General features: G+C 39.9%; 3 protein-coding genes across 7 annotated transcripts; 2 read left to right on the plus strand and 1 right to left on the minus strand.

Moving 5' to 3' along the window:
- The first annotated feature begins 3,870 nt into the window (after positions 1–3,870).
- LOC146557731 (uncharacterized) lies at positions 3,871–10,418 on the plus strand. The gene is made up of 3 exons (XM_085247970.1): positions 3,871–3,994; positions 8,207–8,754; positions 9,681–10,418. Exons 2-3 carry the CDS (start codon positions 8,213–8,215, stop codon positions 9,817–9,819), a joined length of 681 nt encoding a protein of 226 aa, XP_085104096.1. The 5' UTR covers positions 3,871–3,994; positions 8,207–8,212; the 3' UTR covers positions 9,820–10,418.
- Positions 10,419–11,059: 641 nt separating this feature from the next.
- Positions 11,060–25,188, plus strand: chrna2b (cholinergic receptor, nicotinic, alpha 2b (neuronal)). Of its 2 annotated transcripts, none has more exons than XM_085247968.1 (6): positions 11,060–11,772; positions 16,505–16,656; positions 17,862–17,906; positions 18,103–18,212; positions 19,378–20,545; positions 24,298–25,188. In XM_085247968.1, exons 1-6 carry the CDS (start codon positions 11,706–11,708, stop codon positions 24,421–24,423), a joined length of 1,668 nt encoding a protein of 555 aa, XP_085104094.1. In that variant the 5' UTR covers positions 11,060–11,705; the 3' UTR covers positions 24,424–25,188. The 2 variants fall into 2 exon arrangements, with proteins under 2 accessions (XP_085104094.1, XP_085104095.1); XM_085247969.1 differs by having other exon boundaries at positions 19,378–20,405.
- Positions 25,189–26,400: 1,212 nt separating this feature from the next.
- ptk2bb (protein tyrosine kinase 2 beta, b) lies at positions 26,401–52,024 on the minus strand. Of its 4 annotated transcripts, XM_085247967.1 has the most exons (31): positions 51,888–52,024; positions 44,331–44,566; positions 43,940–44,118; positions 43,737–43,824; positions 43,297–43,376; positions 43,016–43,078; positions 42,348–42,402; positions 42,062–42,202; positions 41,836–41,910; positions 41,649–41,750; positions 40,556–40,673; positions 40,388–40,427; positions 40,262–40,293; positions 40,103–40,144; positions 39,917–40,014; positions 39,716–39,797; positions 39,509–39,609; positions 39,243–39,358; positions 38,248–38,348; positions 37,813–37,902; positions 35,904–36,108; positions 33,542–33,647; positions 33,392–33,451; positions 33,181–33,303; positions 32,888–33,040; positions 32,612–32,647; positions 29,993–30,011; positions 29,834–29,868; positions 29,495–29,629; positions 29,291–29,371; positions 26,401–28,787 (listed from the first exon to the last, which is right to left on the minus strand). In XM_085247967.1, exons 2-31 carry the CDS (start codon positions 44,526–44,528, stop codon positions 28,572–28,574), a joined length of 2,970 nt encoding a protein of 989 aa, XP_085104093.1. In that variant the 5' UTR covers positions 44,529–44,566; positions 51,888–52,024; the 3' UTR covers positions 26,401–28,571. The 4 variants fall into 4 exon arrangements, with proteins under 4 accessions (XP_085104093.1, XP_085104090.1, XP_085104091.1 ...); XM_085247964.1 differs by having other exon boundaries at positions 32,612–33,040; XM_085247965.1 differs by lacking the exon at positions 51,888–52,024 and adding an exon at positions 47,820–47,976 and having other exon boundaries at positions 32,612–33,040.
- Positions 52,025–72,089: the final 20,065 nt, after the last annotated feature.

Below are 72,089 nucleotides of genomic sequence, written 5' to 3' on the forward strand. Positions count from 1 at the left end.
ATATGGTCATGGCTTCAGAAAAAACAGCATCTGAAAAGCACGGTACTGTGTGACACTGCAGATATAATTTAAGCACTGAAAGCCAAATGTTTAATTTCTTCTTTTGCCCAAATGCTGAGTTCCAAGGATCAGCAAACACTAAGGAGGTTAGGGTTATAACTTTGTGCCAAAAACATTGAAATACAAGTTTCTCAATATCAGAACATAATTAAAATAATATATTACAACTTCAAATGAACAACAAGACCTGAAAAATTTCACTGTGTCCCTATTTCTTTTCAAACAAAAATGAAACTGAAATGAAAATGCTTTGTTATAAAACAAAGAAACAAACAATGAAACTCAGGGTGAGTACCAGTGGAGTGGAAAATATTCAGGATGGTTGTGAATCTTCCCATGAATGGACATGCCATGCAAATTCAACCCGAACAAACAAACAAACATGAAAAGATTTGGTTTGCAAAGTTTTGTACGAATGAACCACAAGATTTCTGGAACGTCCTTTGTCTATATGCACAGTCCCATGCTAAACACAGCATATCAGCACAATCACGCCACGTCATATCAACTGTCAAGCACGGAGGTGGAGGGGTCATAATTTGTTTTTGTTTTTTTTGTTTGTTTTTACAGCCACAGGACCTGAGCACCTTGTGCTCACTGAATTCCTCTGTATACAGACAGTGACTCCAAATAGCAGCAAATCTACAACAGGATGGCTGAAAAAGAAAAGAATTATGGTGTGGCAATGGCTCAGTCAAAGTCCACACCTCAAACTGATGCACTGAAATAACCACGAGGTGTTGTAATATACAGAATAAAGTTTGTCATCGTGGCATCAGTGTGCAGTGTGCAACATTGTGTCCTTCCCTCTGTCCAAATCAAATTTACTACAAAACTGAAATAAAATTAAATACGCTGTTAAGAGAGGAAAAAAATACATCCATAAAATACAGTTTAATATCACAGTACTGAAAAAGCACAATTAAATAGCAATATGTGTGTTTTATGTTATTAAAAAGGTCAAACATAATTACGTCCTTTCACCAAAACTGTGTTGAAACTGTGACATGACACAAACCAGAAGTAAATATCTGATTATCTTTGATTAAAAATGTGTTTATCTTTTCCTGGAGGTGAGTTAAAATGTTAAGATCAGGGAGCTGTCAATGTAGTTACATCATGGTTGGAGTTTAGATGTAGATAAAAATCATAGATCTCTTTCTTGCCCTTTTAAATTTTGCCCTTGAGTCAAAAACTGTGCTGCAGTAGTTATCATGAATCACAGAAACCATAACGGATTCGGATTATTTGTTGCCATCAGCGGCTGTCACAGATTTAGTCGTACTTCCAAGATTGATATTTCTGTCAGTGAATCCACCTGCTCTTATTCACTTTTTAATCATTCCAGAAAGATTTTTCTTTTCTTTTTTAAAAATTTGTTGCCTAATCTGCATTTAAGACACAAGAAGTTCAGTAAAGTTAGGGCGAGAGCACATAATCATTGATACCTGGTGTTAAAATGCACTCTGTCAGCATTGCCAGCATCAGCAACCTGACACAAATGGTTTGATCACTAACTGCATCATTTTCAACTTGTGTTACTTTAAGAAGTAAAAATCTTTTATGACTCTTTTTGTGAGAGTGATCAAAAACTATGTCAGTTTTTCAAGCTGTACTGTGCAGCTATGAAACCCCTCAAACAAGGTCCGCAGACAATGGAAAGTTCATCAGCAGCAGGAACACAGGATCAGCAGCCCTGAGGGAGCAAGAGTAAGATGAGCTGACTGAACTAACACCAGCAGTCCAGAAGCTGTTGAAAGGTACGGCGGGGGTGGGGAGGCTGGAGGTTCAGTGTTTTGATGCTTATCCTTTGACACGTGAAAGAAGTCAAGTACTATGACCAGAATCCAACATTGTTCACGTATTTGGCTTCAATATCTGCTGATTGTCCTATTCATTCACTACATAATAGATTCTTTACACTAGTTTTTACCAGATATAAATTCTCTTAAACCACAAAGTGACTAATTAAAAATTTCTGTTTGTGACCTTACTTTAGCAGTTTTCTGTTTTTCACTTTGTTCCAGTTGTTCACTCACTCACTAGATCTGGGCATTAAAAACTACTTGGTTAAGTTTAGGAAAATATGCGTTTGATACATCTACTCACAATATTTACCCTGCAATTTATCCTTAGCCAATGTATTTTATAGCGATCCTTTACAAGCATCCATGAGTGACAAGCCGGGAGTGAGTACCCATTTCATTATTGCGGTAACCTTATAACAAACCCGGGAGACGACGGTAACTTTACAAGAAGTCAGTGACTTTTATTCATGCAACTCTCTGAACCTTCATGCTAATTAGCTGAATGCATCCCCTGGTTTAAATAAGGGAAAGATCACAGTCACACCAAATCTCCTCGGGTGTCTAAAAATGAACGTCCATCTTTGCTCCAGCTCATCTGAAGCCACATTTCAATGTCCAGGGTAAGGATCAATATTGTCTGTGATGTAGCAAGAGCACAAAAAGGGGAAAAAGCTGACTTCCTGAAACATGACTTTATTCAAAATCACCAAACAGGGTCTTGAAAGAGGATGACTGTTTATAATTTTATGACATATCAGATTAACATTTAGTTGATTTAGGTGCTGTGCTGAAATGTGGCAACCCCTTGCAACTCTCTGTTATCACTTTTTTAATCGCATTATAGATAGCTGGACATTTTAGATTGTGTTACAGCTGTTGCAACTGATGTTAAACACTCACAATTAACACTACCGCTCACTTTTAACAACATAAAAACTAAATATGCAAATCCTAATAGACCTGTTTACTGAATACCTTTTCATGAGGTCATAAAAACTGATTTCTTTAGTAACCTGTCACTTTTACCTGTGGTACAAGGAAGTTTTTACATTTAATTTAAATAACAGTGACAATAAAACTACAGTTTTATTCAATTAAAGATTTCATGACCTTTGTTTGGATACATTTAATTTTGCTTCTTCGGGGACAGATCATTCCCATCTAAAACATCCAAACTAGCATGTGCTTCAGTCTTGTAACCACACTGTTCTAATTAAAATAATCATAGACTTTCTTTGAACTAATGGGCTGCATAACCATAAAATATTCATGTCTGTCTGGAATTCATTTGTTTGTCGTTTATAAAGCAGAAAGCTTGCAATATGAGTTAAATATTTGCCTTTTGAATGCATATCTAATGTTTCATTTAACAGCCGGTATATTTCTTTCATGATTAATTAAAATGTTTGGGGGTTTTTTTTGCTCTGTTATTTGATGCTAGGGACTCCTTGGGGCAGAGCTTCTATGCTGAAGATATCATTTTAAAGTAAATGCTATTTATCATATTCTGATTTTAATTGTTTTCCCCTAAAAATACAACAAACTTGTCTCCATGTTTTCAACCCTCCATCTTTCGCTGCTGCTTCTTTGGCATTGTAAGCTACAATAACGTCACAGCAGTGCAAGACCTGACTTTATTACATATTAAAAGTATAGTCCGTACTTTAATAAATAAGAAATGTGCATCTTGCATGGTCATAAAAGACATTCCCCCCACACTGAGGAACCCCTATGCAGAGCCCCCAGATGTGAAATAGATCACACTCCCTTCACTTCCTCTCCTTCTGCCAGCTCCTCTTTCCACTGCAAAGAAAGAAATCATTCAGTTTTGGCCTTTTTTGAAAACATACCCCCCCCAGCCCCCCTACCCCTCTTCCCTTCCCCTACCAACCCCTCCCAACAGCAGGCAGGGGCACACAGACGACCACACTCTCTAGCCAAACCCTAATTGTGTGTGCGTGTGTCTGCATTTTTTCCCCTTGACATGAAGAAGGGGAGCAGAGCAAGTATTTATGCGCTCCACTTGGAAATCGTAGTCCTGGAGCTTTTGAGTTGATTTGCGTAACTGAAAGAGTGGAAGTGGCAGAATCTAGCATTTTTCTATCCGAATAAATTCCCGGACGCAGGTAAGTTTGGTGATTGGATTTATGAAAATCTGAGTTTAGTGTACAGTATTAATGGGAAAGCGCTGCTTTCTCACTGTGTACTCCCCCTGGCAGAAGTAGATAAATTTGAATTCATGGCACTTGTATAAAGTTTTGTGTGAAAGAGCTGCTGTTGGTGTGGACGGCTGCTTTTGAGTTGAACGGAAATTTAAAGAGATGTTTTTTGTTTGTTTTTTTCACTGTCAGGAAAAAAAGCATATGCATATAAAAAGGTCACATCATAGTATTCATATATTGCGTAGTTGTGTGCATGCAAAAATGTCTCCACTTTTTATGACTATACTAACAAAAACGTCTCTAACTTCCAGGCTTTAACACTACAGTCTCTGCTCTGCTACCTCACTGTTACGACTCCTTGTCCCACTAACACTGTAGCAAGTCTGTGTGTTGTGACATTTGTGAAGCCCACCTGTTCAGGCTTTAAGAAGAGGGGCGGGGGGGCAACAAGACTGAATTATAGGGACACCAAAAACACAGGTTTGCTTTAACCCACAGACATGGAAGAGAGCACGGCCACATTTAGAGATTTGATTGGAAATGCATTTCTGCAAGTTACATCATTTTCACTTTGATTCCAGCAATTCAAATTTCAATAATCTGTTTGTCCTTTTTTCCCTGCTATTTCATGTAGATTTGCTACATTTTATTCTATAAAAAGACAATTTAAAGATGCCGACATGCACTTCAGAAAAGAGTGATGACCAGTTGATTATGAGGGTAACTGAAAGGGTTTACTGAATTAAAATCAGTTTTTAAATCAGCAGAACAGCATAACAAAAACTCTGCTTAATGCATAGAACAAACAGCTAAAGTGTCCTAATGCTGGTGTTTGAGCTTATGGCTGCTTTCCCTCTGCAGACAAGCTTCTTCTATTTTAAGCCAAAAGAAAAGTCAGCCTATAAAAACAGAGCCTTCCACTGAAGCCAAAAAAAGGTCACTATGGGCCACGGAGAGTCGAACACAAACCCTGTTTCAAAACCGTAAGACGCCAGCGTGGAAACTGTTCAGACATTTTCCAAAGACAAAGGTAACTGCTGCCGCCACTCTGTGATGTAGACGGGAGCACATGTGCCTCTGGTCAGCGGGGTTTTTAATAGAATGAAATAATGCCTCTAAACGTCATTTCAGCACGTCCGTGACTGCTGCGGCGGGAACTGAACGCAGAGACAATAACATTTTTCAAGATTAATTGCATTTCCATTTGGCTGTATTATGTCATTAGGCTGAAAGTTGTCACTCTTGGCCATAAGGTTTGGATTTATTAACATCCAAACGAGTGCAGTGGAAGTTCACGGTGATAAAAAGTTTTGGATATGCTGCATCTCCACACTTGCAGGGCATTAAATGTCTTTGAACGAGTGCTCTCCGCTTATCACAGGTTTCACATTGAATTCACCCACTAGTTTCTCTGGCTTGTTAATCTAATCTGCTGGAGTGAGTCAGCTTACACAGAAGTTAAACACAAAGTGTAGACTTATGCAGGGCTTTTTCTAATATACAACCAATTAGTTTGAGGACAACATTGGAGGATATCTACATTATCGCACAGCTGTTTGCAAGGACTAAAATAGTCAAAATAATAAACCCCATTTGTACAGCATGAGATTTTTCCTGATCAAAATTCTGTTACAATGCGCTTGTCAGTCAAAAGAAAGCTTTCTCCTTACTCTAACATAATGACGTCAGGCTCTGTGTCTGTGCCTCAAGGTTTCTGTTGGCTACTTGTCTTACAGCAGCCACAGCAAGCAGTGTGTGAGGTCACCATTTAAACTAATCACAAACAGAAGGAGACAACAGTTGGTCGTTTGATGGGCTTTTGCCCTGCAACAGCTCATCTTTTAAAAAAAGAGAGAGAAAAAAAGGAGACAGTGTTTACAGTGTGCAGCTGGCAGGAGTGGACATTTGTAACAGAGTAATAGGTGGAAGTCAAGCAACTCTGATTTCTAGTTCAGCTGTTGGGAGCTAAAATACTTTCAAGGCTGCTGTGAAAGTAAACCAAATGTGCTCTGACAGCAGAAAAAGGTCTGCAATGCCTCAACCTCAGACCAGACTCGGTTTGAAAAAAACAACAACCATATATATATATTTCCAGATGGAGAAGACAGAACCTTAAATGGGACATGATAAAGTGACAATGCAGCTGTTTCACTGAAAACTGCAACACATGGGAAGGAAGAGCTTCTCATGTGTTGAGCTTGGGATAACAAGCCTTTACTCTTGTGTTTACAAGGTGAATAGATGTCATGAAAGATCCCAAGACAACCGCTGGTTACCAGAAACCACACACACCCTGCTGCAAGGGTACTATTGTCAGCTCTTACAACCCTAGCGTGACAAAACTCCATGCTGTGGCTCAACCACAGAATGTAAAGCACGCTCTAGTAAATAACCACAACCCAAGCCACATAAAATGTTCCCCTATTTATACTTTTTTACAGCATTTACAGAACATGGAAAGGGTTTGTTTGGTTTAACCCATCACATTTGAATTGAACATTTTCCCTTTAAAGGCACAGGCAAAGCTGAAACAATCAAAAAACATTTGAGGGACTAAAAGTATTTATTATTTATTTATTCATTACAAAAAAGTACACAAACAACAAAAAAATGTTGTGCAATCTGAGCATTAAAATTAAAAACTTGAACATCTGAGAGGATGCATCTAGTTTCCACCACTGAATTTGACAGACTTTGTCAGACTGAGCGTGACAGAAGGAATCACAACAAATGTCGGCCAATGGACGTACAGTTAAAGGAGCATCCAAAGAAGCAGAGTCTTCCAGATGGAATGATGAGGATGGCTTTCCCATTCTGCGAAAAATCGTGTGGGCAAATAGATGATCAGTATCAGAAATGGTGGGATCATCTACAGCTAATCTCTGTATGTAAGAGACGAGGCTGTAAGCCAATAGCTGGAGACACTGCTGGAGTAGAATCACTGCATGAGCTCGGGAACACTTCCCCAAACCATCGTCATCACTGCATCCACAAGTCAAAACTATGCCATGCAAAGCACACTCATACATGGCCAAGATCCACAAACTCTCTGCTTGTTTAAGGACTGAGGTAACATGAAAAACTGTTCAAACTGTTTTTGGGGTCTGAAAGAAAAATTTTCAATTCTGTTTGGAAATCATCCTCTGGGCTACAGATAAAAGGGATTGTCCAGTTTGATCAGCATCAGTAATCGGGGGACATGAGTGCACATGGCATGACGCAGCAAACATTTAGAACATTTTGAACATTTTGAATAACATTTTGAATAACCACCTGGCTTTTCTTGCTGTTAACTCTTAGTTAGAAAAACAGTTCCAACTTGTTAAACTCGTTATCTGCTGGAGATAATTTTTCAGCATCACCTGGATGTCCTTGTTTGGCCTTCTCGCAAAGGAAGACATCATTTTTTATCGACTAGAACAAAATGAAAGAAAACATTCTCACTTCAGACGAGGGTGAGAACGCAGCGAACCTGAGCTGTTGACCTGTAGCTTAACTGAGTTAGCTGTTAACACGTCAAGTGTAAAACATTGTGGGGCAGAGGCGTTGCATCTGAGACCGCCCAGGCACGTTAAGTTCAACAGCAACAACAAATGAGACCAAATTTACATTTATAAAAAATACTTAGAAGTGCTGATTTATTTATTTCAAAAAAACAAAAAAACAGCCTCCAGTTATACTAGTCCACGTATGTGGCGTGTCTGCCTGTTCACAACGGTTGATTGACCAAATTAGTGCAGTCTTTCACACAATGAAAACATCTGGCACACTGTGAAATTAAAAATTCAACAGAGCAGGCGCAGCACGTTTAAAATGAAGTCTTCAGTTTCCAGATTCCTGCAGAGTGTTGCTTTAAACTCATTTTTGCTTATCGCAGCTGCATATTTAGAAATGTTTCCGCCAAACGTGAGACCATAAAAATATCTTAAATGTAAATAGGATGTAAATAAGCTCAACTTCAGCACTGAATACATGGTGTTTGTGCCATTTATACAAATTACATGCATGCATTGTATGTTATGAATTCTAATTTACAACATGAAGAGTACCCCAGCTTTTTTATTAATTAAGTATGTAAGTGAAGTAAACCAGCCCACTTGCATATTTATCTCACTCAGTTTTATTATCTTCACCAGCTGGCCAAGTTCACAGTCACACACTTCTACCTCTTTTCAGGTTACCATGCGATATTGTTGGACAAACGTCATCTTGGCTTTGGTATCCATGGCAACCCTAGCACTGTGCCAAAGTGGAGATGGGGACTGGGGTTCAGGCTTTGACATCTACTCTGTGATAATGGCCACCAATAACACATTGCAGGCTGTTGGTGATGAGCCTGCGAAGGTCAAAAACAGCCACGACTGGACCACATCGGCAGCATCCTCACCGTCACCTACACCTGTGCTCCACCACGAGCCCCAGCCGGACAGGTGCTCGGTCCACTTCAGCACCAACACTGCTTCAGCTCGAAGGCTGAAGGCCCAGAGAGAGGAGCTGGCCTACCTGCAGGCCATACAGCATGGGAACAAGGCAGTGATGGAAAACTTGGTGCAATTTGTAGGGAATGAGCTGGGAGATCAGCGCTATGAAGATGTGATCAAGGAAAATGTCATTGGCATTCAAGAGGACCAAAAGAGCTGGCACGAGGTGGTAGAAAAAGCAGAAGAGGATCTAAAAAAGCAGCTGGAGGGAGATGTACCGGACTCCTTCTCTGGGATCCACAAGTGAGTGCAGTAAATCAAATGTGTTTGTGCCAAACGTCATAAAGTTAACAGCTGAAATGTAAAGACGACAGTTAAAAAGAAAAAGAAAAAGAACCTGCTGTTTGTTTCTGTTGTTAAGATTAATTAACTGTGGTAGCACATATACTGAAGATATTGTGGGGAAAGACGATGTAAAAAAGAAAAGATGTAGGTTGACTTAAGTCTATCACCAGGCAGTTGCTGGTTATTGAAATGTGAAATTCTGAATATTTTTCCTCTCTTAGATTTATGATTTATGTTAAATGGGCTTTGTTTGAGGTTTGGAATTTTTAATTGATAAATACAAGCGTTGGAAAAATTTGATAACCATTTTTCATCATTTCCATCAATCATAAATTAAAACACTACCCATGTAAACAAAAAGCAAAACTAGATTAAACTACATTAATCATTAATAATAAAATAGTAATTGTTTACCAAACTGAGACTCATTTTAGGTATCTGAAGCTGACGCACTGTGTAAAAAAACTATTTCTAATATAAAAGAGAAACAGAGTAACAGGTGGGTTTTTTTGGAAGTACTTAAACACCCCGCAATTAGAAGAAATACATCTCTGGATAATCAGCAGGTGACACAGGGAAAAATGCACTGAAATGAAAAAGATTGAGGACTAAATACACACAAGGGAACTATGGTAACAAGGCGAAGATGAACTCAATCAGACAATAACAAGGGCAGGAGAAGAACAAAGAACAAAAAGTATCACATAGAGACCCGATGGCATATAAGTGATAGTTTCTTGAGCACATGTGACCCCCCGTTATATTTTCATGCCCTCGCATTTTCTTTTTCTTACCCTCTGCTGTTGTTTCTTCTTGTGTCCGGTGCTTTCTCCTTGTCATCACTCACTCGGCCGGCCACCTGGACTGTTGGTCCTTCGGAGCAGAATCAGAGAGGAGTCCTTGGCCTTTGAAGACATGCTTCGTGCTGCAGCGGACATCGCCAGCAGGCTGGAGAGCTCAGCACAGGCCCTGCACGCTTCATTCACCAAGCAAATGAAAGACATTGTGAAAATCCATCGCTGAGAAAGCATTGAAAAGTGTTTTGAAAAGTGTTCGCGCATCATCCTTGAACTTGTGAATGATGTTTGGCATTCCGTGAGGTCCCAAATTCAAGAAATATACCCTCTCGCCATTTTATAATTGTATTTTTATGTACATGTGCTGAGCAGTTCTGGGATGCAACAGTGTGTTAAGGTTAAACTTCACATCAACTGAAGCAGTCAACGAAGATGGATTGTTGACACCTCCCTTTCACTGAATATCTCCACGACGGATGACATACGATTTTCCATCCACGCATTATTCGTGGAATTTTTGTGAGGTCAAATATGGGAACAGCATGCAGTGCAGCTTTGAGCTAAGCTCCGTGTTTATGGATCAAAATAGATGGGCCTTCGGAGAACAAAACATAATGACTCTGTTACTCTTCTCCAGGGGAAGCTATGGGTTGGCCATCTGGTTCCAGGGTAAGGGTGGAGTCTGGGATATACTTATAATGACTATGTGGTAACAGAGATTTTGTTTCTGCAACAATAAGTGAGGGAGGGGACTGGAACAACTAATAAAGGGTTTGTTTTCTTAAGAGAAATATCCAGGGGGATAAGTTTCTATATAAATATTAAGACAGATCCTATGATTAGAGGGGGGGGGGGGGGGGGGGGGGGGATAAACTGTCTATGCATGATATGTTTGCACAGTTTCCTGGCTTAAGCAACTTATTTAAACAAGGTTTCTCTTTAATCCCGGTAGGACTTCCTGGAGGGGGATGCCTTTTCATTTTTTAAAATAAAATATGTAGCATTATATTATTACGAGTTTAGAAAATAGATTTATGTTCAATCCTATAAACGGCAAAATTTTACATAAATAAAGCACCTTGTTGTTTGATGTTTTTTACACTTACATTTTTTTTTAACAAAAATATTCATTATGGTGTTTTCACAGCTCCTAGTTAGTTTGGGGTACAAACTTCACTCACCCGGTCTGCCCTCTAGCTGTTTTCCAAATATATTGTTGTGCCGTGTTCAGCTTCACGTCACTCGTCACTCATTCTTTGGATCTTTCAAAGAATAATTACTGTATTAAAGTCGAGGCTCATAACTTTTTTAAATGCATTTTTAACTTGGTTTCTTGAATAGCTGGTCAGCATTTAAACACACGGGTTCTGTGTATGTGTGTCTCTTAAACACACACACACACACGGAGAGAGGGAGAGAGAGCGAGTCGCTTTAGGTGCCAAATAAAGAGGCAAATGCTCAGACGTGCCCTGCATCTCCTCCTGTTATTTCGGCAACCTTACATATTACACTTATTACACTGTCCAGCTGCCGGTCATGGAAAACTACTACTTTGAATTTTAAAACAGAACACACTCACAGGATTGGACGCATTGGACGCCAAATTCTTGGCACCCTGCGTAACAGGCGCATTTGTTTGGATTCTCTCTACGCAGAAGAAAATCCGACTACTTTCCGTGAATTGATTTCCTGAAAACAGATTTATAGAGCTACTTTTATGAGCTGGTATGAGCAATTACAGCAAAGCTGGGACACACAGTGTTATAGTGCCGCTCCCTGATTCAGCACCCAGTGATGGATAGCGCTCATTGCGCGGAAACTGATGGCACGGTACTCGCTCTCCTCCGGTCCAAACAGCGCTGACAGTGAGCAGAGACGGAGACTTATCTATGCTGAGATCTAAAGTAAGTCAGTCAGAGCGCTGTCACTGTCATTCCCCGCCTACAGACTTGAAAGCGGTTATCGTGACAGTAGCTGTGATGTGGTCCTGACGTGCTTCTCAGCTGCGAAGATGACAGATGTTGCTCACACTTTTCCACATAGCGTTTCGACAGTGGACGGAAGCTGCTCCGTGCTTTCTTGTGAAGTTTTCTTTGCTGTCAAGAGGACGAAATGGGATCCAACCACCTGTTCTCCGCCGGGACGGCTTTTATTTGGGCGCTACTCTTGAGTCCGGCCGGTAAGTACTTTTACAACTATGTTTTCTAGTGGGCTAATGTTAATGACAGCAATAATAGCAGGTGTGTTTGAACCATGGAGGTTCTGAGAGATGAGCAACTGAGCAAGTGCAAAGAAGTAAGTCACAGACTGGAAAAATATATTCTAACCTTACTGTTCAGTTATGCTCGGCACTTTTCAAAATTAAAGGTGATCGATGGATCCAAACAGGGATAGTATTGATGTCATTGCTAGTATCGGTATTGGATCGATACTAGCGCGATACGTTCGATAGTTTGTTTCCTTCCTTTAAGTTTAGTGTGTAGCCCACTGAATTGTGTTAAATAAATTATTTATCTGTTTTTTATGGAAAATATACCTCAAACATGCATTATAAAAAAGGAGAAAAAAGGCAGTTTATAAATAAATACCTTTCTATGTTAAAAGTATTTGTATCAGTATCTGCAATATTAACCCAGTATTTGCTTGGTATCAGAAATTTGCAGTCTCACACATGACTACTTAAAAGGCTCACGGTCCTATTTTCACATTTAGCTGGATGTCTGTTTCATGCATTGGGAACTACCTCTTCATTTAACACATTCACCTCCAGAGAAGCAGCTATTTAGCTTATGAGAAAATAAGTTGTTGTTAGAAAGATAAATAGAAGAAATGTAAGAGATGAATGAAGGCATTTGCTTCTTTCTGTACAAAAGCAGTACAGCGGACAACATAACAGTGTGAAAAATGAGCCACACAAATTGGTGCAACAACTGATAGTCATGCTGCTACATTTTCAGAGGAAGTTAATCTTGTTTCAAAAAAGCTACAAAGGGACCAGAGAAGGAAACATCTTTAAAGGAAGAAACTGAGAGACGACTGGAGCAGTCGATGCCAGATCGTGCCTCAATTTGTTGCTTTTGTTGTGAAATGATTTAAGCTACAATTTCTTACGGTCTAGTGCATACTTCTGTGGAAACAGGGTTTGATTCATTCAAGATTGACACTGAAGCCCAGTTAGCTACTCTGGAAGTCCAGTTTTGACATGGATGTCAGAATTTGCAATCACAAATTATCAGTTGCAGTCACAACTTATGTGCAGACAAAAAGCATTCCCATACAGAGATCGAGGATAAAATGAGTTCTTGTTGAAAAGGGTTTCAAAGCACCAAATATACTCTGTCTCTGTATGCTTCAGTTATCAAATGTGTAGGTAGACTACATAATCATATGCTTATTGGTATGACATAGATAGATTTCAGCTTTCTGACTTAAACCCTGCAGTTTTTCATACACACACAAAGAAAAGATCTGCAGCATTCTTTTAGTAAAATTTTTACTGTAATTATTTGACAGCCCAATTTCATGAAAAGCACCTCTGGCCAGAGAAGCTGCTGACTCGATGATCCAAACTGGTCAGTGTTTTAAACACCTTGCCAAGTGACTTGGCTAAGGTCCAAATATACTGGGCCCAGTGTGCCGGATGTTGAAGGTGTCGCCTCATTTCAACTCTCCCCTGGCACGAGGTTTGATATGTGGTACCCAAGAGGCTTTTTTCCAGCGCCACATCTGGTCTTTCCCAGATGCACGGACAGATGAATACGCACTGCCCCGACTGTCAAGATAGCAGATAGGAATTCTCTAGTGCCTGCTTGTTTGCCAGATTGAAATTAGTTCATGATAACAAGACATGAGCCCAGGTGTACCTTAGGCAAATTGAAAGTGAATTCACATATTGATTACCACCTCTAATGTATATTTTCTACAAACTACTGCATCAACGAGAAGAAGGACCTTGCCAAATTTTGCATCCTTTGCAGCCTTTTGTTGGTAAAGCCAAACCAAACCAAGCCATTCAGTTAGCACAGGCAATAAATCTCACTGAAGCAGTTTTGCATGCTTTGCTTGGATTAGCTCTGTGCAACATGTAAGTCCATCAAGTGGTCATCGTCTAGTGGCCTGTCCTACAGTTACAGGTTGTAAATACATGGTAATTCTGTCAACAGAGCCACAACTCACCCATAGACAGATAGTGATGTGTCCTTGGCTAAGCAATCATGACTGCTGCCAGATGAAGGTGGTCCAAGGTTTCATTGAAGGTCCCTTGATGGTAGCACACTTGAGTGCACCCTATTATAACCTATGCTAACAAACAGAGCTCCAGAAACATTGGTGTATTAGTGACATGTAGATGTAATCACATCTTAATTGAGTTTTTTATTTTATTTTATTTTGATACAATTAATTTTTTTCTGCTTTGATTAATTGATCAATAAGGCAATATATCAGTAAACAAAAATGCCACATCATTAAATATTTTGACATTATTGAACACACACGCATTTTCTTTGTTACTGAATTCTAAATGAGAACCATACAAAAACCATCTAAAAGTTATAATCTGCCATTCTGTAAAGACTTTATAGTGGGTAGTTTAGCATGAACAAAACAATATATTTTTAAGCCGTTAGTTGGCATTATTGGACCGAATGAGTGCAGCTACATCGCAAACAATAAAGTGACAGTTTAAGAGGTGCATTGTGCCAGTACCTAGGCAGGTAGATGTACAGTAATAGCAAATATAAAACACACTCAATACAAGTTAGATGCAAGATGCATCAGAAAGCCAGTATTATTGACAAATATTAGCTATTTGCAGATTTTGCAGATTTATTAGTATTGACATTTACACAGGCTGATAAGTTTAATTTTAATAAGTAGAGGTGAGAGAAGCAACTTCGAACTATATTGTGAGTGTTGATGTTGAATACTTTGTCCACCAGAGGGCGCTCTACAACTTCCCTGTTAGCAACACGTTTGGCATGCCATAAACACAACAACCAGCTGATCCGAGCGCAGTCACACGAATCGTGAATGACTAAATAAACAACCACACATAATAAATATAAGGGAACTTTAACTGCACGGTGGTGCGGTGGTTAGCAAGGTTGCCTCAAAGCAGAAAGGGTCTGAGTTCAAATCAACCAACTGGCCCTGATTAAAGGGGTTGTGTCTGTGTGGGTTCTCTCCAGTTTTGTCGCACAGTCCAAAGACATGCAATTAGTGTAGATTGATGATTCTAAATTACCCATAGGTGTGAATGTAAGTGAGACTGGTTGTCTGTCTGTCTCTCTGTATTAGCCCTGCATTAGACTGGTGACCTGTCCAGGATGTACCGTGCCTCTCGCACTATGACAGCTGGGATGGGCTCCAGCCACTGCTACCTTTCTAAAATAAAGAAATTTGTGTTTTTCAAAAATAACCAAATATTGGTGTCGATATGAGTCTTAGGCTACGTTCACACTGCAGGCAAAAGCGCATAAAATCCGACTTTTTTGACCCTATGCGACCCATATCCGATCATGGTATGACAGTGTGAACAGCACAAATCCGATATTTTCAAATCCGACCTGGGTCACTTTCGCATGTGGTACTGAATCCGATACATATCTGATGTTTTAGAAAGCGACTGCTGTTTGAATGGTCATGTCGCATTAAATCCGCCTTTTACGTCACTGACACAAGACAGACGCCAATTATCAGCGCCGGAGAAGACAAACGAGAAAGCATGGCGGCCATCGTTAAAGCACGGGCTCTCTTTTTTCTCAGTGTCATTTTTTCTCTAATTAATTTATCAAAATTCTGTTGGTTACGACTGGATTTGATGCCTAATCTATATATATGCCTAATCTCCCAGCATCAGTATGTGAAAAAAAAATTAGACAAATATACCCAACCGTTAGCCTCCACTCCAAATCAGAAGCATCAGTTAATTGTTTCATGCATCAGACGTAACACAGAGTGACAGACAGCTCAACAATAAACACCCTTCACTGGTGAGAAATTAGCTCACCTCCACTTAACAGTAGCGAGTAATGATGTGTGTAATTGACTCTGACTACACTGATGAAGGTGGAAGCAGTAATCCCCAAGGGACGGGATTCCTGTCTATTTCCATGCTTTTCATTCTGCAGAAACAATACGGTGACTCAGTCCCAGCTTGTACACAAATCTGACTAGAGTGCATATTCAGAATCAATTTAATCAAGCCGCCTCTCACTGCGAGGCCTTACATACATAATAATAAGACTTTAGAGATTGTATAGCTGAAATGGTATTACTGTCGAGGGGAGGAGAGACGCTTCCTTTGTCTCCACCTTCTCAGCTTGAGAGATTCTAGCAGGCAGCCCTCAAGGGGAGCCGAGATCAAGAGATCAAAAGATTTGCTAAGATGTGAAAAGTCGATAAGACTTTACAAAGAAAAGTCTTAGATGTTTAGAGTAGGCTTCTGTGATGAAGCACGACATGTTCGCAGTTCTCTCTTGCTCCCAAAAGCAACCCAGATGCCAGCCAGATTTACTAGTATTTGTTAAGTGAAGATTAGGAGAGACACAGATGACAGAACATGGATGTGATCCCAACATATACCATTCAGCTTCCGCTTCTTTCATCCCGTTTCAGTCTTAGAATGCCATACCATTAAATATTCACCAATAATATTAATGCATTAAAAAAGTGCAAATGCATTTAGTGTCAAGATACAGGCGAGGTCTTTATCACATACACCTGTAGTTTTAACAGCCCCATGTTAGCTTATTTAAATGTTAACAAACTCTATGATGCAGATCCAAGAGAGATGAATAAATTTATTAACGAACAAGAGAATAGAAATATTACAAATTCCTAAATTACCCACTTCACTTATTGCATTTGTCTTCTATAAATGGCTAACTACACCAGTAATGTATCCACAGCCCTCTGTGACGAGAAGACCCACTCACATGCTGAAGATGACCTTTTCAAGACCCTGTTCGCTGGGTACAACAAGTGGTCGAGACCTGTGCCAAACATCTCCGACGTCGTCATTGTCAAGTTTGGACTCTCCATAGCCCAGCTTATTGATGTGGTGAGTGTTTGCCTTGCGTTTGCCACAAAGAGCTGGTGATGTGACATATGATGATGATCCAGGGCTCAAGTGCCAGTGTCCTGCAGGTTTTGGATCTCACCCTGATTAAACACATCTGAATCAAATGATTAGTTCATTACCAGGCCTCTGGAGAACTTCAAGACATGTTGAGGAGGTGGCCCTTTAAATCAGCTGTGTTGGATCAAGGACACATCTAAAACCAGCAGGACACCGGCACTCGAGGCCTGGAGTTGCCTACCCCTGCTCTAGTGTCATTCAGAAAAAATAAATGATTGTTCGATTCCATTCCATTCAATTAGATTTATACAGCACCAAATCGCAACAACAGTTGCCTCAAGGCGCTTTATATTGTAAGGTAGACCCTACAATAATACATACAGAGAAAAACCCAACAATCATGTGACCCCTATGAGCAAGCACTTTGGCGACAGTGGGAAGGAAAAACTCCCTTTTAACAGGAAGAAACCTCCAGCAGAACCAGGCTCAGGGAGGGGCGGCCAAAGACATGCTGTGGAAGAGAGAGTTAGAGATTAATAACAAGTATGCAGAGGGGTCTATTAACACAGTGATTGAGAAAGGTGACTGAAGAAGTAACACTCAATGCATCATGGGAATCCCCCAGCAGCCTACGCCTATTGCAGCATAACTAAGGGAGGATTCAGGCTCAACTGATTCAGCCCCAGGAAAAGTTTGATTCAGGAAAGTTTGAAGCCTAATCTTAAAAGTAGAGATAGTGTCTGTCTCTCAAATCCAAACTGGAAGCTGGTTCCACAGAAGAGGGGCCTGAAAACTGAAGGCTCTCCCTCCCATCCTACTTTTAAATACTCAAGGAACAACAACAACAATGTTCAGATGTCTTCATCACCAAAACCCTCATGATCGGTGATGATAGGGTTATGATATTTCTGTGCATTGACTAAATACAGTGATGCCTGTACAGCATATACTCAAACTTTGGTTTCAAGGTCAGTATAGGCCTGTTCATGGGTACACTACATCCCACAGCTATGAAGGAAGCTGTGTATATGATTTCCATAAAGTCATTAAAGTAGCAGAAAGTTATATTTGAGTTTTCCTTTGACAAAACACCAAGAAACACAGACATATTTCTCTGGTCTGAACCCCCGGTTGACAACTTTAACAATATTTCCATCATTCTCGCTCTCTATCTCTCTGTCTTTCAGGATGAAAAGAACCAAATGATGACAACCAACGTGTGGCTTAAACAGGTTAGGAAATCTAGTGTCAGTGTTGATTTATTATTTAGATTTTATTTTATTTTTTTTATATTCAGGAGGGGATATGCTGACATGAAATGTTAGGAATGCAAAAAAGCATTTGCATTGTTGAAGTGAACGACTCATATGATGAATACAAATGGGGCCACGGCCCTCCAGACTGATTCGTGTTGTTTGTGTCTCGCAGGAGTGGAATGACTACAAGCTTCGCTGGAGACCGTCTGACTATGACAACGTGACATCCATAAGAGTGCCGTCAGAGCTCATATGGGTACCAGATATCGTCCTCTATAACAAGTGAGTCTGAGATAAAATGTAATGGTTACTGCATTTCTTTTCTTGATTATCTAATTAACTCTTTATTAAACACTCAGGCCTACAGTAAAGCTCAGTTGTGCAAATGAGCGTATGAGAGTAAAATAACTATAATTGTTCAAGAAACGAATATCTGACATTCAGTTAAACAGCTTTACTCTGATATTTGTTGCATTTTTTTTTTAGCAAACTCACTAAACTCATTAATCTTTTATTCGGATTAATATACTGTCAAACAATTGATTCTGAGTCTATTCAGTTCTGAACTACATAACCAATCACAGTTATTTCTCTCTACCGTACTGAGACGCTGCTGAACACTTCAAGGTTTGCCAAAATGCTTCAGAGGATTGTAATGGCAGATTTAGGGCTGTCTAACAGCTATGCTCTTATTGTAGCATGACAAAGGAGTCCAAACTCACGCCTGTTGCCTTAACAGTATGTGTAAGAAGATGGCACCATCTAGTGGTCTGTGAAAACAATGGTTTGCTCCGCTTTCTCATGTTTCTTCCAGTCCTGATTGGGTGGCTGGTTTTATTTGTACCTTCTGAGATATGTGCGGTATAGTTTACACGCTGATGTAAACACAGCTCTTTATTATCTGTTTCATTTAGCAAAATGAAAAAGATACTCCATTTTAAATTTTGCACGTCTGTTAGTAAAAATTGGTGGAGTGCATTTCGTTTCATCGAACTGAAGGCAGCCTTTACATGTCTATCGCTCCAGTGGGAAACTGATTGCAAAAACCACTTTTGAGAAACCTCTCCCGTCACCTATATTCACCTCCTGGAGATTAAACCGAGCACGCTGATGATAGGTTTCTGCTCCAGCGCGCTCGTGTAATCACAGTCCGTATGTGAAATTAAAAGAGGTGAGACTGATTAAATGATAAGGACGTATGATTACGTCTTCTGCTGAAGCTAGTGTTGCCATTAAAGTGGTGAATGGAGGGGAGATTGCAGACAGTTTTTCACTACATAGTTTCCAAAATGAAAAAAAAAAAAGGAAATAAAATCTCAGGAAAGAAGAAGGGGAATAGAACTGATCACAGTGAAGGTTATGATTTCTTATCTGATGTAGCCTTCACTCTAAGATGAGGTCTTTTGTGTGTTTCCATGACTTATATGACAAACTTCTCCTTCTGCAGTGCTGATGGCGAATTTGCTGTGACCCACATGACAAAAGCTCACCTATTCTACACGGGCAAAATTCGCTGGGTGCCTCCTGCTATTTACAAGAGCTCTTGCAGCATTGATGTCACCTTCTTCCCCTTCGATCAACAAAACTGTAAAATGAAATTTGGCTCCTGGACTTACGACAAAGCCAAAATTGACTTGGAGCAGATTGAAAATACTGTGGATCTCAGCAACTACTGGGAGAGCGGCGAATGGGCCATCATCAATGCCGTGGGAACGTATAATACAAAGAAATATGACTGCTGCCATGAGATTTACCCAGACATCACCTACTTCTTCATCATCCGACGTCTTCCCTTATTTTACACAATCAACCTCATCATCCCCTGTCTGCTTATCTCATGCCTCACGGTTTTGGTTTTCTATCTACCGTCAGACTGCGGTGAGAAGATCACCCTGTGTATCTCCGTGTTGTTATCCCTCACTGTCTTCCTGCTACTCATCACAGAGATCATACCGTCCACATCCCTCGTTATCCCTCTCATCGGCGAGTATCTCCTCTTCACCATGATTTTTGTCACCCTGTCCATCGTTATCACTGTCTTTGTCCTCAACGTCCACCACCGCTCTCCCAGCACTCACAAGATGCCCCACTGGGTTCACTCTGTGTTCCTGGACTTGATTCCACGTTGGTTGTTCATGAGACGGCCCGCACCGGATGGCCGCCGTCGCAGGCTGCTGCTCCTTCAACAGGAAGCGGTGGCAGAGCGGCGCCAGCTCCGAATAGCCGGGTATAAATCGGGCAACTGTATTAGCACCTCAGCTAACTGGTTAAGAGATGGGACCACATTGGAAGACCCCGAGAGAAGCTGTTATGAGGACTTGGAGCTGGGAACACTGACATCCTATTTCTCCTTCCGTCCTCCTTCTCCCAGACCTCCAGGGTCAACTCCTCCACCACAACAAAAAACCCCACAGAACAGCCAGAGCCGACAAGAGGTGGTGGCAGGGGGGAACAGGCACTTAACTGGAACCAGAGGTAATTCCACTCCTCGGCCGGCTAAAGTTGACAATAAAGTGTCACAGTCAGCTTTCCTGCTTTCACCAAGTGTCATGCGTGCATTAGAAGGGGTGCACTACATTGCAGACCACCTGAGGGCTGAGGATGCTGACTTCAGTGTGAGTATCAAGGAAATAATGCATCTAATATAAAAGCAGAATGGCATTTTGGTCATTTGTATTACTGATGGTATTCCAATTTACATTTATCTCAGTTTTGATACAAAATCATACTCTGGGCATGTTGATTAGATAATACCTGTGCAAGGCGCAATCACAATTCCTACTATTCTATATAAATTAAAAATCATACGTGAGTTAAATTTGGCTGCCATACACTTGTTTGAAATGCACCCTGGAAATTTTGTCCTGACCGCCTGCTGTTCAGTGAGTGCTGAATATTGTTCGTGTGTAAAAAATAGGCTCCATCTTGAATTTCATTTTAGGAAAGAGAAAGAAGTTGCATGGAACTGAGTTTAGTAAGCAGGGTGGTTAGTGAGCAGTGTTAGGGCATGGCCTGTCGATGGTACATGCAACAATTCACAATCCTGTGAATGTTGAAAAATGGCAAACCAGGATTTAGAGTGCACCCGTGACCTTATGGACTTTATGGCCATCCTTCAGGATTCTTTCACTGAACAATGCTGCTTAGTTTCCGGGCCATAGCTGGAGACCCAGCTCTTAATATCAGCGATAGTCCTTTGCATGTTTGTTAAATTGGTTTGATACAGATGTTTCCATTTGCTCTGTACAGAAGTTCACTTTTTACATAAATAAATGCATTTATATAAATACGTAACTGTACATAGTTCTATTTCAAACGCAATTTCTTTTAATACTAAGGCCTGCAATACCTTCACAGCCCACAGGGGGACCCATCCTACACTTTTGGAGTCACTGCAGTAGAGCCTGTAGCTGAAGATAAAACTGAATGACTCACAAACAAGCAGCTACTGAAGGTGGCTGCAGTATTTATTTTATTTATTAACCTTTATTTAACCAGGAAGATCCCATTGAGATTAAAAACCTCTCTTTCAAGGGAGACCTGGCCAAGATAGGCAGCAGCAGATGTCTCACAGTTACAGAAATTACTCAAACACAGGCAGCAACAACACACATGCAACAATAAGTGAAAGAATACAAATAAAAGAAAATAAAATTCAATAAAATTCAAATAAAAATAAAAAAGTCAGTTAAAATGACAATCAGTCTAATTGAAACAGTTGCATGTTATGGACTTGGCCTCAAGGATTCGTAGTTTAGATTTAAAAGCACTTAATGAAATGAATTCAGTCATTTTCCATTCCTTCTGCAGTTTGTTCCAAGCCGAGGGTGCTAAATGGACAAAAGCTCTTTTACAAAGTTCAGTTCGGGCAAATGGAACAGAAAGCAACAAGTAGCCATGCGGACGAAGAGAATACCGACCAGCATGTTTCATTAGAAGCAGGGAACATATATAAGAAGGCAGCAACCCAAGTATCGCCTTATATATAAAACTGTATAAATGAGAGTTCCTCCGACTTACCAAAGCAGGCCGTCCTACCTGAGAGTTTAACTCACAGTGGTGAGTCAGAAATTTACGGTTAGTGATGAACCTCAGAGAAGCATGATACACAGAACCAACCATTCGAAGACATTGAGCAGAAGCATTCATATATAGAATATCACCATAATCCAGCACAGGCAAGAATGTTGCAGCAACGAGCCGCTTCTTTGTATTAAAAGAGAAACACAACTTATTTTGAAACTAAAATCTCAGTTTTAACTTCAGGTTTTTCACAAGATTCAGTAGAGGCCTAACAGAGAGTCTCCAGATGAGAATCATCCAAGAATGAAAATAATCTTTATATTTTTAATTATGAGTTTGTCCATTTATTTTTGAGCCACTGCAACTGGGGTACTGTGAATAAAAATGTAGATAATTCCTAAAAGGTTAGGGCAATACTTTTGTAAAACCCCATAAGTTAAAGTGTGCACCTTGATCTCATCTTGATTCTTTGATTTAAAATCCACTGAGATGGTTTGCAAAAGCAAAGCTGCATTTGTGTCGTCCGACCTAACTGTATACTGATACCCAGAACATGTAAAAAAAAAAAAAAAATTCTTAAGCTCTCAGTTTACCATGACACCTGACAATAAGAACCAAAATAAGCAGTATATACTGAAGTTTGATAACTCAGTCTTTTAGTGTCTCAGTCCGTAGTCTCTCAGTAAGACTTTGTCCTGCCAAAACAACTTGAACATCTTCCCTTTGGTTGTTAAAAAATATTATTCAGATTTTTATCAATATTGCGCCTCTTACTGCATTTGAAAAACCAGACAGGAGGGCAGAAAGCCTGCAGAGTATTCATGGACAAAATAGCAAGCATAAGAAATTTAGCATACTCTTTCTTATCCTTCAAACCTATCCCAGCTAGTATAGTGCAAGAGGCGGGGCACACCTTGGATATGTCACCATCTGACACAGGGATAAGATCGCACTTCTGGGCAAATTTGAATAACAGAGTGAACATAATCCCACTTACTGCATATCTTTGGACTGTGGGAGGCAACTGGAGTACCCGGAGAGAACCCACACAAACACAGCAGAGCATGCAAACTCCACACAGAAGGCCCTCAGCCTCAATCAGAATCAGAATACTTTATTGATCCCTAGGGGAAATTATTATTTCAAACTCAGGATCTTCTTGCTGTGAGGCACCATTCTGCCCTAGAAATAAACTGGACTGGGCTAAAAACACCACAGCACTTTACAGGAAGGGCCAGAGTCGTCTCTATTTTTTGAGGCGACTGAGGTCCTTCAACATCTGCCAGAAAATGCTGAGGATTTCCTATGAGTCTGTGGTGGCCAGTGCGATCCTCTATGCTGTTGCATGCTGGGGGAGCAGGCTGAGGGTCGCAGATGCCAACAGACTTAATAAACTGATCCGTAAGGCCAGCAATGTTGTGGGGATGGAGCTGGACTCCCTCAAGGTGGTGTCGGAGAGGCGGATGCTGTCCAAGATAAAGACAATGTTGGATAACACCTCCCACCCACTCCATGACATGTTGGTCAGTCACAGGAGCTCGTTCAGTGAGAGACTGAGATTACCGAAAAGCACCACTGAACGACACAGGAAATCATTCCTGCCTGTGGCCATCTCCCTGTACAACGCATCCACTTAACACACTGTTTGCTGCTACAACTACACATGTTTCTTTTCCAAATATTTATTTATAAGTGACTTATGTATGTATGTATGTATATATATGTATATATTGTACTATTCTTAGTTAGCGTATTGTCTGTCTTGTCTTAATGTTGGTTTAAAATGGAGCACTGTAACAAAAAATAATTTCCCCCAGGGATCAATAAAGTATTCTGATTCTGATTCTGATTCTGAAAAGTAACTTTTAAATTAAAAAAAAATACAACTTTTCTTTTTATTGTCATATATAGGAAGTTACTGAAGAGGTATAAAAACTGGCTTTGGCAGCTGAGTGACTGAAGAGAGCTTTTCTGGAGACAGATATTAAACTTCAAGGGCAGATACATGGAGCAGTAATGCATGGAGCTAAATCCCATTATATGCCTAACATCACACTGAAATTACTGTTGGGAGCAGCTAAGAAAGAACTGTTTAAAAGTTTGATTGGTTACAGACAGGTTGTAGCAAATCACATTGACTGAAGAAAATAGAAGGAACAGGTCAGCAAAAGTGTGCAGAAATGTGCATGAATATATGACATAGCTTGTGTGATGAGTAGTTTTTCTTATGAACCATATTTTTCATAGCAAACAATACCACCCATGATGTGAATTATTATTTAAATTCATGATATTATTTCTGTTCTTGTTCTCCCCACCTTCTCTGTTACTTCTTTCTGCACAGGTGAAAGAAGACTGGAAGTATGTTGCTATGGTGATTGACCGTATCTTCCTGTGGATGTTCATTATTGTCTGCCTGCTTGGGACAATTGGTCTGTTCTTGCCACCGTGGCTAGCCGGCATGATTTAAGGCTTCTGGGAAAGGGTTGAATTAACAGTCACCTCCTCTTGAAAGATACTTTAAAGTGTAGCTGAACTCTTCTTCAAGTCGGGTAATCTGACTCAACTTTGTGTAACTCGGTGCAACCCAGGTGTCCTCAAAAGGCCGTTGTGCTCTTTACACGTCACCAAATATAACTTATGAATAGTGGAGACAACTCTGCTATTTTCAGATTCTTATTCCCAGTTGGATAAAAATCAACTACAATCTACATTTTTAAGGGAAGATCAGACTCAGTAACCTACTGTTAGCTATAAAGTCTTGGCTCAAGTTTCATCTCAGATGCACTTTGTCAGCCTCAGGTTTACTCCTTCAGCATCATCTGTAACATTTCTCAGGTTGTTTTTGACCTGAATGCAAACATTTGCATGTTAACATTCACTAAAGTTAACATGGCTGTTGAAAACTGTGCTAATGTTGGTATTTTAATGTGCAAATGTTAATCACTTTTTAGCATGTTAGCATAACATGCTAGTTAAATATATAGTGCCAACGGCTGTCTTAGTAGGGTGTCACAGTGATCATATTTTTCTTTCCTATAGTTTCAGGGATTGCAGCTTAAAACTCAACAACTTAATAACATTGCATTCACTGATAGCAGGGGGATCAGTGAAAGCTGTTTGTCATCTTACTGTCTTAGCAGAAGTCAAACTCTGAATCAAACTCAGTTTATCATCCCAATGTTAGCTTGTTGTAAAAGGCTCAAGGATGGAGATTAAAACATTAAGAAAACAAGCTTGTTTTAAATTCGTCTTATTTTCATGCTCTTTACTTCATGGTTATCTGTCTGTCTTTTTGTCTGACCATTGATATGTCCAGAAAATGCATCAGCAAACATTAGCAATACAAGAGTGTGGACTGCTAAACCACATGTACAAATTCACCTTCCTGACCTTAACGCCACTGAAGGCTGTCACCTGTAAACTAAGTACTAGAGCCTATTCTACATTTGAGTTGTATTTTAACAATATTTGTCATGAATCTGTTCTCTTTGATTCTAAGCAAAGTTTTCTTTCACCACATATTCTGGATGGTGGTGAATAATCCTTCAAGAAATGGGCATTCAAATGTGATATACTCCTCAGTGCATCCCTAGTCTGATTTTAGCAGGGGTAACTGGACTGGCTGCTCCAAAGGGGATCTTGGACAAATGACTAAATATAATCATTTTCCATTTAATTTGCCACCATTGGTCAGTAGTGATGCTCAAAACTGCTTCATGAAGTTTTGAATTCATTTGCTACTTTTTAAGGTTTCCAGTCATGAACTGAAAAATGAAGAACTTAGTCTGCGTTGCAAGATTTATTATCATCCACTGGAGCCAACAAATGCATGTAAATTTATCACAATCCGTTCAAGGTGCCATGATACTGGTAAACCAGTGAACGTTTAAAAAAATAGGGAGAATTAAATATGTAAACAATGCCATCTGGGTTGCTTTTTATCAGATTAGAAGTTGTTGATGACACTGTTCTCTTTGTGTATGGTGGGATGAACACCCATTATTATAGACTATGTTGGATACACGTTGGGGTGATTTGGTTTAGACAAAAAATGCATCAGCACAGGTTTTTTCCTTCTGGCGATGCTGCAACAATTGTAGTATTTTTGATTGAGCGTACTATACAATAAAAACCCATGAAACAAATTTGAAAATTTGTCTGCACGCAGTTTACTGACCTTTGAAAAAAAAAAACAATTTCTTATACAGTATTTTTTGTATTCTTTTATAAAAGAACTGACTCTGAAACTACACTTAATGATCATCAGTAAAGACTTGAAATATATGTAAATGTTCCTATCTCCTTGTGCTTTAAGATGACCTCATTATGTAGATAATTATACAGTGGTATTTAGAAGTTTACATACAGTCATCATGGGCATGAATTTCAAGGTAATGCTGGCTTCTAATGATTTTTTTTTTTTTAATTGTTCTTCTTCCGGGATGGGTGGGGGGGTTATACAGCATACATCTTTCATGACTTTAAAAAACAAGAATTGGGTGCAGATCTTTGAATTTATTTCATGTTTTCTCTAATCCACAGTCAAAAATATACATACAGGTTTAAATATATATGCACTTCCACTAATAATTGGTGAAATGTCCCTTAGAGAGTTGCACCTCAGACACTTTTGATAGCCATCAACAAGTTTCTGGCGTAATTGTGACTGAATACTTGAACACTCTTCCTTGCAGAACCGACAGAAGCCATTTGAATTGGTTGGTTTCCTTGCATAGACGCGGCTTCTAAGCATAATCCACAAATTTTCAGTTGATGAGGTTGGGGCTTTGGGAAAGCTATTCCAGAAGCTCAGTGTTAGCCTGCATTACCTATTCCACAACCAGTCTTGCTGAAACACTCAACTGTGTCCAAGTTTAACCGTCTAGCGCAGTGGTTCTTAACCTTGTTGGAGGTACCGAACCCCACCAGTTTCATATGCGCATTCACTGAACCCCTCTTTAGTGAAAAATAAAATATGATATTTTTTTTTGAAATTCAAGACATAGATATGTTTTTTACTGGTGCACAAAATGAGCCATGCATGTCACGGCGGAGGCTCTGCCGAACCCCTGAGACTGACTCACCGAACCCCTAGGGTTCAATCGAACCCAGGTTAAGAACCACTGGTCTAGCGGATTAATGAATTTTGAGGTAATCCCCCTTCATTTGGCTATCCATTTTGTGCAACACACCAGTACCACTGGCAACAAAACAGCTACAGAGCATGATACTACCACCACCATGCTTGACAGTTGATGCAGTGTCGTTAGGTTTGAAAAGCCTCACCTTGATGCCTCCAAAAATACCTCTTGCTTTTGTGGCCAAATAGTTTAATCTTTGTCTTGAAATATATCTGTTGATTCTTCTTTGGTTGGCAACCTCAGTCTGTGGCGATGTAAAACTGGACAGTGACGCTTCTCGAATGCTGGTAGGTGCTTTGAACTTTCACCTTTCTGCTTTAATACCTGGCCCTCCTACACTTCATCCCCAGACAGCTATGCGCCTGAGACCCTGTCTACAATTCTGGGTAAAATTCTCTTCGTCTCACTTATAAATGGAAGTTGGTAAGTCCTACTGTCCACTACAAAGGACTGGGAATGAAAGTATGACTCAGATGCATAAATTGTGGTTGATGCAGAGGTCTCAGACTCATGTCCCTAACAGAGGACAACAATGAATTGCTGGGTCTTTGTGAGGATAATACTGTGCTCTTTAGTTCATTGGTTTAGTGTGAGTCATGCCACTTAAATGGCCAACTAACCTTTTAATATGGTCATTTTTATCTCATCCAGCCAAGGCACACATCCACTCCTCCCTCTACAGTTTACTAGAATCACTCATCCTTCTAGAGTATGGCTCAGAATTTGCAGTAATTTGATCACCTAATGACTCTTCAGCCAAACTGTGCTTAAGCTCCACGTCGTGTTTGTCATTTTAAAGGCAGTTTTCAGCGTTCACAAAATTCGCTACTTATCCTACAATCTTGGTTGGATTTAAGTGAAACCAGGTCGATCTGTCGTGGATATGATTTTTGGGAGCTTCCTTCACTGGTCGGTGGATTTTAATTCCCATGACTTTGTGCGATACAGCCAACCAAAGACGACAACAAAACGCCATTGATGCTATATTTACATTTCACTACTGACAAAAGTAAACTGTTCACATGTGTTTTCTTTTTTGCATGAAACATTTCCCATGCAACACATTTTATATTTACAAATACAACTTTCAAAGCAAATATCTGAGTCAACACTTCACCAATCACACACAGGTACAGTTATCATTTAAAATTTAGCATAACTGACATCCTAAACATGATGCAAGGGGACCGCAAAAGGAAAATGACACATTTCTGTATTATTGCATTACCTAAAAATACACATGCATCCATATGTAGCATCACATTTAAACTAAACTCTCATTAACGTGACAGTGGCTATCCAAAGTACCGGTGATGCTGCAGGATTCATTTCACTGATTGATCGATGTGATCCAACTAAAAATGCATGCTTTACAATGCACAAATGTTATTTTTGACTTTCACATATTAAGAAAAAAAAAAGAAGTCCCTATTTAGTTTGATGTGAAACTGAAAAAAAAAAAATCTAATGTCTTTTAGGGGGGAGCCGGCTTTGCTAAATTGGCCCTGACTCTTGCTTGATCCACAGCATCCAACATGTTCTTGCTGTCCATAGCCAGAGTGTGTGCGGCAGCCAGCATCTGTTTCTTACACTCCTCCTTTAGAGAGGTTATGGCATTCTGCTGAGCCAACCGCATTTTGCTGATCAGCTCCCCCATGTCATGGTTCAGCAGCTTCTGGGTGCCTTCGATCTGCGATATTACAGAAGACCAATGGATCAGTCGTTTAGATTGGCGCTTTGATGACTGAGTTTTACGTTTTGCCAGCTCTTCGGCTGAGGAAATCTGGCGTTGCGTCAGTATTTTTGTGATGCAAAAATATGGATTCTGGGTGTCCCCCTCCAAAAATGTAAACTTTAAAGGCAAGTGTATCATATTTGATGAGTTTTTGTGACTTCTACATCAGTGCGATTTTTTTAAAGTAAAAAGTTTCAAGAAATAAACTGAAAAAAATGTTTTGTAGCAAATATTATATAAATCAAAATGCATATATTTAAAATCATATTTAATGTTCTTTGTTATGTCAGGAGGTTCACCGAACACTATTTTTAAAAAGAAAATTGAATTTTCTGGCAATTTTTTCATGGTTCGGGATTTAAAGGGATAGTTGTATAGTTTTTGCTTTGTTTGTGTTTAAAGGGATAAAAATGCACAGAAAGGAAATGAAATAATAAAATAATGCTGTCATACTGTACCTCAGTCCTCACAGACCCGTGTAACGTGGGCAGTATCTCATCCACACTGCTAATTAAATCTCTTAATGCCATCCCAACAGACTGTGGGCAGAAATCAATACAGAAATGACTCAGGAGCTTTGTCTTTGCATTTCAAAATGTGGCATTAAAGCAGCAACAAACTGTAACACTGAAGTGCAAAGCAGTTCATTTGTCTCAGTGTACCTTGATATGGGTAATGCATTGCTCTGGCTGCAGCCCAGCGATGTCATTCTTGAGCTGGACGACTACTTTGACCAAGTCCATTACGCAGTGATATACTTTGTCATCTGTGCGGTCAAGCTCAGCTGTGGGCGCAGGCTGAAAAAGGAGTAAATAGGTTTTAAGAACTGAAATACTAAATAACATCACAAGACACTTACTTAGATAAAACAGTGGCATCGATGCCCGTTCAAAAAAAAGGACAAATTATGAATAATTTTTCATCCAAAAATCAAAGCTATTAAATTAAATGATGTTTTTCTATGGCCTAAAAATAATTTTAAGAAAACTAAATCTGCTTACCTTTGCTGTGAGTCGTGGCGGCTTCTCAGGCACTGCTGTATGGCAGAAAGATGAAAAATATGACAGATGAGGAGAAATAGCAGATCAAATACATAAGGAGCGAAGGAACATCTTTAGATCATTTTAGATGTGAATCTGTGAATTGCTTTGAGTGCTTACCAATCTCGATGTTAGCCGGCTAAAAGAACAAAAGAAGGATCTCATGAGGACGAGATGAGGAATTTTTACAATTCTACACTTTCTAATCAACAGCTCGCATTATGTATTGACAACAACGCACAAAAGTAATCATAATAATTGATGCTGCTGATAGTTATATGAGACCAATCAGCTGGTTAGTTTAAGCAGAGAAAAGCGCTTAAAAACCCAGTATTAGGTTTATGCCCCTGCTGCCCTAAATTAACGGTATTGGTAATTACCAAAATCATTTTTTGTGTTTCTGTATTGATTATTACACCAGTGTGAACAAGGTGTTTAATCAAATTGATATTTTTAATGCTAAAATTAAATGATTCTCGTTATCCATTAATTTTTAAATGTACTGTTTCATAAAAAGCAGGGAGGTGCTCGTTTCTAAAGGGACATTATTATTCTTTGATTAAGATGTCAGTTATTCATGAACAGGAAAATTCATTTTAGTGGTTGAATGTTATGCCTGATTAATTTGACTCCTCAGGGAAGTCCAGTATGCTGCCTCAAACGTGCACATAGAATGTCACTTTCAGCTTTAACAATTTTTTGACAGATTTCTAAAATATTTGCATGTTTTCTTTATGACAGGTCATCTAATTAATTTGTTAAACACTGCACATCATCTAGACTTGATAAATTAGCCTTTTAATACTGTTAAACTTTAAATGCTTAATTAAAGTGACAATACTCTTAAATAACACACTTCCTGTCATAAATGTATATTTCAAATTAAGAAAAAGGGGAAAGGCTTTGCAGGATATATCATGTGGATGCCTCATCAAAGAAAATAACAGTCAAATGACACAAACATACATTATTTTCTAGGGTTATAATAACACTTTATATATAAATATTTTATTAATATTAAATATATAATAATTAAAAATGTAATAACGTATATCATGTGTTTATTTTATGCGGCTCTGGACCTTTATAGTAGTTTTGGTGATACAAATATGTAGTAAAGCTTTAGTTGTAGTATAGTAGTTTAGTACAGTGGCCCTGTGAGGCCAAATGTGTTAGGAGGTGGTGGGTAGGTGTATTGTTGTTGTTTGGGTTTTGTTTTCCTTTTGGTTGTAGGTAGGCGAGGCGGGGCTTGATGGCATTCCAGCACACCTGCGACGCATCGGACGTCATCAGTGAGCGCTTTTAGGGAGCAGAGTCACGGACGTCTGGTGTCGGAGTATTGTCGCTGTCACAAGTGGTAACGAGTCAGCACAGGCTGCATCTGTTGATTTTACGCTGTGGAGCTGTATGTTTTAAAGGATCCATGTTTCGCCTGCTTCTCTTTGTCTTAGCCTGTTCCATCGCCTGCCTGCCTACCTAGGATTTTGTGTTGGCTATTGTGGATCCGCGACGGAGTGCTACGTACCATCAGGCGGCGATCACCGCAGCGGCTGTGGTTTGGGTGGTCAAGTAAGCTCTCCAACTCTCCCCGTCCACTTGTGTTTAACGTTCGGCTATCAACGGTACGCCATAAGCTCTGTTTTGTTCCCTGTTGTCAGGTAGCTCCGGTCCGTCTGCTGCCTACCTGCATACTTCGGCTCCGTCTCATCTCCTCGGTGTTTATCTCCTGGCACATTTTTATCCATCACTGTATATAGCCCCTTCCCTTGTAAATATTCCCCCCACTCGTGTATATAAAGCTTGCATCACAAACTTTTTTGCGTCCGTGTGTGTTTCTGCCACGTAATCCATCTGTGTAATCCAGCATACCTAACAAAATGGACTGCAAAACACCAGCAATAAGAAAAACGCTGCAAAAGCACACAAAACACAACGGAAATAGAAAAAGCAGAAATAGGAAAAAGAAAACAGAAATAGAAAACACGAAAACATAAATAGGCAAAAACTGATTTCCAAACGCACAAGGGAAGGTTTTCTGGGGAGACAATAACCCGACGGACCAGTTGCAGGAACCAAACTATGCTAAGATTTGTGCTGGGAGACTCTTAAAAGAAGTGGAGGATCTATCGCAAAGAAAAGGTGAGCGGTAAGTGTGTTAGCCTAATTATTAGCCTAAAAATCCATACATTAATCATGAGATTAAAACACACTAGCATATTTTGGTTTCTGCAACTGGTCTGTCGGGTTATTGTCTCCCCAGAAAACCTTCCCTTGTGCTTTTGGAAATCTGTTTTTTCGTTTCCGTTTTTCCTATTTCCGTGGGTGTTTTGTGTGGTTTTGCAGCACTTTTCTTATTGCTGGTGTTTTCTTACAGTCCGTTTGGCCTCACAGGGCCACCGTACATCAGACAATGGCATGATAGATAGAAACTTATGCACCTGAAGTCTATTTAATAAAATATCTAATAAAAGATTTAAACTAAGTTGACTAATAGTGGTTTATACTGATCCCTGCAGGAAGTGTGACCTATGACGAAGCTCATTTTTCAGTGATCACAAACAGTCACAACTGGACTGACAACAATGTAAAAAAAAAACCCCAAACATTTACTTTACTTTACATTTAATTTACTTTGTTTGTATTTTAGGTATCTGAAAAAAATTATGTCTCCATTGTAACTAAATTGATTCACTAAACTGCCTGTAATTAAAATTACACTCTGTACAGGAGCACACCTACCTCTGGATTGGCAGTATCTTCTAGTCCCATGGGGTCCTGAAAAGAAACAGGCAGGTTCATTTCATACAACAGAGATATAGACCCTCTCTTTGGAACTGTTATCAAGGGCACATTCAATTTAAGACTAGTGGGGCTTTTTGGATGGACAAGTAGGTTGGTATTATTTAATGGTGCCTCATTCCATGTAGCCTTCACAGCTACACTGCATTCGGACCCAGAGGAGGACAGAGACACAGAGAGGGGATTGACAAAAGTAAAGGATGCTCTGTTCCCCACCAGCAGTCTCTCCTCCTTTTTCAGCCACTTTTTATCCTCCATCATCTGCTCTTTCTGCTTGCGGAGCGTTTCATGTATCTGGTGTTTCTCCCTCTGCCACAGGAGCTGGGCGTCTTCCTCGGTGTTGCGTTCCACTCTGAAAAACTCGTTCTCCTACAAGTACAACGATGGAGAAGTGTAATTACAATGTTACTAAAACAATCACATGAGTATCCTCGTTCGACACAGTATAATACAGTGCTTTAGTAGGTTGTGCAGCTAAACCTTTAAAGGAAGTGCTTAGTGTCTCTTACCCCCATGCTGCGGCGCCGGGGCGACTTGGCAGGTAGTGCGAGAGTGTTGCTGGAGTCGACAGGAGACTGATAGTCACATGGGCTGGCTAGGTCAGGTGAGCTGGCACACAGAGCCTCATTGAGCTGCACAGATACAAACAGACACACACTTATATATGGAAAAAAATTAAAGCTACCTCAAAGGATGTGTCTAGAGGTTGCTTAAAAGTACCTGAATGTGCAGACCAATACTGAGTGTGTTCCCAAACCGGGCTGGTTTCATTCTTGAAGGCTTCAGGAAATGTAAAAGATTATAAAAATGTCATTTGTTACAACCAAATTTTAAGACTGAGCAGTAGGTAAACTTAAAAATAATTTATACCTTAGGCGGGGGGTCAATGTTGAACTTGGACTCGAAAAATTTGGTGGAACGCACTCTGTCTCTCTCTCTCTCCGCTTCCTGCTCCTTCTCCATCTTGTGGACATCACTGTTAAATTTGAGACACATTTTACATCATGCCTTTGTAATGCGTTCACAAAAACTTAACGTGTAGTTTCAGTTAGTCACTAAATAATGTAGCAACTTTATTTGTGTCAAGCCAGCTCTGAAAACCCAGTGAATTATTAGAACTAAGTCCATAATTTGCGAGACAAAGATACATTTTTTGTCATTTTCCTTTTATGCACCACCCCAGTTATTGTTTTACATCAAACCATCAAGTTGGCATTTAAGTCTAGACTTTCAGCTTTTAACTCAAAGAGTTTTACACAGATTTTACATGACCCTTTTGAGAATTACGGCCAATTTCATCCGGTGTCCTCTATTTTCAGAGACTCAAAAATAATCGGACTGTTTTATCTAAGTTAAAGATAATGTTTTTAAGGGCTGTGTAAAAATCCTTTGCAGTCAGTGCCTGAAGTTTAGAACCCATGGACATCAAAAAATGCTATTTAACCTACTTTGAGATGCTATGTATTCACTTTTATCTCCAGTAACTGAAAATATGCTCTTTTGACTGACTTGGCCACAGACAAAATATATCCAATCTTTTTGTTTTGAGAAATACTTGGGTTGTTTTTGTAGTATGCTGTTAAGTCAAATTGTTGAATGTTGTCACTGTGTTTCTTAAATTTGTAAAGTCTTAGTTCAAGCAGTAGGATCAAAGAGATTCCTCTGATCCTGACCACCTCTCCAGCCACTCTGAGGTTTTATTGTAGATACATTCTATCTGGAAGATCTGTTTCTTGTGTTGTAAGCTTCCTGCTTTTATGATCCTTCTGGTGAGCAGGAGGTCACACACACACACACATACACACACACACACACACACACACACACACACACACACACACAGTGCCTTATCTTAGAACCATTGGGGGGTTTTACGGTGGGAGGTGCTTGTGTTGTGTTGTATTGTGTAAACTGTAACTATCATGGGAATAAATAGCTGCGAGGGAAGCTACTCTTTGAAGGACTTGGGCTAGAGATAGGTGAGGAGCATTAAGCTCCATAGCCTGGTTCTGACCAAAGCCTTTCCTCGTTAGCGAGTTAAAGACTGGTTGAAGATGTTCTGTTTTGTCTTGTGTTCTTCATGAGGAATAAGTCTCTAAACTAGTGGGGCCTGTGGAAACACAGACCCAACATATGCTTTCCTAGTTAAATTGACCCTTTTTAATTTTTCATATTTATTTCCTTTCTTATTCATAGCCTTTTCCTTTTTTGTTTTCTTTAGGTCACGAGCAGTTGTCCAAGCATTTCACTACATATCGTACTGTGTATGACTGTGTACGTGACAAATAAATTTGAATTTGAATTTGAATTTGCTTTGGGTCATAATCCATTTGCCTACTGATTAGTTTTGCAGCATTTGGCTGAATCTGAGGTCTGTACACTTCACAGTTCATCCTGCTTCTTCTATCGACAGTCATATCATTAATAAACACTAGTGACTGAGCTCCACTGGCCACCACAGATGCCCATGCCAGAACATTGTCTCCACCATGTTTGACAGCTGTTGTGAGGCTTTGGATTATGATGTGGTTCTAGTCATGGAAACAGATGTGTGTAACCAGTGGTTTGCACCTTGTCTATTTCCACTGAGGTCTACGTCTCTTGACTGGGACAGTGATACACCCACGTCCCTAACAGTGTTCTTGACTTGGTTAGATGATGTAAAGTTGTTTTTTTACCCATGGAAATAATTATGTCTGATTTAAAATCCAACAACTTTGGATTTTAACAGTTTTACTGTTGTTGAAAATTCAGAAGTATGATGGTGTCTTTGTCTAACAGATTATGAACCTAACTACACAGTAAAGGGTTGATGGTTTTCCTTATTTTCCATCACATGTATATAGACAGGATATATTCTCATATTAATCATGATGTCATCATCATGTAATCCCTATGAGCCAATTGCTCAAGATTCAGACTACTACAAACTTGTAGCCAATCAGAAGCCAATGATTGCTTCAGTTAATGGCTAAAGTGATGGGCTACAAGAATATAAAATTAAAAAAAAAAAAAACTTCTCTAGTGGAGTCAAGAATAGAAATATGAAACTAGAAATGAGTAAAATAAACCTTTTTTTTAACATAGCACTATGAGGCCAATATCTGCTTATGCAGATAATCACAAACTTCAACTGAGAAAGATTGGGCCCACTGACCAAGCCTTAATTAAAGGATCTCAATCCATTTGTATTCTTCATAATCACTTCTTTTAATAATGCATAAAGAATTACCTGATCTTCATAACCAACTCAGTGAAACTGGGTCTTTCACTGGGGTCGTAGGACCAGCAGCGGGTCATGAGTGAGTAGAGGGCAGGAGGGCAGTTATCTGGTTTGGGCAGTCTGATGCCTTGCTCCAGCTGGTTGATCACAGCTCTGTTCTCAAGCCAGAAAAACGGCTGCTGTCCACCACTCATTATCTCCCACATACACACAGCTAGAAAACAACACAGAAACAAAAATAAGCTTGGGAATGTTCACCCTCCAGTTCATTATTCATTTTCAGATTGTGTAATAGACTACAAATAGAAAATATCAGGCAATAAGGATGAAATTAAACGCATTGACAATAGCAAACAAAGACAAACAAATGCCACCTGAAGCAGTCATTGTGGTGCTTGGTAATGGAGTTAGTAATAATTATAACTATTCATTATTCATGTTTTTGATTATTTTCATTAATTGCAGTTTTCAAAAAAGTTATTTTTCCACCAGATGAAGCTCAAAAAGCTTTATTTTGCTTTATTTTACAATAAGCCGTGTAAAATAGAATATTTCATTCTTGTACTTAAAAACAATCCATGGCTCTCCGACAGGAAGCAGCTGTTGGGTCAGAATCTACCTAATATAGTGCTATAATAAAGTGATATATAAATAAATTATGGTATGGTAATATATCTCAAGTTTTTAATGCATATCCTATAGCTTTATTTTAGCTATATCAGCCTTCAGTCCACTTTATGTCCACAGTTGTATCAGTCACTGTTGCAAAAAGAAATACATGAACTAAATAAGATGTATTTTGTGAGAAAATATTACAGATCTGGGTCAATAATAGTGTTTAGTTCATGCTTAAAAATTCATAATGGAAATCATAAGTATGGTTGAATTCAGTGCATGAAAACACACAGTGCAGAACAAATTCATTTTACATTGTTGGCCACATACAGCCCAGTTTGATCTTAAGTGGGCCGGATGAGAGAAACTCCCTTTTCTGTCATTGTAAAGATATTTAACTACACATTTAATCTCTAATATATTTAATCATGAAAAAGAAGTGCAATTTCAACAGCACCTATCAGTTTTTAGTCATTATATGGCTGCTTTGGGCTTAAATTGTAAGAGATAAATGTGAAAATTACAGAAAACTGCACAGACTGACCTGGAATTGGAAAACGTAACTTTTTAAAAATCAATTAACAGGATATATCTTTTTTTTTCCGGGGACGAGCTGTAAAAATCATAAATTTTATAGCATATAATGAAAAAGCAGGAACTCTATTACTTATTTGCATTGGTTTAGTGTGAATGGCCATGGTCTTTATCAGTAGGAAGGAAAAGGCTAAAATTTATGCCCTGCTTCACATTTTCCAAAGTCGTCCAGTGGGCCAGATTGGAGTCTTTGTCAGGCTTATTCAGGGTCACAAGGCCTGGGCCTTGTGTTTGTTTATGTTTTAGAAAAACTGATTTACCTTAGGGGAGGATATCAAATAGTCAGGCATCATAAAGGTAATTCCTCACTCTCTTAGGCCTCAAAGGTCAGAGGATGCCAGTGTTTCAGTACTTTTGTAAAAGCACTAGGAGTAAATACACATGAAAGGCTGTTAGGTTGGGATATTGAGCCTTCTGAGGCTTAAAATTCCCCCATGTAAACCATCAGTGTTTGAGCTAAAAAAGCAAAACAAAGAAAGGAAGAATAACAGTCCACTGTTATGTGTGTTTGTGTGCACGTTATCTGTAATGTAGAGCCATATCATCTTAAATAATCCCTGCCTCGTCATAAAACTGTGTAGCCCTTGTTTCGGTTGATTATTAACCAGTAACCTGACCTTTTTCTATGTGTGAGTGTTTCTTAGTCTCTTGTGCACCAAACCCTCAAAATGTCACCGTGCTGTTGAAGGTAAATGCGTAACAAGCTCACCAAACATCCACACATCACTAGCTGAGGTAAAACGCCTGAAATTAATGGATTCTGGGGCCATCCACTTGATTGGTAATCGGGTCACAGATGCTGCAAAGAAATTAGCACACTGCATTATAGTCAAGATAGTCAAAGCCATGTTTTTTAAAGATTTTTCCAAATAAGTTGATTAATTTGTGTATTTGTTTTAAATATTCTTTTATTTTTCTATTGACAAGGAGACATAACAGACTGTGGTTTAACTGTGTAGATCCTTTAATCTAAAATTGTGGTCAAAATTATTACGTACATGACTTAAAACAATAATGTGAACAAGATCAAAATGTAGGAAAAACATAACAGAAGCGTTTACAGTTAAAGTATTTTATAAATCTAGCTGATATTTTATGTTTATTGCATGAAACATTTGTGTTAGTTCATGAGTGTCTCTTTTACCTTTGTAGTATTCTTCATCCTCTATGTACCTCGATAGACCAAAGTCTCCAAGCTTCACACAGTCCGGACTGGCGACTAATATATTCCGAACTGCTATGTCTCTGTGAGCGGACAGGATTGGAGGAAAGGTTGATATTTATGTTGGTACAGGTGGATAATGTAGGCAAGATTCAGGGGAAATGTAAATAATGCATGTTAAAACCTGAAATTGTGCACTTAAACAGTCTGCAGACACAACTCAATGGAACATGGTGTTCTGCTGTTTCAGTACAACTTTCCTCATTTCAATGTTTTAAGATTAAATAAAAAGTTTTTCCAAAATGTGACGACTTCATCACTCAGTCACACTAGAGTTAAAATACGACGGTAGGCTCCTCTCCTTGCAACTAGGAAAAAAGGCTGCATTCAATTTTTTAGCTGGTGGACCGATTGCAAATAGTTGCAGACCAACTGTGTTGCCTGCGTGGCACCCACTTTCAATCAAAAGGCGACTGAGTAGGATGCCTTGAGGGAGAAAACCCAACAATACAAATCCAACTCTTTGAATCAACTTGAGATATTATGTCCGCTTTGTTTGCCATGAATTAACAAAGAAGCATGCCTCACCTGGCCATCAAACTGCTTGTCACTACTTGAACTTCTGGAAATGGAGGACTATGTGTAAAAATGGCTGTAATTCTTAAGCTGAAAGTGTGGATTACATTTTAGAAGCAGACCCTCGAGTAGACCCAGAAGCCACAGGAGGGATTATATATCTCGACTGTCGAGAGTCGAGATATATAATCCCTCCTGGACTGGAAACTCCTCGGGATTCCCCAGGAGGAACTGGAAAGTGATGCTGGGGACAAGGATATCTGAAATACCCGCCTAAGCTGGTGCTACTTTTATGTCAGACCATGATCATTTATGCTCAAAGGAGGCAGAGCTTATAACACTGTAACCTTTCTGTTGAATAAAAGCATTCATTTTTTAATTAAGAAGAGAAAAAAATGTACCTGTGTACCATGTTAACCCCTCCGAGGTAGACGAGAGCTTTGCAGATCTGCAGGCTGAACAGCACTAAGGTTGTATTTGTCAGCTTTTCTTTGTTTTGAACCAGGTAGTGTCCCAGCTGCAAGAAAGTCAATAATGCGTTTAATCAGTCAGGAATTCACATGTGCGACATCTGCTGTGGCATCCAGAAGCTACACTAGTTTAAAAAGAAAAAAGAACATATATTAAATGCATATTTTCTATAACCAATCAGGAAATGAGGACTAACCTCCCCATACTGATAAAGCTCCATGACAATCCACACGGGATTCTCCTCTATGATTCCAATCAGTCTGACGATGTGGGGATGGTCGAGGTTCTTCATGATTACTGACAAACACAAACATCACAACTTATCAGGACAACTCTGTCAGTTACTGCTGGCACAGTTGTGGTGAACGTAGCAGCTGTTTTAGAAATCTTTTTCTCTGCGTACCTGCTTCACTCATGAATTTTTCCATCACGTCAGGTGAACAGTCTTTGCAGGTTTTCACTGCCACATTAACTCTTTCACCATTCTGTCCAATTAAACACATGTTACTGCACATTCACTTTGCGTGCTGCCATTTATTTCTAATGCAATCATGTATTTTATAGATGCTCTGTAACACACCGCGCTTAAACCCTTTAAACTTACAGCTTTTTTGTATACTCCGTCGTAGACTTCCCCAAAAAAACCCTCGCCGAGGATTCGGCCGAGAACAATGTCATTTCGGTCAATGCCGTATTTCACAACTGCAGAGCAACAGTAACAGTGAACATTAAAAAGTGAGTTTTCACAGGTATGATCCTGTAACAGAATTGAATATAGACTTTTCCGAACCTGATTTTGGCCTTTCATCAATCTCACAGTAGATATCTGAACCTAAAAATGCAAAAGATCTCATTTTTATTGTCTTCATAATAACGTCACTATTAAAAGGAATTTGGTTTTTAACTATTAAAAAGTGTACAGCATAGGTTGTTAAAATTCTGAGCTCACCCATACTGTGTCTGAGCGAGCTCGTCTCTCTGCTGCTCCAAGGAAAAGACAAAATGGGGGAAAGCCAAAGTCAGAAATGTTCAAATTAGAGCACTGACTGCATAAGTCAGTAAAACAGCCACTTACCCAGTAGGAATTTCAGGTAGGGAGGTTCTTGCATTGGCATCTAGGATAGGAAGTAGTAATGAAAATCCAGATTGACTTTTAAGAATATATTTCAAACAGCTTTTAAGACAATGGTCAATCTTTAAAAACAATATGTTGCCCTTTATTTAATAGATAAATCTTACACACCTCTATTTGGTCGGTGGATAACACTTTCATCTGTGTTGTTTTCCAAGCGGCAGTACCCGTCAATAAGATCAATCATGTTCTCAGCCGTAGCGACCGTGGCCACATTGATGGTCAGACGCTATCAATGAGGACACAATGGCATGTCACAAAAATACATAGACTGAATGGCCAGTTTAGAAAATACCAATAACTCATCAGCCAACCAACATGGCTGTTGGTGCTCAGCGTGCTGGTCTGAGTATTTTACACACTGAACTTTACAGAGAGTGGTCCAAACAGAGAAAATATCCAATGAGCAGCAGTTCTCTGGACGAAAATGCCTGGTTGACGCTAGAAGTCAGAAGGAAATCACCAGAGTTCGAGTTGATAGAACGGCACAAGTAGGTGTTGAATGCACAAGACATCGAACCTTAAAGCAGATGGGCTACAACAGCAGGAGACCACACTATGTGCTGAGGCTACAATTCACACAAGCTCACCAAAACTGGACAACATAAGATAGGAAAAAATACTTGTTTAATGAATCTTTAATGTTGCTGCAACATTTGCTTAGTGGGGGTCAGAATTCGGTCTAAAACACATAAAAGCATAAATGTATCCTGCCTTGTTCATGCTGCTGGTGATGCTGTAATTGTGTGGGGGAAACTTTTCTTGGTACATGTTGATCTAGCACCAGCTGAACATAGTTTCAACACCCAACACATTTGCTAACCATGCCCATGCCTTTCTGACCACAGTGTACCCATCTTCTGATGAAACACAACATGTCACAAAGCTCACTGCTTTCTTAAACATAGCAATGAGTTCACTGTACTAAATGGCCTCAGATCTTAATCCACTAGAGCAGTGAAATGCGAGATTCACATCATGAATGTGCACCCGACAAATCTGCATTAACTTTGTGATGTTAATATGGATCAAAATCTCTGAGCAATGTTTCCAGCACCTTCCCAAATCTGTGCCACAAAGACTCGAGGGAGTGCTGAAGAGAAAAGACAGTCCAATCAAATACCAACGAGGTGTACCTAACAAAGGAAGCTATTGAGTGACATTCCCTAATATTTCAAACTATAGGGAGGAATATTACACTTACTTGCTTCGCGCCCTCTATGTCAAGATTTAGGAGAGCCTTGCCATCGTTCTGCGATATGCATTGTACTTTCTTAATTTGTTTGAAGTCAGCTAAAAACACAGCCTGCCACACAAAAGGAATGAATGCAATGATTAAATTATGAAGTTAAACCTGTGTGCAAGATTAACAAAATCTTAATCACGCTTACAGCTGAATCCTTCTGTGTGCGTTGGCGAATTCCTCTCCCACCGACGACCAGCTCCACAGACAGACTCCAGCCTTGCTATTCACAAATAAAAACATTTGAAACATTAATACCTCAAACAGTAAATCTACAGATCTTGGAGTTCTGGACAAGCTTAACGAGGTCTATTTTGTTATTTATGAATAAGACATGATTCATTGCTCCAGATGAACATCATGTTCCTGCTCACCACGAGTTCACAAGGGAAGGCCTCTTCATCATAGCTGACGAAATCTTTAAGCGTCTCAAAAAACTTGATCATGCAGTCATCCTCCTTGAGTGTTGCAAATTGCTGAAATGTTTGCTGAATCATCTTCCGCAGGGGCCTAGGCTGGATCACAGCCACAGAGATTTGAAAATGGTAAAACTTGCACTTTTGCACAATAGTGACTCAATATTAATTTGCAAAGGAAGTCTCATAAATTGTGGGTGCCTGTTTAGGTAGGACACACTAAGTCACGTTTAGAGAAATTTACCTTCATGCTGTTAATCAGTTGCTGTGGAAAGAAAAGGTCCAGGCCAACTTCTTTTCTAAATTGGTAAAACAAACAAAAAACCTTAGAAGAATATTCAGAATTAAAAACATACTCTAGAGCTTGAAAGGCAATCTATTGCTGATGTTAGCTGTTTGTCAAACTGTTGGTACTGGCATTTATAATGGCCAATAAATATAAATAAAAATTTCGGTTAAAGCTTTTTGGTAAGGAACAATAAATAGCTACACATATTTAGGGTGTCTCAAAGAAATAAATAAATGTAATATATAATAATGTATCGGCTTTTTAAATCATCATCATGTCATTTAAATTTTATATTGAGCTTGCATCAACCGGTATGCAGCCTGTTTGAATTGGTCCTGATTTTCCTTCATGCTGTGACGTTTTTTCTTTGTCTTTTGCTTAGTATTACATAATTTCCCTAGGGATTAATGAGGTATTCTGATTCTGATTTAATATTTAAAAAATGGTCTTTTAGTTTAATTCAAGGCATTTTTAATCATGTTTTGAAGCTGAGGGTTCACAACCCATGAAGTGTCACTTTTAGGGTAACGTAATTAAACAACACCAGTTAAACTGGATTTAAAAGCCCTTAATGTAATATTAGAGCGATAACTCTTTGTAGTGTACAGAAAGTAAAAACTTACTCTAGCAGCTCAAAGTTAGATTTCTTTTCAAGACCTTTTGCATTCATGTCTTTGTAGAACCGCCTGTGAAAACAGAGTGAGAATAAAGATACAAAATGATTAATAAAAATAGCAGTTTAAGTATTCTATAGCTTTTGATCATTCTATTAAATACAAAGCACAGCAACACGGGTTAAGTTATGAAAGAGCCTGCAAGAGGGAGACAATTGGAAAGTGTACAGTAAATACACCCAGTTCAGTCACCTCACACTCACAGCGAGGTAAGGAATGCAGTGACTCACCTGATCTCCAAACAACCAAGCTGCAATGCCATCCCGTCACTGACTTTACTGGCATGATACTGCATGTAATCACTACGCACCTATAATAACATGTCAAAAATTTGAGTTTTATGCGAATACCAACAATAAAATTCTAAATAGAACTTCAAACAAAGTCAGTCAGGACTCTTTAAATCAAAAGAAAACCATTTCCACCTAGAGTGATTTTTACTTGACTTTGCAGCACCAACCCAATCTGTCATCAATGACAACAGGCTTCTTTAGTAGAGTTAGGTTGCAAAGCGACTTGCAAAGGCAGCAGCAAATTTGGCTAGGCTTAAGCAACTAAAGTAACACACTCTACACGAGATTTGCTAAAATGATGCACAGGATATCAGTTAAACAACAACAAGTACAATAGAGGCAGGAAGCTTTTATGACAGGATAACAAATACAGTTACCTGTTGGTAAAAATACACAAAGGTCGATCTGTCATCTTTGAATTTTTCCACAAAATTCACAGGAATGTATCTGATACGAAGGTCATATCTGTGCTCGAAAGGAAAATATAGATATCAGCTTACAAATAAAACTCAATACAATAAAGCTTACAAAAAGTACATATGTTAATTACAAGATTAATATCCTAATAGTCCATCAGTACCTCCACTCGGCTTCCAGATGATTGCTCTCATAGCGCTTCTCCACCTCTCCGACAGTCAGGTCTGGATGGAGCCAGTGAAGTTCTTCTGACTTCAGGTGCTTTAGCATGAGGCCATAGCATCCTGCGTGTTGAACGTTTGGCCCTAAACGCCCGCTGACCAGAATTGAACGAATGATAGCCTGAAGGAGAAAAAAAGAAGTTTAAAAAATACTTTTTGAAAAGATTTTTGGTCATCCTTCAATTTATTGAAATTTCTGGTTTAAACTCGTTTAAATATGTAATAGCGATAAAATTATAACATTAAGTGGCGGAAACACGATTTGGCACTTCCCTTTTCGTCTTTTTTGACAATGAAATTCTCTTCCCCATATTTTCTGGGCTACATTCTCACCCTAATTTGCCAGGAGTTGTCACATTTCACCAGCTTGAAATTCTTGCCCAGGTTGTTGTTGGTGCTGAAGCACACTTTAAGGATTTTGACAGGTCCACCATCCCCAGAGAATTGTTCTTCAGGGCCAGCCTCTGTTTCATTTTGTCGTGGACTGGGCACCTTCCAGGACAGGGTGTCACCGGACATCACCTCATACATTGTCAAAGCTGGGTTGGCATCATCACATCAAAATCATCCTTTAAACAGAGAAAAGAAAAACGATACTTTATATGCATGGTGCTTTTTTATTTTAGATGGGACATCTGGGTAAACAAAAGGTTTAACTGGAAGAACTGAGTGATAATAATTTCTTCAAAAGAAAAGGACACACTGTTCTGTGAGTTGCTTCATTATACTACTACAGTCGTGCGATGCTTCACTTTGAAGCTGTGATCTTTTGCCATGTGGCTGCTATGATTCATATCATTTTTTCTGAGATATCCAGATTACATTCTTTCTCAACCAGATTTCAAGTGAGGACCTGCAAGGTTTTGGAGTAAAACTAATCGCTGCTCTCAAACCGTTTTGCCATTCACAAACATGCAACAAAAATGTACAATGAAATATTGAATTCTTTGCATTTTCATCTCCATAATATTTTGCTACTAAACGCTGTTTCTCTATTAACAGCATTCCTTTTGCCACCTGTTAACTACCAGTTCATCCAAGTGACTGGATTTCTTCGACTTTGTGGAGACATTTGACCTTTCATCCAAGAGGCTGCCTCAGTTCAATTCAATTGAATTCAATTCAATTCCATTTATACAGCACCAAATCACAACAACAGTCGCCTCAATGCGCTTTATATTCTAAAGTAGACACATACAGAGAAAAATCCAACAATCATATGACCCCCTATGAGCAAGCACTTTGGCGACAGTGGGAAGGAAAAACTCCCTTTTAACAGGAAGAAACCTCCAGAAGAACCAGGCTCAGGGAGGAGTGGCCATCTGGCGCGACCGGTTGGGGTGAGAGAAGGAAGACAGGATAAAAGACATGCTGCGGAAGTTCTAAAACCAAAATAGTGGAGAGTCCCTTAAGAGGACATTTTTAGAAGTATAAAGTTAGTTAGCAGTATAAACTCAACCACCTACAACATTTCCAAGCTCCTTGCCAACATCCTAGCTCCCCTTGTGGGGAACACACCACAACCCACCATGAACGACCATGACTGAAAAGAGGAGGTTGCTTACGACACCTCTCAGCCACCTACAATGCAGTTTTAAAATGACTTCCCAGAAGCTTAAAACCCCAACTCACATCTTGTGTCAGGTGACCTCAATAGGTCGCGTGATAGAGTAAGGCGAGGTCTCAGAGCGATTTCATGTGAAACCTCTGGTGGTAATAACCCACATGTTTTTTCATACATTGCCTCATGTGATGACGCACATGATTCATAGTGGGTCAACAACCCTCTTATGGAGCTTGGACCCTCTTAAGGGTTTAAATACCTGGAGCTCCTGACCATTTGGTTTCAGAGCTGAATGAGCCGTCTTTTGGATAAGAGTTCAAAGAGTATATCAAAGTAAGACAGGTGAAACACTGTCACGAAAGTTAGAGGTCCAGTTGCTTTCTTTCCAAGGTCCTTAGGCTAACCATGACCTGGATCACTGAGAACCTACACAGAAAATCTGTCAGGCAAAAGAATAACATAATTCATGTTGCTTTGTTCAAACATACATTTTTAATCTCGTGTTTATGGTCATTATAAACTTTGTAGTTAAACTTTCTATTAATTTGGTGTTAAATGCCATTTGCGGTCCAACTGCAGAGACTACTAGCTCACCGGGGGAATGTAGCAATGTTTTTAACACAACTGTTGGTATGAATACCAAGGTTATGCATAAGCTTGGTATGCATACATTGGTATACTCTTTAGACAAAAAAATAATATATGTAGCTGCTGTGTGATGCTATTCTGTCAACATGGACCAAAATCTCTGAAGAACATTTCCAGAATTTTGCTGAATCTATACCATGAAGAATTAAGGCAATTCTGAAGGCAAAAGGAGGTCTGACATAGTACTTCAGTAATGGAGCGACTGTTGAGTCGTTTTTAAGTATAAGAAACTGGCTTCTTTGAGTTTTATTAAAGGATAACTTAGTCATTTGAAATTCTAGGAATTCTGTTTCTTCTCATTTATGTCCAGTATGCTATAGCTAGCAGGCAGTTAGCTTACCTTTAGAGCTATATATTGGCCTGTCACAAAACTATCAGTTTTGCCGTATAAGTTGTCTTTTGATTTCAGATGTAAAAACCTTTTACATCACAAATACTTGTAGTAATTTGGAAATATTGCAGTTGTCTGACACAGCAGGCCAGACTCTATAATGTGCATTTTCTGCAGCACATTTAGCATAGCACACATCTCAGCTGAATAGATGGTGGCACAGACTCAAAGGTGTCAGATTCAGACCCAAAAACCCAGCACCAGTGATGCTCTGTTTGGTACAATGACTCAAAATCTGCCTACCACCAAAACTGATAAGATATGCTAACTGCCTCCTGGTTCAGCATTACGTTGAGCATGCAGACCTGTCATTCTAAATCCAAAATACTAAAAATCAATAAAGACCCCTCCTTCATAATAATTGTTAATGTTTTATATATGTTTGTTTAAATCTAGTAAGGGCTTTAAGTCTCATACTATGATTTGCTCACGAGATTGGCATAGACTATATACATAACATTTAACTAAATCTTAATTCATTTTTTAGTGTTTTTTTCTTAAACCAATTTTAATGGTTTTGAAGCCACTGCAGCTTTTTTCAGCTGTCACATGACTAACACACCAAGACAGACAACCAGTCATGCTCATATTCCCCCCTAATCTAGGATCGCCAATTGACCTAACAAGCATTTTGGGACTGGAAGAAATCCACAGTGTACCTTGAGAGAGCAAGAGGAACAGGTAAACTGCACACAGAAAAGTACCAGCCGGTCGGCGGATTCAAATCTGAGACCTTCTTGGTGTGAGGCATCAGTCCTAAACACTGCACCGCTGTGCTGTCCTGAATTAAAATTATGGTTTGTTAAAACCACATGCGATGATAAAAAAAAAAAAAAATCCTTTCTTTTTCATGTAGGAATATTTATCTATCCTCCAAGAGCAGATAGGAATATTTTTAAATGCATTCGAGCAACAGGAGATTCTGCACTGACCATTTGGTGATCTGAGATTTTAACAGTTCTTATGGCTGTGATAAAATAACAGCTATAAAAACACTTTTGGAATTAGACGATAATTTGCTCACTGTTCTGAAAAGCAAGGGTGCTGTACACCCTGTGACCAAACAGGTTACGTGACACAGATAAAGGCAGGAATTACCGTGTGAACAAAAACTAAATAAATAAATGCACAGAAGCTCTTACCGTCTTATTCTGCCTGACCAATCAGAAACTGAAGGCTCAGCAAACAGAGCAAAAGAAACTAGCTGCAACATGCGTACCTCACAATACTGTCGATCGGAAAAGTGTCTTCTGTCTGTCATGAGGTGTTTCCGTACAAATGAAACTCCACGCTGTTAGTCCGTGAGGGAGCCGAGCAGCGTTAATTCTTTCAGGGCTTTCTGCTGCTTTTCGACTGTGTTTGTTAGCCTGAGGCCATGAATTCCCCAGCAGGGCTGAGTGGGTGTGTTTGTGTGTAAGAGTGTATGTGTGTGTGTGCGTGTGTATGTGTAGAAAAGAAAAAGAGAAGAGGAGTGTGAAGCAAAGGCAGCATGTTACACCATCACCTGGGTGTGGGCAGCCTGAAAGAGGGGTTCCAGGAGACAGAGTGAAGTTTAAAATTACTTCCAAGAAAAAGCATCCATGGACTGAACATGTGGATTCCACTGATTGCTGTCAGTAAACCTAAACCTTACATACTGCTACAAATGGCCAAACACCATTGCAAAATCCTTTGTGACAAAATATTTGCATAAGGCTTATTACACAGTATACCATGAAGGGTTTGACGTCATAGGGTCAACAACAACCACAACAACAGCAACAACAAGACAGAAAAAAAAATCATCGAAACAAGACCACTGGTTGTCGTAAGGTCTTAAACACGCTGTTGGGCAAGCGTGTGAGACTAGATTTAGTTTTTAACACTTCAACACACAAATCAGGAACAACGAGGCACAGACATGGACAGGTCCCTGTTTAAACTGGGCTTCTTACCAAGTATAAAGACTGGCTTTAAAAGCCAAGCAAACTATTTCTGGAAAGAGGCGAGCGTTAACAAAAACCTTTTGTTTGTTGGCGGTGAGTCACAATTAATAAAAAGAAACAAAAACCTGACAACACACAAATATAGTCAACTGAGCACTTGTGTCACTCAGATAGACCAATTTATCGCTTTTTAATGATTTCAGTTCCTCTTACGTAACTGCAGATTACTTCCTTCTGACTTTCAGACTGATGGTAAAAAAACTATGCTTTTTTTAGGTTTTTGAATTATTGTGATGAAAGTAATGAAGAAAACAAGTCTCAATTCAATCATTAACAAAAATAATTTCCCACAAAATGGCAGGTTAGATTTGTTGCCTTTCTTTGCTCATTTTACAATCAGATAGATTAGATTAATATATCAATGATGAATTAATACATTTAGAAATAACGTTCAGATACCTCAAAGTAAGGTCCTGTGTTTTAATGGCAGTGAGCTCTCTTGATTATAGGAAAAGAGCCATCCAATTCTAGAGAAGGACAGTAATGTCAGGCAGAATGAGCTCTCAAAAAAAGTCAACACACACACACACAAACACACACTTTTTAAAAATCCCCAAGTAAAATCACAAAATCACAGACAACCATGAAGTCTTTTCTTCTGATTGTCTGTAAAAACACTGTTTTTTTTTAGTTTTTTGGTTCATAAGTGAACAAAAGTGACACTTGCCAGGCACACGCGTTGTTGCCACTCACACACTGTCATGCTGGCACTTGAGTTGTTATGGTAACGACTGTTCTCTCCAGGGAGTTTTTTTTTTTTTTAACACAAACTGAGAGCGAGCTGGAGTGAACTAACTCTTTCAACACTCATCCACAACAGAGGCCTCAGCGGGACAATAAGTGGAAATATTCATTACCGCAGACAATTATCTAGAGGAGTTACTGCTGTATGTCTCCGCTATTATTCTGCTGGGATCTAATGAAAACAGCATCAACTGAGGAGGGCGTATGGACGCTGATAAATGAGAAGGAAATTCCACAAGAAAATGAGTGGCAAGGCAGAAACTTTAAACAAGGCTGCACTTAGAGGACAGGGGAGGGTGTACAGAAACGCTAAACTGATTCTGCAATGCAGTAGGTCTCAGAGAAATAATGGCCACCAACACGCAGCTGGGGAATGTCTAACACACTGTAAGGTTCTTTTGATTATTTTTTATCCTTTATTTATTATGTGAAAACTTACTTTTTTCCATGACCTGGCTTTTTGCTAAGTTTAAGCTTGCATATAAAACTTTACTCTATTTGGAAAGCTCCCATCAGAGTGAGACCAGTTACACTTAAGCTGCAACTCCAAGTTCATTAATCAGTTAGTTGCTTGAAATAAAAACAGTCTCTCTTCATTGTTTTAAGGATTAAACATCTTTGTTCAAGCTTGTGAAGTGATCTGTTTTATATAATTGTGAAAAAAATAATGGTAGGTTTTTAGTCCTTAATTAATTGTTCATTAGTAAGTATTATATCAGTAGTTGCTGTTCGGTTCAGTGTTATTTGTTTTGCACCAATCACAGGGACAGTTAACTCAAGGCACGTTATACTGCAAAGTAAAGACCCTGAAAAAAACAGGGGGGGGGAAAACAGCAATCAAAAAAGCCTGTCTGGGCGAGCAGTTAGTGACAGTGGGGAGGAAAAACTCCCTTTTAACAGGAAGAACCGTTCAGCAGAACCAGGCTCAGGAAGCAGCACCCAGATACCAATCCTCATATGAAATATTTGATGCTTTTATTTCACGATCTTGAGTTTAGTCACTGCCTTTCTTGAACAAAGTTCAAGTTTTCAAGAGTATAATTTGCAGTAATTTAAAGTTTGTTCACTACATTCAATCTCTCCTTTTAGCTGTAAACTTTCCTATTCAGCATCCATCTAAATGACTCCTGCATTAAAGCAAACATGTATTTAAAGATATGACCATATGTTTTAAATTACTGCTGAGAGATGCTTGTCATCTTTTCTTTTAATAAATGAAAAGCATGCTCGGTTGACTGACTTGCCCGTTGCAGAATATCCCATTTCACTGCCTTGAATAACTTGTCGGTTTGCACCTTGTTGCAAACTCTCTATATTTACATTCATGCAGACGCCTCCATGGTAGATACTGACAATGATACACCTATCTCCCTGAGTGTGTTCTTGTCTTCTTTAGATGTTGTGAAGTTGTTTGTCTTAACCATGGAAATAATCCTGTCATCACACACATTAGTCATCTTCTGTGGACTTGCAGGCCTTTTGGTGTTGCTGAGGTGGCCAGTGCATTCATTGTTTTTTAAGAATGTACCAGGCTGTTGATTTGCCCGCTCCTGAAATTTCTGCAACTCTCTGATAGGGTTATTTTGTTTTTCAGTCAAATGACTGAATCCTTCACTTTTACTGACATTTATTTGGGCCTAAGTGAAAAGTTATAAAATAAAAAAAATCTAGTATTGATATTAGTTAGGCTTTCTATTTTGCACGTCCTCTGACAGCCTCTCGGGTTTCTTTCTAAAGCAGCAGCAGCAGCCAGACAGCTGTGTATATGGAAGACACTGTGTTTCCCAAAATCTGTCATGACATGCACACTTGACAGTAACATCCATTCCTTGGACAAGTCTCATCACATGGTGTTTCTGGGAATTGGTATCGGAAAACTCTCACCGGTCATTATGTTACCTATCTTACCTACCTTTTTTACTATGTGTGTGTATATATATTAGAAACAAATCTTACTCTTGATATCTGACAGTAAAAAAAAAAGTTAATTGCTCTCCTGTAGAGATGATAAAACTACAGCAGTTATTGTGTAACCTCTGTTCCTGGTGGAAACACAGCGCAGGCAGGCACTCAGGCAGGCTTACTCGCTAAACACATTTGTGCTGAGGGTCTGCATATTGCAACGTCATGACCCCAGGCACTGGAATGCGGCGGGCTGCCTCCTCACCTGCACAGACATGCTTTGATAATGAACAAAGTTTTCTTTCTATGTGAAAAAACAGCAGCTAGGACTCCACAATCTGCCGTGACACTCAGCTGCTTATCCTGAAAACACACTTGCACAAGCCTCACATTTTTTTCTCTTTCCTATCAGTCAAAGAAAATATTGTAAAACTCACGTTTGTGGATAGTTTAAAGAATGAAAATGAATAAAACAAATTCTGGATTTGCATGCTTGTGAGATCGTATAAATGTTGGTCAATCAGTCTTTTATTAACTTGTACAGTACATTTGGGCCTATGGCAAACACTCGGATTAATCATAATGGTTTGTTCAGCAGTATCTGGAAACCCCTGTGCTCACAGAAACATAAACACGAGTTAATCTTTGAGTCTTACCTGATTCTGATTGAACTTCCCTGAGAATAAAAGCTTTATGGAGAGTACAATTCCTCCCGGAGAGCCCTGGGCACGTCAGTTCGCCTCTCGCACTGTTAGTCGAGCAGAAGGGGCAGGTAGCCACTCCCTCACCTCTGGCGTGCTGATCTAAGGTGAGTCCACTTCCTTATTTCAGGAGTCTTTCATGATCCGGGATAAATAAACACCAACCCCAACAGTTTTGAACTGTTTACGACCCAGGAATGGTTTTTGGAATATAATACAAAAAAGAGAAACCGAGTTCTTTAAAATCAAATCTGCACAAACCCTGTCCTGAAATATTCTTATATTTATTCTCTCCCGTCTAACAAACTTTTTCCTCTACGTTAAGTCACCTTCACTGGTGTTATGTTGTAGCTAAATCCTCTGAACACCAGAGGGCGCTGTACGCTCAAAAATATCGGGCTGACGTTAAGCGCCAACCTGCAACCTCCAACTATTTGTATAAGCAGATATAACTCAAGTCCTGAATGCAGTTGTCTCATGCGACCTTAGATCAGCTATTATTTTTTCCTTATATAGCTCATGTTATAAAAAAGTGGACTCATCTACACTGAACTTTCCTGTTGAGGTTTTAGATTTCGTTGATTATAAGCAGAAGGCCAGTCTTTAGGATAATGCAGGTTTGAAGGATGTTTATCTCCTTTAAACCCTTTATTTAGTTAATGCATACATACAGTCCAAAGCATCACTTTTCTTAGCAGGATAGCGGTGGGTTTGGAGCCTATCCCGGCCCCTATCCAGGGTACACAGGGCTAATTTAGAATCACCATTTAACTAATTTCCTCCCAGTTGGACTGCTGGAGGAAACCAGAGCACGTGCAAGCTCCACATAGAGGTCCCAGCCAACCAGCCGCAATGAGGCAAATGAGCCAACAGTGTTTACCACTTACCTATAATTTTCTTTGGAAAGGTAATTCAATCTAGGGACGGGCGTTATAAGGTTGCTCGATCTATAAATGGTTACATTGTTCCATCCTTGTACAAATTAGTGCAAATACAATTTATATTTAAACAAATATACTCACCGGCCATTTTACTTTTGCACTTGGGTACACTGTGGTCATAAAGGGGTGGACATGGTTGGCAATTATATTCAGGTAGGGTGTGGTTAAATATGCCCCACACTATTACACAAGCAGCACACTGTACCGTAGAAAAAAAGGCAGTTTTTAAATCTGTGCTTTCATCTTTTTTATGCTACTTTCTGACCCTTCTATCTGAGTGTTAACACAGAAATAAAAACTCTTCAGACCAGGCAATGTTTTTCCGTCTTTGTCCAGATATGATGTAGCCTCAGTTTGCTGTTCTTAGCTGACAGGAGTCCCACCTGATGTGATCTTTTGCTGCTGTAGCGTATCTCCTTCAAAGTTCAATGCTTTGTGTGTCTTCTGCATGGCTTGGCTAGTGATCACACCATTGTTGTAGCTAAAGGCAATTGCACTAAACTTCTGTAGAAGCAGTCTGGCCATTCTCCTCTGGCCTTTTGACATCAGCAAGGCATTTTCTCTCAGGGAACTTCCTCTCACTGGATATTTTCCCTTGTTCAGACCATCCTCTGTAAACTCTAGAGATGGTTGTGTGGAAAATCCCAGCAGATCAGCAGTTTCTGAAATACTCAGACCAGCCCACCTGGCACCAACAACCACTCCACCTTCAAAATCACTTAAATCTCCTTTCTTCCTCATTGTGATGCTCCATTTGAACTTCAGCAAGTTGCCTCAATCGTTTCTACATGCCTAAATACATTGATTTGCTTTAAATATAATTGGCTGAGTGGATATTTGAGTTAATGAACAGTTGATCAGTTATGTCTAATGAAATGGCCAGTTAACTTAGATACATGAGTGATGTGTTTTTGAAAGTAACTTCCTGCTTGTTGACACTGCATAAAAAATATGTACGCATACATGTCATACATATATAATGAAGGTTAACTTCCTATTCAGTTGTCATTACAGTATAACAAAATACAGCTTTTTAATACATAATAAAAAAAATAGCACAAGGTTTGTAATTCTAATATCACATTACATGTTTACAGAGAAACACTGACTAGGACAGGGAATCATATTATTAGCTCCTTTGCTGCGCACTGTCAAAACATATACGATACTCTCCCCCTCACACCTCTGACTCCCAAGGGAGTTGTGCAAAAGCTATTCTGCATGTCAGAAAGCCAGCTGTGTGCTCTCTGTTTCCAAATACTGGCACAGTTCCATGCAGAGAGGTGGCAACCCAGCAAGGGCACAAATAAAGGAAGCGGGAGCTTTGATGGTAATGATTTCATGGCAGGAGTCGGGGAATCTTAAAAAGTCAGAGTTAATGATCGCAAACCATTGTAACTGCTGACTCTTACCACTGCCTGTCTGCCCACCGGTGGCTGCTACTGTCTGAATACATACAAATCTGAGCTTAATGGGCACCTGTTGGAGATTCTTGCCCTTGACTCTGTTCCAGTCTGCTGGATAGTGGGTGTGGTTTGGTCCCGTTCTGCCCCAGACTTGAACTCCCTTACAGCTGTCACTGTTCCACATAGCTATTCCAAACCCTCAGGCACAGAAAAACAGGACTGGATGCTACAGCAAAGAAGAAAAAAGGGGGAGGGCTTGGTGAATAAAAGATGTCACTGGCAAGTGATAAAATATATATGTTTGATAAATATGCAGCAGTGAGGATGAGCGTTGTGTCAAATATAATGAAACCTAAAGAAAGTTCATTCAGCGTTCACGCTGGTGACAATGTTGATATTTAAAAATGTGTTTGAGAAGCAGCTTTTTGAGCCAGTTTTACTCACAGCCAGCTTTCAAAATGCTGTATAGGGAGCAAAAGCATTGCCATAAGAGGGGACATCAGCAATGCTCGCTGAAATGTCTTATAGAGTTTTTGGACAACACTGGAGGTCTACACAAGGGAAGCACAGCAGTCTCGGTTGTGTTATTTTTTACTTACAGTTACTTTTCCATCCACACGGGGTTTCATAACACACATTACAGGATTCCTGAAGTACAGGCAGTTATATTTAAAAGCGTTCACACTTTTGCCCAGAACATCTGACTGCCCGGAGAGCAAATATTTCTCCACAGGCTGAACTTGTTTGACTTGCCCCTATTTTTAGAGCCTGCTCTTTTATGAAAGATGAACTGTTATAAATGCTCTAATGACTCCCACTCCTGTTCAAGCATCCCATTCTAATGACCACAGACCCCACCCTGAATGCTTGCTGTGCATATATATGGTTAAGAAAGAATGCTTTGATGTTACAGGTCTCCCCCTTTCTGGCCCTTTGCAGAAACACTAAATCTACCTTCTGTCTGTTTAATAACGTCTGAGATATTTATCTTTCCCTTGATGGTCATCAAGCCCATATTCCACCACTTGTGACCCCTGATGTCACCGCTCTGAGTAATGGTCAGCTTTGGCTTCTCCCTATTTCTCTATTTGCTCACCTTTTGACTCATGGAGTGAACATCTGCAAGACAAAGAGAACAGCAGAGGAGAAAAAGAAAAAGGGGGTGTTGTTTGATTTGGGTAGCAGGTGTGTAGGTCCTGGGTGTTTATGTGTGTGTGGGAGTATGTGTGCCCTGTACAGAACTGGTCATTGAATCCCATCCAAACTCAGCATGGGGTCACAGTTCTCACTGAGGTGTGAAGTGGCCTGGGCCAGGATTGGATTATAAAGCTGGCCCCGCATTACAATAAAGGTGAGAAGCAGTGGGGGGCCCCTCCATAACAGCTTTAGCAAACAAGTTAAACTGCACAAGAACACTCCCATGCATGTCCTTAAAGTAGTGTGCTGAATGGAGACCTGTTGTTTAAAAATGATATACAATTAAGAGCCTACAGGGGAGGAGAGTAAGGGTCATAGTGGTGATTAAATAGGTTAAATAGCTATAGGTTCCCCATAATAAAAACATCCAAAAACAGCAGGGTGTTAAAGATAGGCTAGGCTAGGAAGAAATATGGCTTAGAATGGGCTGATAACACACAAAAAAGACTATTTTTATTTTCACACAGACTCATAAATAAGGATTAGTTGGATTTTATGTGGCTTGTTCTACAAAAAAAAAAAAAAAAAAAAAGTATTTCAAGCGAACAAGCCACAAACATAAGTGTTTTTGGTAAGTCTGGCAGTGTGACCAAGACGTCGTGCTTAAATGCAAAAGTGTTGCACTTTACTCTGAAAAAAAAAAACATTGACACATTAATGCCGTTAACACATCCAGCAGATAGGGAGCAACACTAGCATTCATTTGGAAGTCATGTTTCAGTCCATCTGATGAATGCAATTAGCCGCTCTCTTTTTTATTCAGTTTTTAACCCCTGACCAACTGGCTTAGCTGCCCTACTGCAGAGCGTTTAAGGAGTCATTGGTTCCATTACTAATGTAAATCCGTGCATTAGCACAAAGTTTCCAACACGTGTATATTAATCACTGCTTTCATTGAGCTATAAAACCCGAACTGCTCCGAGTCCAGCCAGAATGAATGGGGCACTGATTTTGTGACTCATAATATGTTAGTGAGATGACTCACTGCTATAATTCCTGGTCACACACACGTGTTAGAAGGGATTAAATATTAAATTATTCTGGGTGTAAAAAAACCTTTGGTTGCATGTAAAATCACCACCCTCCTCCACCTTTCTTCGGTGCCAAATAACAGAGCTGTAAAGAGCAATGAAAAAGTCGGATTCAACTGCACACGAGAACCGACTTGACATATTTACCTGTCACCTCGCTGCAGCTTTGACGAGGTCTAAAGGCATTTGTGGGATGTCATCCAGAGGGGGCATATTCAGGGAGTGTTGGGACATGTATAAAGGGGAGTGATGGCATGACTGGCATGCTTTGGTGTGTTTTAGTAGCGGCAGCTGCCGAGGGCATCGAATGGTGTAATACCATGACAGAGGTCAATCCTTGCACTGGTAAACCAAGAGATATGACCAAGGCAGGTCCCGCATCCTAATGGGTGAGAGTAATATAGTTATGAAGTTAAATATATACATTTAATTCAATTTCGATTCAATTGTATTTAAGGGCCTCAAGGCCCTTTATATGGGAAGGAGGTGGGAAAGAAAAACTCCCTTTTAACAGAAGAAAAACCTCCAGGTGAACCAGCCTCAAATTGGGGTGAGGGGAGGGAGACAGATTCAAATGAATCTCAATAGTCTTTAGGAGTCTTGTCAGTGAACACTCAGCTAATCTTTTCTCAACTTAAAAGTGAATATACTCTCTCGGCCAAGTCGGTGTATTTAGGCATGTAGACAGACTTTCTTGTCAAGAGAACTCTTTAGTTCAAACTGAACATGACAATGGAGAGAAAAGGTAGTTCTGCATGTTTTTGGTTGTTGGTGCCACATGGACTGGTCTGACTATTTTAGAAACTGATCATCTGCTGGGATTTTCCCACGCAACCATCTCTAGGGTTTACAGAGAATGGTCTCTGAGTGAGCTTGGTACCAACTGATGCCACAGCCTACCTGAGTATCATTGGTGTTCATACCTATCTCTTTATGTGTAATCATCTTCTGATGGCTGCTTCCAGTAGGATAACACACCATGTCATAAAGCTCAGATCATCAGTGTTTGCCACTGTACTCAAATGGCCTCCACAGTCGCCAGATTTCACTGAGTGCCTATGAGATGTGGTGGAAGAGGAGATTCACATCATGGACGTGCAGCTGACAAATCTGCAGTAACTGTATGATGCTATTGTGCCAATGTGGACCAAAATCTCTGGGGAATGTTTCCAGTACCTTGTTGAATCTGTGCCATGAAGAACTGTGGCAGTTCTGAAGGAAAAAGGGTTCCAACCCACTTTCAGCAAGGTGTACCCAATAAAGTGTCTGGTGAGTGCAATGTCTAGTTTTCTTAAAGTCAAGGTGATGCAATTTCAAAAATATAAAAACAGATTTTTCAGACCACCTTTGCACTTAAATTCTTTCAACTTGATAACCTTCTGACTGCTTGAACTCAACATGCAAAATTAAATTTCTTAAAATCATCCTTCCCTGCAGAACTACCAGAGGTAGTTTGAAGAAAATACTCATTAACTTCCTGGAATATGCACGGGTAAGGTTGTTTCTTCTCTTAGCAATGAAATCAAAGCAAACCACAATGATGGCTAAGTCACTGTCCTTGTGCATTTGATGCTAAATTCAGTCACTCCCCTTGTTCTTGTACACTCGCATTGTATGTACAATAAAAGCAACATATCTCCTGAAACTGAACTCTTTTTTTTCAAGCATAAGTAAGTGTGATATCATCAACAGCAGACGAGGAAAAGAGTCATTAAATTGTCAGCGATGAGCGTTTTTACTTTTTTTGTCGGTATGAAGCGTGAAAGAAGGAGCGCAGACAAACATCCTCTCATGTTTTCCTCTCTCTCTTTCTCTCTCTCGACAATGCTTCTTGGACATGCACGCAAATGAACACACTCCCTCCCCACACAGCTATGGAGAGAACAGAGGGGGGAGGGGCACCAATAGGATGATGTCACCTCTGTAGACAGCTAAAGCTGAGGCTTGAGATAATGGTGACATTTCAGGAAAGGTGATGTCATTCTTCCACTGCCGCCTCCTCCTCCTACTGCTTTCCTTCCACTCCTGGCCTCCTCCCTCCCCTCCCCTCCCCTCCCCTCCCCATCCTCGGTGCAGGTGGCTGGCCAGGCTCTTTGAATCCCAGTGCAGGAGAATTAGCTTTTGAATAGGCACAGAGCAAAAGAGACAATGTGAACCCACCCCCCATGCTGTGCTTGTAGCTGTGATGTGTGAGACTCTTAATGTGTGTGGGTGTCATGTGTTTGAACGTGGGTGTCATGTGTTTTAATATGTGGGAGTGTGTGTGTCTGGATTTTGATATGGACATGCCTGTCTTTTTTTTCTTTCCCCACTCTTTGGGATTTTTTTTTAAGATGCCAGATTGTATATGAGTGGTGGTTTATGTTGTTAAAACCTACACATCACTTTTAATGTGTGCATCTGCCAGCATGGGTACAGACTCGCATGTCTATGCCGACTGTGTGCATGCACGTGCATGAAGATGAAGATTTCTGCCCTCGCTCTATCCCGGTTTCCCACCGAGACCAATCAAGCACAGAGCTGCCAGGCTGCAGGGCTGGTTGGCAATGGGTCCTTCACTGAGCTCCTCACCCTTAGGATCTGCTCATTTAAGGTTTCCCTGGCTTCACACAACCCTCATTTTTCTCCAGAAATGTAATATGTGGTGTATTATAGTGAGCAGCTATGGCTTAAGTGGTTTTATCCTCTCCAAAGCCCTGTGCTGGTTGCAAAAAAAAGAAAGAAAAAAAGAAGAAGAAAAATAAAGTGCACTGCGGGAGAGTTTTATTCTAAAACAAGATGCCCGTGAAAAACAAAACATCAATATCTATCATCCGGTGTAACGCGTGATCGCTGTATTCAGTGCTACAAAAAAGCAAAGCAAAACAAAAAAACCCCTCAACTTTACTTCCAGAAAGTTTAATCTGAAGACTTACAGGCAATTTGCATTTTTATGGAGATTTGGTGAACCTGCCTGAGCACACTGGGCCGATTGCCATAGATAAGTGATGCTTCAAAGCCCAGAGGCTGCTGCTCCTCTAGTCTTACCGCTGAGCTCGAGGCTGCTCACCAGCAGTATTTTTATCCCTGAAAACTCACCGCTAGTGCACTGCACTTTCACTCTGCCAAGTTCTGCTACGCCGTCTTTCTTCCCCTGTCGAGAGGACTCTAAGCAGCGTGTGTGAGCTGTAAACAAGTTCCCACCCCCCACCTACACTGCCACACACACACACACACACATACACACACTCAGGCTGTATCTGGGCAAAAAAAGCTTTCTGAAACCATAAGCGTCTGTCTTATCATATGATTGCTTTTTGTATGTCACACACTTGAATCACGGGGCACAGAAGGCTTCCCTTAACACCTAGAGGAAGTCGACCAGAAACAGGAGCACATGTTACAAACTGCAGAAAGACAAAAACTGTCCACGGTTGAGAGTGGAATATGAACATGAGCGATAACAAGGCAGCATGGCAGCTAAACACTGCTGAAGTCTAACACACGCCACTTTGTTTCTCACACTGTATAGCTGTGGAAATTCATGATGTGCTTCTCAATTCTGAAGCTTTTAGTCCCACTTCCTTTTTAGATGTTCACATTTAAATGCCATGTGAGCAAGTTTTTGTGTGTAAATAACAACACAATAAGGAAGACTTACCTTATAGCTGCTTGACCATTTCAGCTGTGACTTTTTATGTAACATTTATTATAAAATTTGTTACATCATCAACACTGACATCATCATATGACATGATAATGACATGGTAATTAATGTGTAATAGCAGGTTTGCAGGCTTCACTTCCTATGCAGCAAAAAGTTGACGATTATGTTTTCAAAGAGCTTAAGTGTGCTACGTTAAATCCAGTTCGCCAAATCAAACACAGCCACCCACTCTTGCACATACTCTTTCTCACCTCTTTTGACCTCGTTTTGCTTTTTTTCACCTCACCAGGAGAAGTGCACCTGTACGTGGTGGGAGATAAAAGTAAATTACTGAACGGCGATGTGCAAAGCGTTCTTTATGTGGCTGCCGTTGTCTCAGCTTTCCAGAAAAGCTTTCCCTCTTCAGACTTGGGGGGGAGGATTCATAGCAAAGGAGACACTGTGAAAATATTTACCGTATTCAGAGCGAAAGGAAATTGCTTTTTTCGAGTGTTGACGGAATCTAAAGTGCTAAAACCTTTCAGCATTAAGTGAAATGAAGAGGTTTTTGATGTGTGGTGTGCAACAGCCTTTTATATTATATGAGTGGTTCCACATCACCGTGTCTCCCCAGGGATCCTGTTTCAATTCTGACATATACATCATTTTCAGCATGATTGCCTCATGCTATGTGTGAAAATTGTGCTGATGACTAACAGCATGCAGATACTTTTTTTTTTTCAAACTAATGTACAGCATGTGCTCCTGAGGTAAAACTGGTTAATCATTCATAGTCTGGTGGCTTGTGACATTTATGCACTCCTTTGGGTCTATAAAATTACAGGATTTGACTTTTGGAGAATATAGAGGAAATGAGAGTGGTGCGACATGTGACGAGAGGTTGTTTTAATTTGCCAAAACAACAAACAGGTGCACTTGCACATGAATTACCTCGCGCCCCTGTTTGGTAAACATAGTCAGATGTAATGACAGATGGCATTTTCAATCTAGGAACATTGGTATGTGACACAGTGGTAATCATGAACGGAGGGTCCCCCGGGATGTAGCACTGTCAGGCTGATGGACTCATTAGACACGCATCAATGTCTGTAAGGAGTGGGCTTGTTTCTATCACCCCTGAGCTGTTTTCAGCAGAGTTTCCCCACGCTGGATGGATAGCAGGAGCGCTGATTAAGATGCATAGATATTCTGGAGCACCTGAGGAGTCACATAAGCACTCTCAGGTTTCCTGTACTTTATGCTAATAAGTCACAGCACAGGTACAACGTTTCTGGGGGAACTTTCTAGGTAATCAGTTCAAGTAAGTGAAGACAGAAAATTTGTGCCACTGTCTAATAAGGCTACTGGCTTTAGTTAATCAGTTACTGATGTGCACAGCTTCAAACAGTGTAGCTTTTAAATTCTCTTCCTCTTTTGTTGTTCTTTTTTTTTTTTTTTTTGGCTTTTTGATTCCCCTTGATGACCCTTTAGAAACTAAGCAAGCTATTACTTTTTTATTATCTCAGAACATTGCTGACTGGACACATGACGTAATCATATCATCAGTTGGAAATACATATACTTCTAATAAATAAATATAGAGTTAACTTGAAGACATGTGAAAACAGACATCAAAGATGTCAGAAATATGGATGGTACTGGAGGAAGTACACATGCCTATTGATTTTCCAATAAATTCTTCCCAGTCAGTTTTGGTTGTACTTCCAGGTATTTTTTTTTTAAATTTGTAACTCTAACAATATGACAGGATTCAGGCAAAACTGAGGAACATGGAGCAAAGGCTTCAGGGACGTTTTGAATACATAACCAGTCTCTTGCATATCCCTAGCAGCTATGGTTTTGTAAAGTGTTTGTTACTCATCTAAAAACTAATATATGGTTAAAAAGCAAAGAATTAAGACATATATGGCTATTATGATAAAAAAAAAAAAAAAAAAACCCCACACAGATCACCTTTAAAGTGACGCGGCAGTGTTCAGGGCTAAAAAATACACCCAGCTCCCAAGTACCAAAAACAGCTTTTCCGAATGTCATCTTAGCTAATTTACATGAACTGGATCCCTTTTCTATGGATCCATAACTTATTTCCACCACAGATTTATTTATTTTTTACTCAAGATTATGGGTTACTGTCCTAAAACTTTAAATTATGACTTAGTCAGATGTTTCTGCAAAACAGTTAACATTTTGAGATAATAATTCTAAATTTTGCCTTTGTTCTAATGGTGTTTTTTTTTTTTTTTTTTCTTGTTTGTTTTTTTAAATCTCCGGTGGCAGAAACAAGCTTCCATACCTTGTGGTGTTATAGCTCATGTTCCTACAGCCTGTCCATGAAGTCTGTGCCTCGGTTTTGGTAAGTTCTACTAAATTTTAGCATTTTATTTGTATTAACTTAGCATTAATTAGCAAGTATCTGTCATTATACTGAGTTGCAATATGCTAACTAGCTAGTTTGACTTAGCACTTTACCTACTTGTCCCTAAATACCACTTTCTGGTTTCATAAAGGTATAATAAAAACTTTAAAAGTTGCAAACCAGTGGGTGATGTCCATCTCTTACCCCTGTGAAATAAAAAGCCAAGCTGTCATGTTGTGCTGTCTAAAACTTATAGCTACTCAATTAGCAACTTTAGCATGTGCTAAAGGAGAAATTATAAATGCTTTAAATGTTTTCCTACCTAATAAAAAATTTTAAGAAAGTGCTAAAAAAGGAACTTTGAGTGATGTAAGTGTACACTGATAAGAATAAGAGGAAAACAAACAGAACGAAAAAAGGAACCAGAATAAAAAAATAGGAAATACTTTATTTATCCTCAAAGTTGATAAATGACTGTGTTGCAGTCATTTTAAAAGTTACACTAAAGAAGAAACTCAGTGAAATAGCAAACATATAAAGGTGGGGGGAAAAAGAATGTATAAATCTGAATCTAAAATGAATGTAGGTATTGTAACACGAGGTGGTGAAAAACAGTCATAACAGAGATTTGAAAAAGACTTTAGTCATGTAAACTGTAGATAGCTCTAAAATGGACTAAAACATGGGCATCTGAAGTTCAACCTTTATTGAAAACAGCAAAGCAAAATGATTTTAAAAACAAGCAATTATCTACACACAAGGAAGCAATGCAGAGAGAAAATGATGAGGCTTAAATAGGAATACAAGAAAGTAAAAGACCAAAACAACCAAAGCGAATATGCAGGCAGCTACAAAGGATTTGTTCTTCGGGGTTTTGGAGGTTTTCATCAGTAGTGCTGTGAGCTGTAGTCTGCCAGAGGAAGCCTGTGTCTAAGCTTAGTGTGCCTTTGTATAAAAAGAGCACATAAATGGGTGCTTTCAACCCCATAGCCTGAAGTCATACATCTCCTTTCCAGCTCTGTTGTTATCATGCAACCTATGACACAGCAGAAACTCGGGTCTAATCACAATGTCCTCAGACTTATTGTAGTGTTTCTGCCGGCAAAGTAAAAACAGCCCCAAATGTCCCATGGGGTTATCAGAGGGAACCAGTCTTTCCATGAAACTCCTGGCAAGAAAGCAAAGAAGTGAGTTTCCTAACATGCCCTTTGTGTGTTTGTATGTATAAGTACAGATTTTGGTCCTTATTTTCTAAGTTATGAAATATTAGGTTATTAATAGCAGTTCAAAACAGTATCAGTTTGAGCAAAAACAATTGTAAGGCTGTCATCATGTTAAAAGGTCTCAAACTCATTGACAAAGTTTTTTTTAGCCACTAAGGTCACTGACATTCCTGAAGTGGAGTTCCCCTGAAAACTCTGACTTAATGTAAAAGGAATGCTGTGATGCACTGGTCTGGGCCCTTTCCATTCATGATGCCACCCAACATTAACATCTGAGTTGTGGCCTTTTCTGTGAAACTTCCCCTTGATATGTGTGTGGGTGTTTATGAACCACAGGTGCAGATGCTCCTGGAGAGTCCCAGAGGGGTCCCAGAGGGACACAACGAAAGAGCGGCTTAGGGGGTGACATCATTTTAGGTGGCCATGTCCCATTCATCACAGAAGCCGTGGCTGACCAGTGCGAAGTGTGTGGGTGGTGGTGGTGATGGTGGGGTGGGGGAGGGGTGGGGTCTGATGTCATTGTTTTTCTTTGCGGTGACCCTAAAGTCTCATCCACCCACCTAAAAATGGGTGAAAGTGTTTGAAGCTATTTCTGCCAACCCACATGCCTCTCCCTTCACTTAATCCCGAGCAAACATGAACTTCCTCGTCTAAATCAGGTGAGAACTTCAAAGCGATGGCTCTAAAAACATCCATGACCTGTAGGGTTTCTCAGGAAAATGAAGTCAGCATGTGAATGTTATGGCAGTAATTTAGTCTGGAAAGAAAACAAGGTACACTTTTGGAAAAAGAAACCCTAAAATCTCAAGGACTGAAAACATTCAAGCATTAATGAAAAAAAGTGCTATGAATGAAAAACAGCAGAAATAATGTCAAAGGTCATGCATTACATGGGACCTACTGCTCCCATCCAGATTTTTTCCATATATTTTTTTGGGCATATTTGTAGCACTTACATGTTTCAAATCTTCAAACAAATATTAGACAAAAAATAAACTGATTAAGTACAGAATGCAGTATATATATATATTTTTTTATCATATTATAACAAAAAAAAAAAAATCAAAATCAGGAAGGAGGCAAATACTTTATAGGTTCACAATTTTTAAGTTAAATGGCTTATGAGTAGCGAGGGACACTAGCTGGATGTGAGAACTGTCGCAGCAGATGGCCGCTCCTCCCTGAGCCTGGTTCTGCTGGAGGTTTCTTCCTGTTAAAAGTGAGTTTTTCCTTCCCACTGTCGCCAAAGTGCTTGCTCATAGGGGGTCATTTGATTGTTGGTTTTATTTCTCTGTGTTTTATTGTAGGGTTTACCTTACAATATAAAGCGCCTGGAGGCGACCATTGTTGTGATTTGGCGCTATATAAATAAAATTGAATTGAATTGAATTACAGTGGGGCAAAAAAGTATTTAGTCAGCCACCGATTGTGCAAGTTCCCCCACTTAAAATGATGACAGAGGTCAGTAATTTGCACCAGAGGTACACTTCAACTGTGAGAGACAGAATGTGAAAAAAAAAATCCATGAATCCACATGGTAGGATTTGTAAAGAATTTATTCGTAAATCAGGGTGGAAAATAAGTATTTGGTCACCTCAAACATGGAAAATCTCTGGCTCTCACAGACCTGTAACGTCTCCTGTAAGACGCTTTTCTGTCCCCCACTCGTTACCTGTATGAATGGCACCTGTTTGAACTCATCATCTGTATAAAAGACACCTGTCCACAGCCTCAAACAGTCAGACTCCAAACTCCGCCATGGCCAAGACCAAAGAGCTTTCGAAGGACACCAGGAAAAGTATTGTAGACCTGCACCAGACTGGGAAGAGTGAATCTACAATAGGCAAGCAGCTTGATGTGAAAAAATCAACTGTGGGAGCAATCATCAGAAAATGGAAGACATACAAGACCACTGATAATCTCCCTCGATCTGGGGCTCCACGCAAGATCTCATCCCGTGGGGTCAAAATGATCATGAGAACGGTGAGCAAAGATCCCAGAACCACACGGGGGGACCTGGTGAATGACCTGCAGAGAGCTGGGACCAAAGTAACAAAGGTCACCATCAGTAACACACTACAACGGCAGGGAATCAAATCCCGCAGTGCCAGACGTGTTCCGCTGCTGAAGCCAGTGCATGTCCAGGCCCGTCTGAAGTTTGCCAGAGAGCACATGGATGATACAGCAGAGGATTGGGAGAATGTCATGTGGTCAGAGGAAACCAAAGTAGAACTTTTTGGTATAAACTCAACTCGTCGTGTTTGGAGGAAGAAGAATACTGAGTTGCATCCCAAGAACACCATACCTACTGTGAAGCATGGGGGTGGAAACATCATGCTATGGGGCTGTTTTTCTGCCAAGGGGACAGGACGACTGATCCGTGTTAAGGACAGAATGAATGGGGCCATGTATCGTGAGATTTTGAGCCAAAACCTCCTTCCATCAGTGAGAACTTTGAAGATGAAACGAGGCTGGGTCTTCCAACATGACAATGATCCAAAACACACCGCCCGGGCAACAAAGGAGTGGCTCCGTAAGAAGCATTTGAATGTCCTGGAGTGGCCTAGCTAGTCTCCAGACCTCAACCCCATAGAAAATCTGTGGCGGGAGTTGAAAGTCCGTGTTGCTCGGCGACAGCCCCAAAACATCACTGCTCTCGAGAAGATCTGCATGGAGGAATGGGCCAAAATACCAGCTACTGTGTGTGCAAACCTGGTAAAGACCTATAGTAAACGTTTGACCTCTGTTATTGCCAACAAAGGTTATGTTACAAAGTATTGAGTTGTATTTTTGTTATTGACCAAATACTTATTTTCCACCCTGATTTACGAATAAATTCTTTACAAATCCTACCATGTGGATTCATGGATTTTTTTTTTCACATTCTGTCTCTCACAGTTGAAGTGTACCTCTGGTGCAAATTACTGACCTCTGTCATCATTTTAAGTGGGGGAACTTGCACAATCGGTGGCTGACTAAATACTTTTTTGCCCCACTGTATATTGAGGCAGAGTAATACATTTACAAAAATACAAACAGCAGCTTACTACATGGGTAAAACTGCTTTTTTTCAACAGTGTTATTGGGTTCACTATTAAATAAACTGGATCCCAGTAAAAGCAGGAATCATCTGGAGCCATGGCTGTATATCGAAGGAAGTTACAAGCAAGATCTGCTTTGTGTAAAAGACACTGTAATTAAGTGATGGTGTCATCCGTAACATAACCCTTTTCATGGGTTGTTTACATGAGTCTTTTGATCCTGCACCAGTTGTGCTACCAGGGTGGGGCACGCGCTTATTCATAGACAATAACAAGAATCATTCAAGGAAGATTTCAGTGTGAATGCTTCTGTGGAAAATTGCTGTGAACTGTGCAACTAAGTGTTTGAGTGTGCGCTTATCGAACAAAAAGGCTTTTAGGCAAATGTATTTGTAACATGTATCGATGTCACAGCTTTGACATTTTTTTCAGACCTTTTATATGCTGAAACTGAGTCTGCTTTAAAGAAACATTCAATGTCATAGAAAACGAACATAAATCTTGCTGTTTTGGGATCTAATTTTAATCTTAATAACAACTTTAAGGCAGAAAGGAAAAAGTCCCCAAAAGTCCCTTTTTACTGCAGCCACACAGGAAATGAGGTCTTCTCCTCTGCGGAGTCATTTTAGCAATGGCCGAGCACATGAGATCACTGAAGGTTTCTTCACGCTTGGTTCCCCCCCTCGTGTGTGTTATTATCACTAAAGTCAAAGATGAACTTATACTTCACTACTTATACAGCTACTGTACTCAAATATTAGTATTTATAATGTGACTCCTTAAAATATTTTAAATATATTCCTGCTAATTGCATCTACTCTGATAGTTCAGTGTAAAACATCAGCAGTCACAGTCGCAATTTTGTTTTTCTTGTTATGTTTCTGGGGGGAAAAAACTGCACATTCCTTAACAGTTTTTTGCCTTAGTGACAGCCCGACCTATCCCTTCTTTTACATTCTGCATAGAGATGTATTTCCACAGCTGTACACTCTGTCCTCATCCCACCCAGATCTGCACTTCCTTTCTGCACTGCTACAAAGCAGAAGCAATTATGCTGACAGTTGCCTCTCTTCAAAGTCTCTTTAACGGCACGTCAGTTCCTGCTTCCCTTGGGACGGTTACTGGGGGAAGATGAGGAGACTGACTGTGACTGCCGGCTATGTATGGACCAGCGAGCTGCAGCTCATATTCACTATGCCAAAATCTGCACATCCTCTCTCAAGTCAGCAGAGACACATTCGCCTTTGTGAACTCCTCAGTTTAATGCATGACTGTCACAGCTCTGGATGGTGGCTGTATGATCCGTATGAAAATGCTCTAAGCAGGAAGACATTATCTCCAGCCGTCGCTGCTATTCACATGCCTACCTAGTAACTCTATTATTAACTAGACAGAACAGAATTCTCTCACAATTAAAAACCCCTGCCATGGAAACATCTTTAAATATTTCATATGGCTTGCTGCTCTGCTCATTAAGTTGTCATATTTTATGCTCCCAGCATTACATCTTCTCTTAATTTTTAGGCACTGATCTTAAACTTTTATAAGTGTGTACCAATGGTGGATTGCTGTGAAATGTCTCAGGGGAGAAATCCCGTTGGATAACCGTATATTTTCTCTGGCGCCACTATTTGAGGCACGATTTCTTGAAAGCAACACATACCCTGAATCCATCCATCTTCTTCAGCTCAGGGAGGAACGTGCTGCAACTCACCCAAGGTGTCATAGAGTGAGAAGGTCACTAATCTGTTCACACATAGTGACAGATAAGTGTTCACACCTTTACACAGTTTTGAATGTGCAGCTAACCTAACACTGTTCATTTTTTTTACTAAGCTAACTACTTTTACACTCAAGAGGTGACATCCCCAGGCTTATGACGCTGACATCAGTGACAGAGGCGATTCTTATAACAATTTAAAATGTTAAGTTCACCATGCAACAAATGACACTGAATTTAGGTGTCGATAAACCTAAATGGCTCTAAAGTGATTTCAAAGTGCTTTAATAAGGGCGATCGTGGCTCAAGAGTTGGGAGGTTGCCTTGTAATCGGAAGGTTGCCGGTTTGAGCCCCGGCTTGGACAGTCTCGGTCAACCCGTTCTCACTCCCAAAGCGTAACATTTTACGCTAGGTGACAAATCGTCACCATATTACGTTTTCGGCTACCCACCACGTTCCTAAATGACGACCTCGGAAAAAGAGGAAATATGAGAACCGTCTGGACTGAACCTACACATGTTCGCTCTTATTCTTCAAATCGCTTAGAAACACGCTATTTAACATCATTAAAGTCCTGGTTAAGGTCAGGAATAAGGTTATGGTCAGAGCTAGGGATAAGGTTAGGTTTAGGGCTGGAATACAGGGCTGGAACGTCTACTCCCGCGGGAGCGTCATTGCACTGGATTCCAGCCATAACCCGCCGCGTACCATAAGAACGCCGAAGGTCTCCTTTCGCGTTCCTCAGGAAAGCCGCGGGACGTGACAAAACGTCGACATGTTACGCCTCGGGAGTGAGAACGCTCTGTCTCGGTCGTTGAGTCCTTGGGCAAGACACTTCACCCGTTGCCTACTGGTGGTGGTGGCGCCAGTGTCCGGCAGCCTCGCCTCTGTCAGTGCGCACCAAGGCGGCTGTGGCTACAATGTAGCTTGCCATCACCAGTGTGTGAATGTGTGGGTGGATGACTGGATGTGTAAAGCGCTTTGGGGTCCTTAGGGTCTAGTAAAGCGCTATACAAATACAGGCCAGGCCAGGCCATTTAATTCATCTGCCATTCACCGGTAATGATTGGATTGCATACTGTTAGAAAGAGGGAATTAAAGAGTTCTACATGGTTGCTGATAGGTAGCATAACAACTGCAGTGGCTGCAGTAACTCCACACATGCTCACAAAAGTATTGGACGAGTCTAACTATCGTATAGAGATATGACGTGCATTTTTTTTTTTTGGTACAACCTGTACCATTATATGCATGTGGAGAGGAGAACTGTGGTCTAATTAGATCTTTATTCCAAGTAGAAACATCAACAAAACTCCATCACATTGTGCGGTTCTATTGCATCCAGTTTTGACCAGGGAGATGACGTCAGGTCAACCATGTTTGCTGGGTAGTCTTGCGAATTATTGCCTTTATCCCATCCCGCCCCCATTCCCCAACACATGTGGATGCACTCAGTGAATTAACAACAGCCCCATTATTCTTCACTGGTTGCGAGCAACAGGAATGTGGTGGTCGTCCTTGGCCACAGGTGCGTTCCCAAAACTGTCTGTCTGAAATAGAGCCTCGTGTGCTGGCATGACGCAAGTGCTATAATGATATCAATACAAACCTGGTACAAATGTAACATCTGCTGCCCATGTGCTGTGTGTAGCAGGTTCAGTCACCCAAAGCCTTTGGGAAATGAGGAAGGAAGCCAGTGCAAAGACAGTAAAATTAATTCGCAGCTCAGTCATGCAGCCTTCTCCTAAATTGACCAGAAAATAGAATTTTGCGAGCATAAAATTCCTGCGTGGTAACTGGATCATTTCTTAACACTGACTGACAAATTTCAGCAAAGCTGCTGCTGAGGGGTACAAAATGGCATTCAGTGTATTCTAACATTTGAGGTGTGAAGCATGGTGGTGCCATTAGATAATGAATGTCTAATTAAGACAAGCTTAAAATTATTCAAAACATGCTTGGGACTGCCTCATTTCCTTTGGAGGTATTCCCTAGCTCTTTATTTTCAGGAAGATGGTGGAAATCGCTGGCATGCTGTGTGTCTGTGTGGCTTGTTTAAGTGCTGCAACTTAATGTGAGGGGCGCAAAGACTGTCGTTAGATCTTCAGAGGCGCTGACAGATCAGAGGGCGGCTGTCACACCTCCAGGCAGTCTTTAGCAGCACAGTGGAGATCCTTCAGTGCTGCTGACCCCCCTGAGATACACCACGGCTGCCCAGGACGCTGCACAAGTGTGATAGATTTCAAAGTAAGGAGCGGCTGCTTCATTGATTTCACTTGCTGTAACTCTGAAAGTCTAGCGGGTCTTTTATGTCTCCTGATCCAAGACGTGATAATTGATTTGGTTGATAAATGATCTTTGGGAAAGTTTCTATGTAGGTCAGAGCTGAATAAATAAATGAGAACCAATTAAAGTTACAAAGTTCCCAACATTTGTATAATTAAAAATTCTCTTCCAGCATGCTCAGCTTTTAATTATACCATAATAATAACCGTGCAGTTAGCGTCTCAAGATGATAGGATGAAGTACTAACAGTGTTTGAAAGAATTATATGGCCAAACATCACAGAATTATTTTAATATGAATAGACATATTTATCCCTTACTTTCCATTTCCTCCTAAAGTAATTATTTGCATGAAAATACTACATCCTGTGGAATCCAGTGCATTTGTGTGGCTGTGTTTGGAAGAAAAAAGACCGAATTTCACTGTCTATTCACAGACCTGTCCGACATCTTTCATTTTTTCCGGCTCTCTCTGCCAGTCCTTTCCGGAGACAGTGATGTGCTTAAAATGCTGAATGCACACTGCTTTCAAGGAGACAATACCTTTATGTTTTATTTCCTGGACTGATTCCCCCTGGCTGTGAAACATGGCTTGGTGCTCTGCTGTATCCAATTAGCTTCACAGAGACAGCAGAGAAGATCCTCTGCAGGCCAAACAAAAAAGTTGAATAGGTCATTTCACGGATGAGCATGGCGTACCGCTGATCCCTGGCAGAAACTGAAGCATATGTAAATCCCTGTAGCTTTGAGGGGTGACGTAATGCCAAACATAAAATCTAAAAATTATGACACCTATTTGCCTATAAGGAGTGCCTGAGTTGAAGATGGAGTTTATTATTGACAGGGAGGATTTATGGTTCTTTAAAATGAAAGCTTTTAAACTGGGTGAGTCATCAATGAGCAAGACCATTTGGAAAGACCCTTAAGCATTATTTGTTTTGAAGTCATTCCCTCTGACATTAACAAGGCCTTCGCAAAAACTGAGAAAACTAAGATTGCCAACTTTTAGCAACTTAAAAATTACAATTCTCGGCAGGAAGTAAAGACTTTAACAACTGGTTTGCTTTGCTAGTTTTCCTTTAATCTCAATCTTTACACTTCTTAAAGACTCAGCTAAGCTTTCAGGTACGTGCATGACCTCACATTTAAGATTTCACAAAGGAATATTCCCCTATGAAAAACTCTCTGATTGCTAAGCACCATAAGATCTTATATTTCCTCGGGATAGCAAGATCTCTGGGGGCTCAGTCAGCTTATATCATACAGGACAGAAAGTATGCTAGCTTAAATGAATTTGTAAAAACAATGCA

This window comes from Mchenga conophoros, linkage group LG15 (assembly GCF_057382185.1).
Source record: "Mchenga conophoros isolate Kocher_MC1m ecotype Shallow Benthic linkage group LG15, M_conophoros_male_GT1.1, whole genome shotgun sequence".
NCBI classification, from domain to species: domain Eukaryota; kingdom Metazoa; phylum Chordata; class Actinopteri; order Cichliformes; family Cichlidae; genus Mchenga; species Mchenga conophoros.

Coding starts and splice junctions, on each gene's coding strand:
- LOC146557731 (XM_085247970.1), top strand. CDS start 8,213: ATGCGATATTGTTGGACAAACGTCATCTTGGCTTTGGTATCCATGGCA. Junction 8,755..9,680: donor TCCTTCTCTGGGATCCACAA/GTGAGTGCAGTA, acceptor CCTTCGGAGCAG/AATCAGAGAGGAGTCCTTGG.
- chrna2b (XM_085247968.1), top strand. CDS start 11,706: ATGGGATCCAACCACCTGTTCTCCGCCGGGACGGCTTTTATTTGGGCG. Junction 11,773..16,504: donor GCTACTCTTGAGTCCGGCCG/GTAAGTACTTTT, acceptor ATGTATCCACAG/CCCTCTGTGACGAGAAGACC. Junction 16,657..17,861: donor TAGCCCAGCTTATTGATGTG/GTGAGTGTTTGC, acceptor TCTGTCTTTCAG/GATGAAAAGAACCAAATGAT.
- ptk2bb (XM_085247964.1), bottom strand. CDS start 44,528: ATGTATGAGGTGATGTCCGGTGACACCCTGTCCTGGAAGGTGCCCAGT. Junction 39,798..39,916: donor ACGGAGTATACAAAAAAGCT/GTAAGTTTAAAG, acceptor TTAATTGGACAG/AATGGTGAAAGAGTTAATGT. Junction 33,452..33,541: donor ACATTGACCCCCCGCCTAAG/GTATAAATTATT, acceptor CATTTCCTGAAG/CCTTCAAGAATGAAACCAGC.